Source organism: Nicotiana tabacum, chromosome 1 (assembly GCF_000715075.1).
Source record: "Nicotiana tabacum cultivar K326 chromosome 1, ASM71507v2, whole genome shotgun sequence".
Classification (NCBI taxonomy): domain Eukaryota; kingdom Viridiplantae; phylum Streptophyta; class Magnoliopsida; order Solanales; family Solanaceae; genus Nicotiana; species Nicotiana tabacum.
This window is the reverse complement of record NC_134080.1, coordinates 51,630,829-51,702,917: the sequence shown is the minus strand read 5'-3', so window position 1 is coordinate 51,702,917 and position 72,089 is coordinate 51,630,829. Positions and strand designations below refer to the sequence as shown.

General features: G+C 40.2%; 1 protein-coding gene, 1 long non-coding RNA gene and 1 other non-coding gene across 3 annotated transcripts; 1 reads left to right on the top strand and 2 right to left on the bottom strand.

Annotated features, from left to right (window-relative positions):
* Positions 1–44,318: 44,318 nt before the first annotated feature.
* LOC142165475 (U2 spliceosomal RNA) lies at positions 44,319–44,515 on the bottom strand. The gene has a single exon (XR_012696190.1). It is a non-coding gene; the product is annotated as a U2 spliceosomal RNA (small nuclear RNA).
* Positions 44,516–48,063: 3,548 nt separating this feature from the next.
* LOC142162699 (uncharacterized) lies at positions 48,064–48,993 on the top strand. Its single transcript, XM_075219250.1, has one exon. The coding sequence runs from the start codon at positions 48,064–48,066 to the stop codon at positions 48,991–48,993; it is 930 nt and encodes a 309-aa protein (XP_075075351.1).
* A 3,796-nt stretch (positions 48,994–52,789) lies between these two features.
* On the bottom strand, positions 52,790–53,293 carry LOC142180367 (uncharacterized). Its single transcript, XR_012708946.1, has 3 exons — positions 53,130–53,293; positions 52,933–53,052; positions 52,790–52,849 (listed from the first exon to the last, which is right to left on the bottom strand). It is a non-coding gene; the product is annotated as an uncharacterized LOC142180367 (long non-coding RNA).
* Positions 53,294–72,089: the final 18,796 nt, after the last annotated feature.

Below are 72,089 nucleotides of genomic sequence, written 5' to 3'. Positions count from 1 at the left end.
GATACAAGAAAGATTGTCAAACTGGGGCAGAAAATTTTCTTTCATTTTGAAAATTTTCTGGAAGTCCGGTACCCACTTGGGGAAGAAGCAAGATAACACAAGTTTGGGGGAAAATGGTATCCCCAGCAGTTTTCGGAAGAAGACCAAACAAGTTTTAAAGGAAGAAATTTCGGAAGGAAGATAACGCGAGGCTTAAGGGAAGTAGTTCCAGTGGAAGGAAAGCACCAGCTTTAAGGGAGTAGTCTTCGAAGGAGGAAAATAACGTATTTTTAATGAAACATCGGTGTTATCCCCAGCAGTGGCATGAAACGCCATTTTTGAGGGAAGTAGTTCTGAAAGAAGATAATTTCAAGTTAGAAGGAAAATGGTTCAGGAGGCAGGAAGGAACAACAGCAATAAAACGCATTTTTATGAAGTAGTTGAAGTCAGGAGCCCGCCTGGAGAATGGAGGTATTATATTTTAAGAAATAGTTGAAGTCGGGAGCCCGCCTGGAGAATGGAGGTATTATATTTTTAAGAAGTAGTTGAAGTCAGGAGCCCGCCTGGAGAATGGAGGTATTATATTTTTAAGAAGTAGTTGAAGTCAGGAGCCCGCCTGAAGAATAGAGGTGTTATATTTTTAAGTTGTAGTCGAAGTCAGGAGCCCGCCTGGAGAATAGAGGTGTTATATTTTTAAGAAGTTGTTGAAGTCAGGAGCCTGCCTGGAAAATGGAGGTGTTATGTTTTTAAGAAATAGTCAAAGTCAGGAGCCCGCCTGAAAAATGGAGGTGTTATATTTTTAAGAAGTTGTTGAAGTCAGGAGCCCGCCTGGAGAATGAAGGTGTTATGTTTTAAGAAATAGTCGAAGTCAGGAGCCCGCCTGAAAAATGAAGGTGTTATATTTTAAGTTGTAGTCGAAGACAGGAGCCCGCCTGGAGAATGGAGGTGTTATGTTTTAAGAAATAGTCGAAGTCAGGAGCCCGCCTAAAAAATGGAGGTGTTATATTTTGAGTTGTAGTCGAAGTCAGGAGCCCGCCTGGAGAAGAGAGGTGTTATATTTTTAAGAAGTTGTTGAAGACAGGAGCCCGCCTGGAGAATGGAGATGTTATGTTTTTAAGAAATAGTCGAAGTCAGGAGCCCGCCTGAAAAATGGAGGTGTTATATTTTTAAGAAGTTGTTGAAGTCAGGATCCCGCCTGGAGAATGGAGGTGTTATGTTTTAAGAAATAATCGAAGTCAGGAGCCCGCCTGAAAAATGGAGGTGTTATATTTTGAGTTGTAGTCGAAGTCAGGAGCCCGTCTGGAGAATAGAGGTGTTATATTTTTAAGAAGTTGTTGAAGTCAGGAGCCCACTTAGAGAATGGAGGTTTTATGTTTTTAAGAAATTGTTGAGGTCAGGAGCCCGCCCGGAGAATGAAAGTGTTATATTCTGGAGAAAAAGTTGTTGTTGAAGTCAGGAGCCCGCCTGGAGAATGGTGGCTGCATTATCTTTAAATTGATGTTGAAGTTAGGAGCCCGCCTGGAGAATGGAGGCCGTATTATCTTTTAAAGTCAAGTTGGAGTCAGGAGCCCGCCTGTAGAACAGAGGAGTACATTTCAAAACGAAGTCAGGAGCCCGCCTGTAGAACAGAGGAATAAATTTCAAGTTTGAAGTCAGGATCCCGCCTGTAGAACAGAGGACTACACTCAATTTCAAGTCAGAAGTCAGTAAAGCAGAGGGTTACAACAAAATATCCCCAGCATAAATTCCGCTGCAAAAATCAGAAGGAAGACTACAAGAGCAAGTTTGAAGATAGATAAGATGTTGTAATCCCCAGTTTAGTCTAGCTTCTTGTTTTCTTTTTAGCACGGTGTAATAAGGAGGTCGGAAAGCAGTAGTAACAGCATGCAGCAGAAGTAACAGCAAAATTGCCGAACTACATTAACCTGATTCCCTTTTAGCCAGGGATATGTAGAAAACCTGTGAAGCAAAGGTTCGGTTAAATCTTTTCAAAAATGCTTCACACGGAGTATTCCAACGGGCAAAAATCGCTCGTATCCGCTCACTTTATCTTTGCACGAAAACTCTTTGTGTTTTCAGACAAAGAGGGGCAGCTGTGAGCACGTGATTTTTGCTTCACGAAAACTACTCCAAAAGAAATCGAAAAATAAAACAAATGTCATTTGGGTACAAGTTTAAGAATTTCGCGTGACATTTTCGTAATTATTTTGTCTATGAGTGTTTATTTTGTTTAATTAATTAAAAAATGCAAAAATACATGTTGCATGCACATTTAGGATTTAATTGTGCATTTTGGAATTAATTAAACCATAGTTTGGTTTTAAAAGAAAGAAAATCACAAAAATATGTATTTGTTCTATTTTTGTCAATTAGTGCACAATTGTGTGATTTTTGTTTCTAATTGGTGTTAAATTTTGTGTGTTAATTGTAGTTAAGTGTTAATTAATATTTTGGTAGGTTAATTTTGGTTTTACAATTTATTGTAGAATTTTTTGCTAATTAGAAATTAAAAGAAAAAAAAACAAAAACAAGTGGAAATACCTACAAAATCGAAATTGGGCCATCCAAAACAACCCAAAACCAGGCCCAATTCAACACCCCTCACCCGGTCCAATTTGGTCTGTTTCCAAGACCACCCAAACGACGTCGTTTTGATGCGCAAAATCTGAACCATCCGTCCCTTTTGATCTAACGATCCCAGGCTTCCCCCATAACCCGGTCCATTTCACCCCGAGCCAACCCAGTCTCGTAGCAGGCCAAACAATGTCGTTCCCTATTAGTAAAATGATCCAGGCCGTTGTTCGTGATTGATCCAACGGCCAAGATCAAACGCCCCCTCCCGTATATAACCCTAATCCCTTACCCCACGCCCCAAATCAACCCCCCCTCACCCCATCGTCTCTCTCAAGCTCAGAGATGGACCAGACCCAAACCCTAGCCGCCATTGTTACACCTCCGCCTGAAACCCGACGGCAGCAACGCCTCCGGTCACCAAATTAACACCCCTAAGCCATCTGACTACCCTCGTTACAGATCTGTTAACCGTTTGCCTCGAATCAACCTCCAGCTTCTCGAATCTTTAATCAAAGATTCGAGCAGAACCTAAACCTACCCCAACCAGTCCCAAACTCACACCACGGCACCCCCTGACCTCCCTCGTGCCCAAAATACCTTTGGCCTGGTTCGAATCAGACCAGAACCATTCGAACCCCAAATGGAACCAAGAACCCTAGAAAATCAAAGGTTGAAATCTGTCCAAATTAAAGGATGATTTGGGGTCTAATCGACCTTAGTCGAAGTGTTCTCAGTTGAGAACACTCGATTAAGGTTCATTCGACCTCAAAGAGTTCGAGTCTGAGTTCGAATCAGGGTCGTCCAGTTTCCGAATTCTTGAGGCATTTTTCCTTTCCTGTTTGTTCCATTTTGTGTTTGTTTATATCTGTTTATTTGTTTAGTGTAGTTTTATTGATTTTTCAATTTTTTGTCGATTGATTTTGTCATTCTTCAAAGACCTTTTATTTGGTCGAACTTTTTCTGGTCATGGTCGAGTATATAATAAACTATATAATCGATTCGAATGAGCTTCGTCGACTAGTTAAGTTTCATTATAAATCCATGTTTCTATCAAAATGACTCGAATCACCTCTGTGCCTGTTCGATTCTGATTATTTTCTATTGATTGTATGTGTTCATGTAGTCGATTCGATAAGTGTCGCCGATTAGTTTTACATTCTTGAATGTTAGAATAACCTGATAATAATTTGATTCATACTGCTTAAATTTTGATTGAGTCATTGTTTGAATTTAGTTGTGAATTGGTTGTAGCTGTAGTACTTTAGTGATCAGTTATTAGGTTTATAACTTAGAAATCAGATTAGGAGGTTTAGGAAAGGGCAGTAGTTCTATTCCCAGGGGGGTAATTTGGGCTTGAAACCTGAAAATGACTTAGTGTTCTGTCAGTAACATTAAAGTACCATTAAACTAATGAAATAGTTTAAAACAGTAGTGGGGGGTTGATGACTGTGTAAGGGATCATGGGCACCATTTCACAAGGTTTAAGGGATTTGAATAGAAAAATAGGCTACCCATACCTGCGTGGGATTAATAAATAAGAAGAAGTTTACTGGGGAACAAAACATATTCTAGTGAAATTGAAAAAGAGATCATGGGCAGAATTAGTTTAAAAAAATTCGGCCTGAGTGCTTTTGAGAGGGAGGGGGCAAGGTCAAGTGTTGGATATAAATAGGGGTCTAGAAAGAATTAGAGAGGGGCTTTTTGAATCTGAAAAAAGGCCAGAGAGATAGAGTAAGGTTAGACTGGATTTTTGACACTAAGAATTCAGAATTAAAAAGCAAAGAACAGGCTGGTCTAAAAATCAAAAAAGAGTTCAGTTTTAGAGAGTGAACACAGGTTGTCTTTGTCCTGACACCAGTAGTTTGAGAGTTTTTTTTGAGAGTGTTCTATTTTGAGTGTTAAAAAAAAATCAGAACTGTCCATTGCATCTTTTGCACTTCTAAATACATTCTGGTTCTGTTCTGATTGCTGGTTATTTCTGGGATTTCACTGAGGTTTTAAGTGGTTTCTTGAGTTGTTATTTCTGGTCTGCATTGGTTTGTGTTGGTACTGTTTCATTGAGTGTGCTGGGATCCTGTTGGTTTTCAAATCTGTCACTGGGTGTTCTATTTACTGGTTGTTGTTGTTGCTGGGTTACATACTACTCTGTTGATCTTCTTCTTCTTGTATTCCAATACCAGGTACACTACCCTGAACCACATTGATGTAAGCTCGTTGAAGTTTGAAATGAAATGTTCGAACACATTTATTGTTCAACTGAGGACTGCCTGCATTTTAATTGATAGTAGTTTAGATGTTTTCCTGTTATATAGATGGTAGTTATGTGTATAATCAAAACTGTTTCTTAAGGTGGGTTATCTGTTAAACATTGTATAACATTGAACTGTTAAATTGAACCCTTGGAATGGCATGAAGTGTAGTCAGTTCAATAGATTTGTGAAATGGGATTGTTGAATCAGTTTGGAGGAACTCGATTGTCATCAGTAATAGGTGGATCTAGATTAGTGTCAGGTTAAAAGGGTAATGAACTTATAATAGGATTTCAATTCATGAGTTGATCTAGTAATATTCATCCTACTCGCTAGTAATTTTATCATTAATCATGCTAGTGCATTAGGATGTCTTCGTTTGAATAACAGTTTCTGAATTCGATAGTAAGCAAAACCTGAATTATTGTTGGTAGATTAGTGTTGAAATCAGTTAAAAGTCAGGAAAAGAAAGGCTCATTTACATTAAATCGGTTCATTAAAACCCATAGTTCGTAATAGATAATGGGTATGATAAATTGGTTTAGGAATTTTGGAGTTCATGTCTATCAATTAAAATGAAGGTATGCATTGTCATTGAGGTGCGTCATTGTTAAGTTGTTGGTCCGAACAACAAAAGCTGGGACATTGCACGCTTGTAATTAATTAGGCCTTTTTCTCTATCTTTAGAGACAAAAGTAAATAGAGAACCATAGTCGCTTTAGGATATCCTTAAAATAAAAGAGGCGTGCCTCGCCTAATAAGTTGCAAACTGCGGGGCCCTCAATAGGTGCTTATGATAAACACTTAGGTTTCGGGATATGCCGTCTTAGCAAATTTCGCGACATTCTCAAAATAATAACGCGTTAGCATCTTTAGGCGCATATTTAATAATGTTACCTCCCTAAACTCGAGTGCACATTTATGTGACTCAAATCCAAATCTCAATGAAGTTGGAACATATCAAAATTGTGGGTACATTTATGTGGCGCAGTTCGAGATGCATTCTCACGACGTTGCAATCTCTTTAAAAATAATAAATAATAGAAGTGGCTGATTAGCCCTTTTAAAAAAATAAGTGAGGCGTGCCTCGACGAATAAATTACAAATTGCAGGGTCCTCAACGGATAGTTATTTCAAATGCTTAGATTTCGAGACAGGCCGCATAGCGAACTTTACGGCTTTTCTCAAAATAACAACGCGTTAGTATCTTTAGGCGCGTATTTAATAATGTTATCTTCCTAAACTCGGGTGCACATTTATGTGACCCAAATCCAAATCTCAACGAAGTTGGAACGTATCGAGAATTGCGGGTACATTTTTGTGGCGCAATTCGAGATGCATTCTCACGACGTTGCAATTCTTTAAATAATAAATGATAAATGCGGTTCAAGGTTAAAATTGGTACATAGGTTCAAAATGTATTAAAATCAGATAAATAAGCCAAATATGACAGTTGAGCGACCGTGCTAGAACCACGGAATTCGGGAATGCCTAACACCTTCTCTCGAGTTAACAGAATTCCTTATCCGGATTTCTGGTTCGCGGACTGTAATACAAAGTCAATCTTTTCCTCGATTCGGGATTCAACCGGTGACTTGGGACACCATAAATCTCCTAAGTGGCGACTCTGAATCTTTAAATAAAATCCCATTTCGATTGCCCTTTAATTGGAAAAACTCCCTTTTACGCCCCTTTGCGGGGTGTAGGTAAAAAGGAGGTGTGACAACTATTACAGAACAACTGATAAAGAGATAGAAATGAGGTAAATGGGGAGAAACACGGGTCTGTGGATGCCAAGCAGCTACCTCGTGGACTCTGAAGTTTGCCGGGAGCTCTCAACTCGCGCTGGCAGGATCAACAATGCCTGAATCTGCACACAGGGTGCAGGGAGTAAAGTGAGTACTCCAACTCAGTGACTAATAATCATAAATAAATGACTGAGAGATATGAAAACACGTAAGGCACATTACAGTCTATAATGAAGCAGTAAGACCAGTAGAAACAGTGAATCAGTATAGATATGTAAAATCATTTAAGTTCGGTTTAAACTTCATGAAATACCTTTTCACAATTAAACAGGTAATGATAGACAAATTAGAAATATAAACACATAAAGGTTTGCCCCTCGGGCAGAATATCAACGAATCCGCCCCTCGGGCAATATCTCAGAACAATACCAGCCCCTTGGGCTATATCTCACATCACAATGGGTACCCACGCTCATTGGGGTTGTGCATACTTCTAGAGGGTCCCTTACGGCCCAAGCATAATATCAAGCCATCTCGTGGCATCATCACTAGTCTCTCGGCCTCACATCAACAAGCCATCTCGTGGCGTATAATCTCAGGACCTCGGCCTCATAATCATAATCAGTGTTTCCTCACAACATAAGCCCTCGGCTTACTCAGTCAGAACCTCACAGCCACTCGGGCAACAATAAAATATAGTGCTCAGCCCAAAATATCATTTAAGTGTTAAAGTAGAGTAAACATGGCTGAGTTATGAAAAATAGTAGAATATAGCATGACTGAGTTCAAGTATAAAGTCAAAACTGTAAGGAAATATCAATAAAAATCCCCTAAGGGTTCAAATAGTTCGCACGAGTCCCAAATATGACATTCAGCCCAAAACATAATGATAGCAAATAGTTTTCAGTATAAATACGCGGTAAAATAGTCATTGGGGACGGACTAAGTCACAATCCCCAATAGTGCACGACCCCACACTCGTCATTTAGCGTGTGCGTCACCTCAATATAGCACAACGATATGCAATCCAGGGTTTTATACCCTCAGGACACCATTTACAATCATTACTCACCTTAATCTGGTCAAAGCTCTAGCATGCGATGCCTTTGCCCCTCGAATCGGCCTCCACTCGCGTCGAATCTATCCAAAATCAGAATCACGACGTCAAAATATACTAAGGGAATGAATCCCAAGAGAAAATAATGAATTTACAACTTAAATCCCGAAATTACCAAAACATGACCCCCAGGACCACGTCTCGGAATTCAATAAAATTAACTCCAATAGATTCCTTATCTCCCCACGAGTTCATACATATCAAAAGTACCAAAATCCGACCACAAATGGTCCCTCAAATCCTCAAGTCTAGGTCTCCAATACCAAACCGTAGTTTCCCCAATTTTAACCCTTAAAGTCCATTAATTATAGCTCTAATCCGTGAAATAATACCATAGGAATGAGTTTTAGGTCCAAAATCGAAGTTCCCTTGAAATCCTTCTTCAAAATTGTCCAAAAAGCTCCAAAGCCGACTTAAAATGGTAGAATAGCTCAAAAATCGCGAAGGAAACAATTTATATGTTCTGGCCCAGGGATTTCGCATCTGTGGCCCAATTCTCGCTTCTATGATCAAGACCACCGCATCTGTTGTCCTCACTTAAGTCCCACTTTTTGCATTCTGCGATGCACAAGCCGCACCTGCGCCATCGCAGGTGCTGTCCCACAACTGCCTCTGCGGTTCCTGCCCACTTCACCATCTTCCGCTTCTGCAACCAATCTTCCGCATTTGCGGCATTGCACCTGCGGTCCCCAATCCGTAGGTGCGGAAACAACAGAAGTAGCAAAAATCTGCAGCTCCTCCAAACTCCCAAACTCTCCGTCAACCATCCAAAATCACCCCGAGGCCCCCGGGACCTCAACCAAAAACACAAACATACCTCATAACCTTATTCAAACTTATACCAATATTCAAAACATCTCAAACAACATCAAATCAACCAAAACTCATCGGATTCAAGCCTAAGTTTCCAAAATCTTCTGAATTTCGCTTTTGATAAAAAACCCAACCAAACCACGTCCGAATGACCTGAAATTTTGCACACACATCCCAAATGACCCAACGAAACTACTGCAACTCTCGGAATTCCATTTCGACCCATATATCAAAATCTCACCTATCAACCGAAAATTGCCAAAATACCAACTTCGCCAATTCAAGCCTAATTCTACTCCGGACCTCCAAAACCCATTCTGATCACGCTCCTAAGTCCCAAATCACCTCCCGAAGCTATCTGAACCATCAGAACTCACATCCGAGACCTCTGTGCACGGTGAATTATAGGAGGCCAATTTCTCCTCGACTGAATACCTTAAAGGGTGATCCCCAAAGCTCGGGATCTCGAGCCAGTCACTTCCCTCAAGATCGGCTGGCACCCTGCCAAGGATAATGTCGACTAAAGCCCCGATGAACGTAGGGATCTCCCGAGGAAGGAACCTGGGGTCGATCAGGTCTATTCAAGCGGCTCGACATCAGCCCACGCGTACATTGCAAAGTTAGCACGTTGTCCTATCTTATTTCTTTTATCACGTAACGTATCTTATACGAAGTTGAGACTTCCCCCTTTCTATAAAAGGGGAATCGCTAACACCCTGTAAAGGCAGAGCCTCAACCATTCTACTCAAGTGCAATAATATCTTCTCTCTCTTTCTCCTCTCTAACTCGCTTGCCCTCACTGGCTCGAAGCCGTTTAGCTTTTTTTACTTTCTTGTCTATTCCTTGTTTATCACTTGCTACTAGCTCGAAGTCACTTTAATATCCATTGCTCACTTACCTGTTCTTCATTATATTACTTAGTATTTGCCATGAAGAGCCTTGTTTAATTATATTCTCAACTGTTATCCCATCCCCGATTATCCCCTATAGCTCAAACTCGACCCTGTCATCGACCCCAAGATCCCCCATCGACCAGACCTACACCTGGGCAGCAGGCCCTTCGGTTCAATTACTATCTTGTTTTAGCCTTCATTTCATCATTAAACTCCATATTATTAGCATCTACTGCTCTAACAACTAGCTCGGGAATAGATCACGTATTTTTAGAATCCCATTTACAAATTTAATGGTTGTTACAATTTTCACGGTAAACAGTTTGGTGCCTACTATGGGGCTAAAAATAATAGTGATTATTTTCTTGCTGGTTTCATTGCACAAACGCACATTATCTTTTACACTTTTTCTTGCCTAAGATCCTTTGATTTCAGGTCAGAATGTCTGGCTCGGTAAATAGAGTCGAGAATGACAACCTCGAAAACCACAGGGAAAACGGCGTGGTTGTCCTAGCCGCCGGAGCACCACCACAGAATCCCGATAACGCGCCCGGACTGATTCTAGCGGACGCGGATTCATAGGACGTAAAGCAAGTTGATGAAACTTCTCACACCGACAGGAGCATACGACACAGCGACCGAAAGGAAGCTCAAAAAACCCCGGCCTGGGAAGGACAAGAAGTTAGTCTTCATGTTATTTTTGAAATGTTGCAGGCACAACAGCTGGCCATTGCCCAGTTGCAAAGCCATCCGAAAACTCCCAGCATAGCGGCACCAGAAACAGCTCCTCCATCCGAGCAGGTACCCGAGAGATCAAGCAATAACGGGTCGGTAACCGACCCTACCATAGTAAAGATGCTCGAGGACCTCACCGAAAGGATCGAATCAGGTGAGAAAATGATTGCAGCCAATGATAAAAAGGTCAAGACCTACAACTTTAGGGTGGATCAGATCCTGGGAGCACCCCCGATCCTGAAAGGTTTGGATTCGAAGAAGTTCATACAAAGGTTGTTCCCCGAGGAAGCGGCCCCAAAACCCATTCCTAAAAAGTATAGAATGTCGGAACTCCCTAAGTACAACAGTACCACTGATCCCAACGAACACGTCACTACCTATACCTGCGTAATAAAAGGCAACGATATAAAGAATGACGAGATCGAGTCCGTATTGCTGAAAATATTCGGAGAAACGCTTTCAAAGGGGGCCATGATGTGGTATCACAACTTGGCTCCCAACTCCATAGATTAATTCTCCATGTTAGCAGACTCCTTCGTAAAAGCACATGCTGGAGCCATCAAGGTAGCAACGAGGAAGTCTGACGTTTTCAAAATCAAGCAAAGAGAGAACAAAATGCCGCGGGAATTCGTGTCCCGCTTCCAGATGGAACGGATGGAGCGGCCTCCAGTCTCCGACGACTGGGTGTGAGCACGTGATTTTTGCCCTATATGAATCACTCCCACAAATTCAAAACAAAATAATTTATTCCATTATTTGCAATTTTGTGAATTTTGTGGCATTTTCTGTTAATTGTTCGCATATTGTATGTGCATGTTTATTTTATTAATGAAAAATACAAAAATACGTGGCATTTGCATTTAGGATTTAAGTCTACATTTTAAGATTAATTAGAAAATTAGTTGTTTATAAAATGGAAAAGTTACAAGGAAAAAATAGTTTAATTTGCACTTTTAATTTTAATTTTGAATTGTGAATAGTTTTCTTTTAATTTGTCTTTATTAATTGTGGTAGTTATTAGGTTTAATTAGTGTTTTTGATAAGTTAATTAGGTTTTAGGATTTAATTTAGATTTTAATTTAATTTCGAAAAAAATAAATTATTAAAAAGATTTTTGAAAAAAAATAAAAGGAAAAAGAATGAAAGATTAAATTTGGTCCAAAATTCAAATTTCCCAGCCCAATCCAATCTCTCCCTTTGAAACCCGGTGGATCCAAGCCCAAACCCGCCCTCTACCCGGTCCGACCCCGTTTAGGTTAGATCTAATCTGGGTCGTCGAGGTTGATATGATCAAACGGCCCTGAAGTAGGGGTTTGATAAGTATAAGAGTGTCCGAATCCATACCCCCCCTCTCTTATCGTCTCTCATTCTCATCTCCTCTCAGAGACGATGAACCCTAACCCTAAACTGCCGCCCCTTTTTCCCCACCTCAAGCCCGGCAACGCTGTTACCAAACAACCCCAAATTAACACCCTATGACCCCCTCACTCTCCTTTTTCCAAATCCCTACTCCGTTCCCCTCGAACATGGCCAGAACTCTTTGAATTTCGAATCTAGGGTTCGAGCCTTAGAAGTCAAAACCAAGTTCATTCATGCAAGATCATCTCTCCGGTGTTTATAAGCGTTCAAGGCCAATTTTATCGCGAAACAATGTTATTCGCCTGTTCTCGACAAAGAAAACGTGATTAATATTATTTTGCGGTATAAATTGGAAGTCAATCGCGAGTTCGAGTGTTGGGTGAGTTCCGTTTCTTTCTTTGTCCATTTTCGTTCGTCGTTTCTCTTCCTCCTCTTCTTCTTCTATGATGGTTCAAATGGCATGTCTTCTGTCTGAATTTGTTGAAGCATTTTGAACCATGCCTTTCCCTTTAGATTAATTTAGGGTTCATTTTGTTAGTTTTTCAGTTTCTCTTTTCAAGTTTTTAATTACTGTCCATTGTTTTCTTAATTTTATTTCAGGTTATGGCATGTTCTGTTAACTAGCTTGAGATGGATTTTGTTAATTTGTTAATCTAGTTTAGTTCTGGTTTGGTATTTGGCTTAAAAGAAAATCAATGGTTAGTTTAGATTTTGGGCTTTTGTAGTTGTTCATTTGTTTTCCCTTTCTGCTTCTCGCTCGAATTAGTCTTTGAGTTTGATTTTGGTCGGGCCTTGTTGATCTGAGGCCCAAAGGGAAAACGGAAGAACTAGTTTGGTAAAACCCAGGTTGGCTAGGTATTTGGGTCAGCTTGAACCGGCTGGTTTTAATGGTAAATGTCAAGGGTGTGGAGGTTAGTTTAGGATTTTGGCTTGAGGAATCTTTAGTGTAACTGAAAAGGAAGCTTCCTAGAAGCTGGGGAGGGGGACTATCTTGCAAATCTGATAATTAACTAAGGGTTAGTTCAGCAAAAATGAAAATTGGGGAAGGGTTGAAATGAAAATCTGATTTCTTTATTGTTGCCATATTGCCTTGCCTATAAAGGCTCATTTCCTTACCATTCAAGGGATTTCTTAAGGGATTGAGGAGAGAGAAAAAAGTCCTGAAAACAAAACGGCTGGTTTTTAGAATTCTAAAATAATTTCAAATCTTCTTCAGTTTCTTTGGAAAACTATGGAAATTCTGCTTGATTTTGTTCCTCTAATCCTCAGATTTTAGTTCAAAACCACTAAAATTTCACAGTTTATATTCTGGTTGGAAAATGGATTGAATGATGAATGCTTAAAAGTCTGGGTCTGGATTTTGCTGGGGAAACATTGTTCCATTGCTGGTTTCTTTCAACTGACTCTGCTGTTGCTCCCTTTTGATTGAGCTAGCTGCTGATCTATACTGCTCCCTCCCTTCTTTTTCCTTTCAATTTCCAGGTACCTGCTCTAGAGACTTGTATAATGTGATGCTTGATTTGAAGAGTGAAATGGGAAGTGGAATTTTGAAGTTTATCATTAATTTGTCGTTCATAGCTTAACTCAATTTTCTTCTCCTTTTTTCGGAATCCTTTGATTTTCTGAAAATCTTCTACTATTTCTGCTATCAATCCAATATCTAGTGCCAAAGTTTGTATTACATTTGCTTTGATAACCATGTATTGAGAAAGTCAAAGCTGAATTCCAGAAAGCTGGACATCATGCTAGATTTGGGTGGTAGAGAAAGTCATGCAGCAATTATATGTTTATTTTCAGTTTTCCCTTCCTGTTTTCATTTGTTGAAGGAATGAATCCATGTGGTTGAGAATTTGAATATGGTTTTGAAGTCTTAGTAATGTATATGCCAGCTTTTTTATTCTGGAAGTGTTGAGAATAACTTGATTGAGTTTAAGACTGTAAAGTAGTAGCCAGTGTGAAGTTCGTGTAAAAAAATGAATGGTCAGGATTGTTTCTAAGCGTGAAGGCAGGTTGATGATTTAACATTGGTTATGCATGAATATGACATTTAACTTTCAGAATGGTCAGTTAGTTAATATGTGCTTGAATGATTAAAATTCAGAAGTGAAGATGTTAATTTGATGGCATGTTTCGTTTGGATCTGCATTTGTGCTAAGGATTTGGCCCAGCAAGAACGACTCTCTTCGGACTCTTGTTGTGCGTCTTGAGTCCTTGATTTTGTTCTTTAAGGATTGGTCTCACCTTGGGCCCAAGTTGGAAAAGACTTGTAAGAACTGGTTATGTGTTTTGTACCATGTAGGTTTGTTTTGCTCCGTCGGCCCAGGCTCCTTCATCTGATTAGCTGTTGAGGAAGTAACGTTTCTTTAGATAACTACTCGTTAAATAAAACGCCTAGGGGTAACTAATTAAGTTGAGCTTTAGCATAAAGGCATTTCGAGTTCTTTTAGGTTTTTCTCTAATCAACTAGTTTCCTTAAAATTGGAACCGAGGTGCGCCGCGCCAAATAAAATCTCAAATGCGTGGCCCTCACTTAGTTATTTCTTTTAAATCCTTAGAACTCGAGGCATGCCATTTAGCAAATTCTCCATGGCCCTCGCAAAGTAAAAAACGCGTCGTTGCTTTAGGCGCGTTATTTTAATAATATTACCTTCCTAAACTTGGGTGTGCATTTCATGTGACCAAAATCCAAATCTTAATAACGTTGAATAAAATGTGTTTCGGATTGCATGTGCATTTCTTGTGGCGCGGTCCAAAGACATATTTTAGACGACGTTAAATCTTCTATAAAATAAATAAAAGCGGTTTTTAAATTTAAAATGCGCATAGGTTCAAAATGTTTTAAAATCAGATAATTATATCATTAATAATAGTTGAGCGACCGTACTAGAACCACGGAACTCGGGAATGCCTAACACCTTCTCCCGGGTTAACAGAATTCCTTGCCCGGATTTCTGGTTCGCGGACTGTAATATAGAGTCAATCTTTTCTCAATTCGGGATTTGAACCGGTGACTTGGGACACCATAAACTATCCTAAGTGGTGACTCTGAATCTTTAATAAACAATCCCATTTCGGTTGTCACTTTAATTGGAAAAAACTCCCTTATATACTCCCTTTCGGGGGTGTAGGTAAAAAGGAGGTATGACAGCTCTGGCGACTCTGCTGGGGATCAAACCTAGAATCTCTGGTTTAGGGTTCAGAATTCGAGCTTAGATGAATTGTTATAGTTGGCTTCATTTATTATCTGATTTCGTTACATGTTTGGGCCTAATGTGCTAAATGTTGCTTTACCGCTTTGATTTTCTGTGAATTGTATATAAACTGCTACGAAACCCTTCCTCTCTTTGAGTCTTCTAAATTATTGAGAAGTGTGCACTTCGTGTGACTTCTCTTCTGTTAGAGTCATATCCCAAATTTTAGAATGAGGTTTGGACAAGTTGCAAAGCCGGTGAAGCTTCTGTATTCCCGGTACGCTGCCCCCCCCCCCCAGCTCGAGTTGTCCGCTTGGGTAAGCCAGGTCTAGAACAATAAACCCAGGTTTTAAATCTAGTATAACAAGACCTCATGCTGGATCCCTAGTAGGAACGTTTTCTTGCATCACGTGCATTTGACTTTGGAGACTCAACACAGAGGTTGAGTCTGTCTAGGACAGTTGTACCAAAAATGAAAAGACCATCCTGATGCATCTTACTTGCTACTTGTGCATTTATTTGATTTGGATTTGCATGCTGACCGGCTTTTGAATAATGGGAGAAAGTTGGGAAAAAGAGAATAGGAATGTGAGGGTTAAGTGAGTTAAATCACTTGTTTTGGAAAATCCAATGTCCAAATGGTACTGAAAGAAAAATGAAAAAAAAAGAAGAAAAAAAAACAGTTTTGCTCTGAAAAATAGTTGGTTTTATTTTATTTGCCCGAATTACACCAGTTTGATTCTCACAAGGTGTGAGATACGTAGGCAACCCCCATCGGGTCCAACTTCCTCTTTGCAAAAATAGCCCAAAAAGAACAAAATTTTAATTTAATTGCAAATAAGTAAGGTGATGTCATTCTTTTCTAAAATAGCCGAATGTCTCCAAAAGGGCGCCGGAAGGCCGTTTTTGCAAGAACAACCACCTTTGGTCATTTTTCAAGGTTTTTGCCGGTTAGCGAACACAGCCTTAAAACCTTCATTTTTGGAGTGCTGAAAGGCCGTATTGGTAAAGCCGGATATTTTTGTGAAAATTTTGAAAAAAAATGGTCATTTTTCTTGAGTCATAATTTTCTTTTAATTAAAATCACCTTAATAAATGTGCAGGATGAGCACAATTCAAAATGAACCTTTCTTAGTCCGTGAAGAGATCCCGTTGGAGCTACATATGTGGTGGCATGATTTGGGGGACAATAGCAGAAAAGTTGTGATAAAAGCGTTAGGTGGTCTTGTCGGGCTCTTGAAGGTTAAGCCGAGAAAGGACATAATTGAGGCCTTGATACCATTTTGGGACCCATCACATAATGTATTCCACTTTGCTGATTTCGAGTTAACTCCTACACTGGAAGAGATAGCAGGCTATGCCGGCTTTGAGGGGAATCTTAGAAATCAATACCCGGTAGCACCGAGAATAGTAACCCCTCACAAATTTTTGGACTTGTTAAGCATCAGTCGGGACATCTGAGATGGAAATTTGGCCAAAGGATTCTATACCTTCTACTTTGTGTACCGACGTTACGGGAATCCCCGTGGCTTCGAGACGCCAGATACCGATCTTACTCACGCGGGAAACCAAGACAAGTGGAAAGCTCGGAGAGGTTTAGCTTTTATAATGGCGTTGTTGGGAATTTTGATTTGCCCCAGAAAGATGGGAACATAGAGTTGGGACTCGTGGGATAGCCGACTTTATGATGAAAAAGGCAAATGGGACCATAGTGCTGATGATTTTGGCAGAAATTTACCGAGCTCTGACCCTTTGTCGAGAAGGGGGAAAGTTCTTCGAAGGGTGCAATATGTTGTTATAATTATGGATGGAGGAACACCTTTGCCACTGTCCCGGATACTTGAATTGTGGTATGACTGGCCTCGAGTGCATTGAAAAACATGAAAAACGGGCAGAGGGTTATGAGTTCCCGGATGGTACTGAAGCATGGCATGCTCATTTGAGATCTTTGACTGCAAATAAGATCGAATGCACATTCGGGGGGCTCTCGGTCAATGAAGTAATTTATATGTCGGCTGATGTATGTTTTCTGCTGTTGATGGGTCTTCGGAGTATCCAGCCTTATGCTCCGCACCGAGTTCTATGCCAGTTGGGCCTATACCAGACCATCCCATACGATGAGGATTTGAGTCGGCAGGTTATTGAGTTGGAACCAAAAGCTGCTTTTCCAGAAGAAAAAGTGCGTCGGATTTGGCATCAGTGCAGATTCTTAGAGCCTAGAACTCAAGTACAAGATCTATCCAGAGGCAAGGTGGAGCCTAGTTACACTGCTTGGTATGGTAAAAGATCCCGAGTTCATCATGAGCCCGAAAGGCCCGCAAAGAAACCCCATGTACAACAATTTACCAATGGAGCACATGTGCAATGAGACTGGTTGACCAAAGAAAATGAGTACTGAGCCACCATAAGTAGGCTGGAAAAGCAAGTCATGGACCTTCAGTTTGAGAATGGGTTGCAAGCCGCCGCAGATGAAGGTGAGAAGAAGAAGTTAACTCAGGAAAATTAAGCTCTCAAAGCTCAAATCCAGAAGATGAAAATAGCTGCTAGAAACCCGGAAAGAAGCCGACGGATGAAAGTCTTATAAGCAGTCTGAAAAAAAAAGCCCTTGACTGTCAAGATGACCTAGAAAAGTCTGAGGCCAGTCTATCGAAAGTCCTGGCTCAATTGCCGGAAAATGCAAAAGGTAGGACACAGTTTGTGCAACAAATAAAGTGAAAGTATGAAGGGACAATCACCAGCCTGAAAAGAAAAGTAACTACTTTTGAGAATGAGGCATCCAAGTAGGCTAAAGATTTCAAAGCTGATAGGGAACACTATTATGATTTGATGGCTCAGATGGAGGAAGAAATGCAATAGTTGCAAAATCAACATCTCCATGATACTCAGGTGTTAGAAGCTCGGAATCAACAGGGCGGGCGTCTGCTTCAGGAAAATGTTAGAATCCGAGAGCGGATCAGAGCCATTGCCGACTACATTGTCGTAAAATACCAAGCATGTGAGGATATGACTCGCACCACTTTCTTCGCGGCAGTGTGACGTTTGTCCGACAGATAATGAGTGATTTAGAGAGGCTTCAAAGGGATCTCGCATATAGGCCCGTGGTGAGACCGAATGATGTCCCGCGGACCCCAGGAGCATTTGAGGCATTAATGTATTCATGATTTTCATTAGAGTCTATTAGTCTGCTAGTCTGTATTTTCTTTTATTGGAGTCTGTTAGTTGGTTTTCGAGTCTATTGTTTTCACCTTTCTGTCAGAGTCTGTTGGTCTTGTTTTGAGTCAGAGTCTGTTAATTTCCCTTTTCAAGTCTGTTAATTTTATAATTTGGTAGAATGAGTGGCTGTAATCAAAACTGTTTTATTTTATGGAAAAATATGAAAATCCCAAAATGTTTTGTTATTTATTTTATGCACTTATCTCCAAGAACTACGCTTGGTTTGATTCATGCAGGGTCATGATACGTAGTCAATCTCCATAGGATTCGACCATAACCAAAAGAAAGAAAAAAGAGTGATAAAAAAAGAGAGGAAAAGAAAAGAGAGGAAAAATAAGAGCGAAAAGAAAAGGAAAAGAGAGAAAATAAGAAACAGTGAGAAGGAAACAATGGCAACGCAAGAAAGAGACATGAGAGCATAAAAACAAAGAGAGATCAAGCAAGGAAAGGAAAGAATGAAAAAAAAGAAAAAAAAAGGAAGTTGCACATAGAAATAAGGAAAAGCCGGGATGACGCAAGCAGCCGATCAAATGCATAATAGAAACGGTTAACTGCTTCGGTGCATTCACTCCTCAAATGTGCGGTTGCTTATCTGTTAAATCCCTAATCGCTAACAAGTTTGTTATTGATGAAATTATAGTTCAGGCAGGTGGTTAGTTTGATTGGCATTCTGGAAACTCACTCCTACAACACCCGGTCCAAAAACAAGCTGAACATGGCCAACCAGGAACTTGAGGCAAGTATTGTCGACCCGTCAAAAGAGGTGGAAGAGTCAGAGGTTAATCTGAAAGATGAGTTGTATAAGCTGAAGTAGCAGATGGCTAAAATGTACCAAGCATGGGCAAAAGGGCACCCACCGCCAGTTTACCACGCCAACCCTGCTTTTATTCCACCATTGGCTCAGTCCCAGGAACCTCTCACTGTGAACTCATCTCCGGCCTTTCCCCTCTACCAACAATGCCACGGCACCACTTCCTATACATCACAAGCTCCACCACCCAAACAAATCCCGTACCCTCCTCCACCAGTCACTCCTGTTTTTGTGGCACCCCTACCTGCTGCATTACAACGATCCTTTAGTGAGCATCTGTTCCAGATTCACGACAACCAGTATTACCCCTCGGAGCCCACTTTCAAGGTTCCCGAACCCTATTCTTACACTCCTCATTTTGACCTCCCTACGGAAACCGAAAACCATCTAAAAATCCTGAATATGAGGAGATGTTCAGGAAAGTCAAAAGCCTGGAACAGTCATTCAGGGACATGCGGGGGTTGGGAGGTCAAGTAAGTGTGGCTTACAAAGATCTATGTCTATTTCCTGATGTGCAATTGCCGGCAGGGTTTAAGATGCCTAAGTTTGATTTGTAAGATGGGCACGGTGATCCAGTAGAGCATTTGAGAGGTTTCTGTAGCAAAATGAGGGGAGCTGGCGGGAAAGATGAGTTACTAATGGCATATTTCAGTCAAAGTCTGAGTGGTTCGACGCTGGAGTGGTACACTCGGCAGGATCACGGAAGATGGTACACATGGGATGATCTAGCCCAAGCATTTACTTGCAATTCCAGTACAATCTCGAGATTATTTTGGATAGTCTATCTTTGATGAAACTTGAGAAAAAGAACAATGAGAGTTTCAGGGAGTATGGTTTTAGGTGGAGAGAACAAGCAGCAAGGGTTGACCCTCCAATGAAAGAAAGTGAAATGGTGGATTATTTTCTGCAGGCTTTAGAACCTACGTATTACGGTCATTTGGTATCAGCTATAGGTAAGTCCTTCAATGAAGTGGTAAAGATGGGCGGTATGGTAGAAGAAGGGCTCAAGACAAACAAAATCATGAGTTATTCGGCTATTAAGGCAACCACCCAGGCCATTCAAAGCGGAACTGGGGGAGTAATTGGAAAGAAGAAGAAAGAGGATGTAGCAACGATTGATTCAGGAGCTTGGTTCGGACCCAGGGGCCCATCACATTACTATAATCAGCCTCGTCCCTACCACCAAACCTACCCCCATACCCCGTATAATCCACCCCAACACTACTACCCACCACCAGACCCCCATTTTTCTGTCCACCATGCCCAAACATACAGCCAACCTCCGGCCCACGCACAATGGCGTGTGCCAGTCCCACAAAATACATACCCAGCTCCATAAAATGCCTATCCACCCCCAAGAGCCTACCAAAACCCTCCTGGATCAGGTTTCTGGCCCAACCAAGCATTTAAGAACGAGAGGTTGCAAAAGAAGAAAACTTTCACTCTATTGGGAGAATACTATACCAGTTTATTCCACAGGTTGAGACAATTGGGTATGCTGAATCAGATCAAGCCAAAACTGCCAAATCCTCCCCCGAGGAATCTTGATCACTCTGTGAATTGCGAATATTGTTTTGGTGCTTCGGGGCATGACACAGAGAAGTGCTGGCAATTGAAAACAGCTATTCAAGAGCTCATTGATACTAATCAGATTGAGGTCCAAGCTCCGGAGGCACCCAATATCAACCAGAATCTATTGCCGGCCCATCCTAAGACAAATATGATCGAGATAGTGCATAAGGGAGGGGAGCCTAAGAAGCCTTCGTAGACCGTCATGATGATTCAGTCCAGTGAAGTCAGGCCGGTTGAAAAGCCAACAAGTGAGAAATTGGTGATCAGGTTAAGCAGGGCAAACAGTTAACCATCTGTAGTAGTCGAGAAGGGGACCCCAAGTGATGTGGCAGTAAAACAAGAATGAGCAAAAGTAATTGTGCCAGGAGTGGCGAACAAACCTGTTATAATTGTGGAGGGTGCTCGCATAGATCCTAACATTATCAAGCCGGTAACTCAATTACCGATAGTCAACAGCAAGACCGTCCCATGGAATTATGAACGAGTGACAGTGACATAGAAGCGTAAAGAGGTTAACGAAGAAGTTTGTGAGACCCATGGTTTAACTCGATCGGGGAGATGCTTTTCCCTCGAAAAGTTGAGAAAAGCTAAGATCTCCAAAGATAACCTAGTGCTGGTGAAGAAAGTTGTGACCGAGGAAGAAGCAGAGGAATTTTTGAGAAATATGAAAGTGCAGGATTATGCCATTGTGGAGAAGTTGAGGAAGACACCTGCTCCGATTTCACTATTGTCATTATTGATCCATTCAGACGAGCACCGTCGGGCTTTGATGAAGATCCTGAATGAGGCCCAAGTTCCTAACAAAATCTCAGTAAACCACTTGGAAAAGATAGCTAATAAGATATTTGAGGTAAACAGAGTCACTTTTTCTGATGATGAGTTGCCCGTGGAGGGTACTGAGCACAATAGAGCCCTCTATCTTACGGTAAAATGCGAAGATTCTGTGGTTACTCGGGTACTAGTTGACAATGGTACTAGTGCGAACATTTGCCCTCTCTCCACTCTGAACAAGTTGAAGGTGGATGATGAAAGAACTCACAAGAACAGTATATGCGTTCGGGGATTCGACGGTGGAGGGAAAGATTCAGTCGGGGACATAGTGCTTGAGCTTATAATAGGGCCAGTTGAATTTACCATGGAGTTTCAGGTTCTTGATGTGGCTGTTTCTTACAATCTACTGTTAGGTCGACCCTGGATTCATGCTGCAAAAGCGGTCTCGTCTACTCTGCATCAAATGGTCAAGTTTGAATAGGATAGACAGGAAATTATTGTGCACGATGAGGATAATTTGTGTGCCCACAGTGATGCCATTGTTCCGTTCATAGAGTTTGAAGACGACAAGGGGCAATAGGTTTATCAAGTTTTTGACACGGTATCGGTAGAGAAAATTCCAGAATGGAAGTGCGTTCCAACTCCAAGGGTAGCTGCAACATTAGTAATGGTAGCCATTGAAATATTGAAAAATGGTTTTGTATAGGGCAAGGGATTGGGTGTGTCTCTGCAAGGTATCGTACAGCCGGTGTCTCTCCCCAAGAACTTGGATACATTTGGTTTGGGGTTCAAGCCCACAGTTGCAGACATAAAAAGAGCCAGAAAGTTTAAACAGAGGGTATGGATCCTCCCAAAGCCCATCCCACGTCTCTCCAGATTATTTGTCAGACCTGGCACCAAGAAATGCCCAGTAACAATAGTTCCCAGTTCTGTGGTTGGTCCTGATAAAGAGTTGATTGAAAGGTTCGAGAAGTTATTCGATGATGTGAACATGGTGGAAGTTGGAGAGGGTGCTAGCAAGCCAGATGTGCAATTCTTTGGGCCCAGTGCAAAGATTAACAATTGGGAAGCTACTCCTCTCCCCACCAGGAAGGAGTTTTGGTAGTTTGCTTTGATTTTCTTTCACTTTATCTAGATTATTCCAAGGTTGTAATTCAGATTCTATGTTCCGTCTGTTTGGATGTATAAACCTTGTTATCTTTTAATTTTAATGAAATGTAATTTCCCTTTTTCTTCATTCCTGATAGTTTTATTTTTGTTTTCTTTTCTTCCTTGTATAGTTCTTTTTATGCTGGTTTCAATGACATGACATGCATGAGGAATCTTCGGCTCAGTCTTAAAAGCCAATCTAATTCTGAAATAGTAATTCAATAAATAGAGTGTGATGATGAATCGGAATATGATGAGGATGAGGCCTTTGATGAGATTAGTAAAGAACTATGCCATTTTGAAGAAAAACCCAAGCCTAACCTGAGTGACAGAAGCAATCAATTTGGGGGACCCAGATAATATCAGAGAGACTAAGATAAACGTCCATCTTGAACCTCAACTCAGGGAGGAGATAATTAAAGCATTACTTGAGTACAAAGACGTCTTTGTATAGTCATATGATGACATGCCGGGTTTAAGCACTGACTTGGTGGTTCACAAATTGCCCACTAACCCGACATTCCCTCCTGTCAAGCAGAAGTTGAGGAAGTTTAAAACAGACATGAGTGTAAAAATTAAAGAAGAGGTCACAAAGTAGTTTGAGGCAAAGGTCATTCGGGTCACTCGGTATCCCACTTGGTTAGACAATGTAGTACCTGTGCCAAAAAAGGATGGCAAGACCAGGGTGTGTGTTGATTACCGTGATCTCAACAAAGCGAGCCCCAAGGACAACTTTCCACTGCCAAATATCCACATTCTGATTGACAATTACACCAAACATGAGATTGGGTCCTTTGTGGATTGCTATGCGGGCTATCATCAGATCCTAATGGATGAGGAAGATGCAGAGAAGATAGCATTCATCACGCCATAGGGAACATACTGCTACAGGGTCATGCCTTTCGGTTTGAAAAATGCTGGGGCAACTTACATGAGGGAAATGACAACCATATTCCACGACATGATACACAAGGAGATCGAGGTTTATGTGGATGATGTGATCATAAAGTCTAGAAAGCAGTCTGACCATGTCAAAGATTTGAGAAAGTTCTTCCAAAGGCTTCGCAGGTACAATCTTAAGCTCAATCCTGTAAAATACGCATTCGGTGTGCCATCTAGAAAATTGTTGGGATTCATAGTCAGCCACCGAGGTATTGAATTGGACCCGTCAAAGATTAAAGCTATCCAAAAATTGCCACCTCCGAGGAACAAGACTGAAGTGATGAGTCTATTAGGGAGGTTGAATTACATCAGCAGTTTTATTGCTCAACTTACAACAACTTGTGAGCCTATCTTCAAAGTGTTGAAGAAAGATGTTGCGGTCAAGTGGACAGATGAGTGTCAAGAAGCATTTGATAAGATAAAGGGGTATTTGTCAAACCCACCTGTGTTGGTGCCACCAGAACCGGGGAGACCTTTGATTCTGTATTTGACGGTTTTGGATAATTCGTTTGGTTGCGTGTTGGGTCAGCATGATATCACCGGCAGGAAAGAGCAGGCCATCTATTATCTCAGCAAGAAGTTCACATCTTACGAGGTTAAGTACACTCACCTAGAACGGACATGTTACGCCCTAACTTGGGTGGCACAGAAGCTGAAGCATTATTTGTCATCTTACACTACTTACCTCATCTCTCATTTGGATCCATTAAAGTATATTTTTTAGAAGCCTATGCCCACAGGGAGGCTCCAAAGTGGCTTTGCTCATGCAATTTGATATCGTCTATGTGACCCGGACTGCGATAAAAGCCCAGGCATTGGCCGACCATTTGGCTGAGAACCCAGTGGATGAAGAATATGAGGCTTTGAAGACTTACTTCCCTGATGAAGAAGTAATTCACATTGATGAGTTGGAACAAGTTGGAGACCTAGGTTAGAAACTGTTCTTCGATGGAGCTGCTAACATGAAAGGCGTCGGGATAGGGGTTGTACTTATTTCTGAAACGGGGCATCACTACCTTGTTACAGCTCAGTTTCATTTCTACTGTACTAATAACATGGCTGAGTACGAGGCATGCATTTTAGGTTTGAGGTTAGTTGCAAACATGGGTGTCCAAGAAGTTTTGGTCTTGAGAGACTCGGACCTTCGGGTGCACCAGATCCAAGGGGAATGAGAAACAAGGGATTTAAAACTTATACCATACCGGCAATGTTTACATGATCTTTGTCAACGGTTTCGGGTAGTAGAGTTCAGGCATATTCCAAGGATCCATAATGAGGTTGCTGATGCTTTAGCTACCTTGGCGTCAATGTTACACCATCCAGATAAGGCCTATGTTGACCTGTTGCATATTCAGGTCCACAATCAGCATGCTTACTGCAATGTATAAAAGGACTCCGAATTTTGGATTGTTGAGATGCATAGATGCTAGACTGGCCACAACTATCATGACCGAAGTACATTTTGGAGCCTGTGGACCGCATATGAGTGGGTACGTGTTGGCAAAGAAGATTCTCCGAGCAGGTTATTATTGGCTCACTATGGAGCGAGATTGTATCAGTTTCGTGCGCAAGTGTCATCAATGCCAAGTGCACGGAGATTTGATTCATTCTCCACCATCTGAATTGCACACAATATCTGCACCGTGGCCTTTTGTTGCGTGGGGCATGGATGTCATTGGACCAATCGAGCCAGCAGCGTCCAATGGGCACATGTTTATTCTGGTGGCCATTGATTATTTCACCAAGTGGGTTGAAGCTAAAACTTTCAAGTCTGTGACCAAGAAAGCAGTGGTCAATTTTGTGCACTCAAATATCATTTGTCGGTTCAGGATCCCAAAGGTGATCATCACAGATAACGACGCTAATCTCAACAGTCATTTGATGAAAGAGGTGTGTCAACAGTTCAAGATTACACATCGCAATTCCACCCCATATCGCCCCAAGGTGAATGGAGCAGTCGAGGCAGCCAACAAGAATATAAAGAAGATACTTCGGAAAATGGTGGAGGGTTCTAGACAGTGGCATGAAAAGTTGCCTTTTGCATTGCTGGATTATCACACTACTGTTCGTACTTCAGTAGGGGTGACGCCTTATTTGTTAGTATATGGCACTGAAGCAGTAATACCCACGGAAGTTGAAATCCCATCCCTTCGGATAGTCGCTGAGGCCGGAATTGATGATGATGAATGGGTCAAAACCCGCATGGAGCAACTGAGTTTGATTGATGAGAAAAGATTAGTAGCAGTGTGTCATGGACAATTGTATCAACAGAGAATGGCAAGAGCATATAATAAGAAGGTGCGTTCGCGGAAGTTTGAAGTGGGTCAGTTAGTATTGAAACGCATCCTTCCTCATCATGCTGAAGCAAAAGGCAAGTTCGCCCCAAATTGGCAGGGGTCGTTCATCGTAACTAGAGTGTTGTCTAATGGTGCTTTGTGTTTAACAGATATAGAAGGCAAATGTGTAGAAATGGCCATCAATTCTGATGCGGTCAAAAGATATTATGTATGATCTTTTTGTTTAAATTGTGTTTGTTTGTACTTGGCATGTTTTGAAGAATGAAACATACCCCTCTTTTGGAATCAGTTTGAGCCTTATTTATTTTGAGCCTTATTTATTTCCTTTCATACCCCTCTTTTGGAATCAGTGACAAAATTCAGAAACGCGAGGGCAAAAGATAAGTAAAAGAAAAGAATGAAAAAGGAAAGAAAAGAAAGAAAAGAATGAAAAAGAAAAAGAAAAAAAAGAGAAGAGAAAAGAATGAAAAAAAACAACAGAAAGAAAAAAAGAAAAGGAAGAGAAAAGAAAAATCACAACAACAAAGAAATTTCTATGACATGAACTACGCTCGATCTGATTCCTTTTAAGGATACGTAGGCAGCCTCACGGTTCGGTCCCATCAAAACAAAAATCCAAAAGTCCCCAAGCAAAGAAATAGGGGCAGAAGTTTTGGTTGTTGCAAGAAATCGGATTCCAAAAGTTGTAATTTTGAACCCATTTGAATTGTTTTGAGCCTTTGATACCCATTCTTTCTAACCCTATCCAAAAGCCCACATTACGGTCCAAAGAAAGACCTTCCGATCAATCTTTGAGAAATGCCATGTCAAGCAAGTGGAGGTGATTCATATCAGGGGAAACACTTTGGTCCAAGAAGGAAAAAATAATGAAAATGAGAGAGTCTTATTGGTGAAAACCCTCACGGGCACCATAAGGCGACGGGAGCTGAGAGAAATCAAAAATGAGAGAGTCTTATTGGTGAAAACCCTCACGGCACCGTAAGGCGAAAGTGAGTTGAGAGATAAACAAATGAGAGAGGCTTGTTGGTGAAAACCCTTTAGGGCACCACAGGCCGAGCAAGGTCAAGGTTTTAGCGAAGAAGTCCTGTTATGGAAACTTCAGGGCAACAAAGTATGACAACTGAAAGTTGATTGGTTGGACAGATTAGGCCGATTAATTCGAAATGCATGTCATGATCATTGGTACCAGCTGTTTCACTCAGATAAGTCTCTTTCCTTTTTCCTTTTTAGCAAGTCATCCAGTTTTGGATTTTCTTTATCCTTAACTCTCAAGGTCATTGCATTTTATTTCTTTTGGGTTTCATTTCTCTAAGATGTTTCAATGTCAGTAAGCTCTCTACCAACTTCAAAAATTGTAAAGTGCAGTGTGGCCAGAACATACCAAAGATAGCATGATGTAAAGTGTGATAAAATGCCAGCAAAAGATCCACCAACGGAATGATTTAGTAATTTCATGGGAGATGCAGAGGTTCAATAAAAAGGGTCAAAGGTGTAAAACAGCAGTTCGGGTATAGAACACTCGGGTCATCCGAGGTCATGTGGGTTGAAAGATAGTCAGAAAGTCAAGAGGTTCAGAGCCAGTTCGGGGAAGCCAGTCAAAACAAAGCACGACAGCGGGGAGACTTTCAGCAAGAATGCCACAAACTAACCACCACATTTTAAACTGACAAGACTTTTTTTGATTGAAACAGGGGCAGAAAGTTTCCGATTGTTTAGGAAAACCCTCTATAGGGGAAAAGCAAGCACCAAACAGGTTTGATTTTGATTTTCAGGACGCTCCTGGAAAATGGGACCTAGTTTAAAAATTGAAACAATCATAAGTAGCAAAATCTAGCATAAATGTACCCCAAGGAATATAAGTTGGTTTTAAAGTTTGCATGTTTAAGATAGGATTTCATTAAGAGTTGTCAGGACCCTCCTGAATAATGGGACCTAGCGTTAAGACTCCCATTGGATAACAAAATTTAGCGTAAGTTCTGGTGTAGGGTAATATAATTTAGCCGTAAAATAGTTACTCTTAAGATAAAACTTGACTTTTGACTTTCAGGACCCTCCTGGATAATGGGATGTAGCTTTAATACTTTCTTAGATAACAAGATGCAGCGGAAGTAATACCTTCAGAAGATATAACTTAGATTTAAAATTATCGTTTAATTAAGAGTTGTTAGGACCCTCCTGGATAATGGGGTGTAGTTTTAAGATCGGCTTAGATAACAAGATGTAGTGAAAGTAATACCTTTAGGAGATATGATTTAGATTTAAAACTGGTCGTTTAATTAGGAGCTGTCAGGACCCTCCTGGATAACGGGATCTAGCTTTCAAATTCTTAGTAATATTTGGTAATATAATTCAGTTTAACACTCACATATGTGCCCAACTACCAAATTGAGGCAGAAAATTTTCTTTGTTTCATCTATTTTTGTTGAAATCAGGTACCCACTTGGAGAATAGGGAGAAGCAATTCAAGTTCAGCAATCAGGCGCCCACCTAGAGAGCACGGGAATACAGTTCAAGTTCAGCAATCAGGCGCCCACCTGGAGAGCACGAAAATACAGTTCAAGTTCAGCTATCAGGCGCCCACCTGGAGAGCACGAGAATACAGTTCAAGTTCAGAAATCAGGCGCCCACCTGGAGAGCACGGGAATACATTCCAAGTTCAGCAATCAGGCATCCACCTGGAGAGCACGGGAATACATTTCAAGTTCAGCAATCAGGCGCCCACCTGGAGAGCACGAAAATACAGTTCAAGTTCAGAAATCAGGCGCCCACTTGGAGAGCACGGGAATACATTTCAAGTTCAGCAATTAGACGCCCACCTGGAGAGCACGGGAATACAATTCAAGTTCAGCAGTCAGGCGCCCACCTGCAAAGTACGAGATAATTCAAGTTCAGCAGTCAGACATCCACCTAGAGAAAGGGAAAACATCTCAGATTACAATTCAAGTCGACAACAAAGGGATTTCACCGGGAGAATATAAGTCAACAAGGCAACAAGAACCACAAGAGCAAGTTTGAAGATATAGATAGGATTTTATAATGCATAGATCATAGTCTAGTCTAGCTTCTTTTATTTTGACATGGTGTAATAAGGGGTTCAGTAAGCAGTAGTAGCAGCAACAACAATAGTGAAATCACAGTTTCATGGTAGTCTCAGCTACCAAAACTTCCCAAACTACACTGACCTGATTACTTTATAGCCAGGGATATGTAGGCAACCTCAGAAGCAGGGTGCGGTCAAATCTTTCAAAAATGCTTCCCACGGAGTATTCAAACGGGCAAACATCGCTCGTATCCGCTCACTTTATCTTTGCATGAAAACTCTTCGTGTTTCCGAGCAAAGAGGGGCAGCTGTGAGCACGTGATTTTTGCCCTATATGAATCACTCCCACAAATTCAAAACAAAATAATTTTTTTCATTATTTGCAATTTTGTTGATTTTTGTGGCATTTTCTGTTAATTGTTCGCATATTGTCTGTCCATGTTTATTTTATTAATGAAAAAATACAAAAATACGTGGCATTTGCATTTAGGATTTAAGTCGAAATTTTAAGATTAATTAGCAAATTAGTTGTTTATAAAATGGAAAAGTTACAAGGAAAAAATAGTTTAATTTGCACTTTTAATTTTAATTTTAATTTTGAATTTTGAATAGTTTTCTTTTAATTTGTTTTCTTTATATTAATTGTGGTAGTTATTAGGTTTAATTAGTGTTTTTGATAAGTTAATTAGGTTTTAGGATTTAATTTAGATTTTAATTTAATTTTAAAAAAAAGAAATTATTAAAAAGATTTTTGAAAAAAAAAAGAAAAGGAAAAAGAATGAAAGATCAAATTTGGGCCAAAATTCAAATTTCCCAGCCCAAACCAATCTCTCCCTTTGAAACCCGGTGGACCCAAGCCTAGACCCTCCCTCTACCCGGTCCTACCCCGTTTAGGTTAGATCTAATTTGGGCCGTCGAGGTTGATATGATCAAACGGCCCTGAAGTAGGGGTTTGATAAGTATAAGAGTGTCCAAATCCATACCCCCCTCTTATCATCTCTCATTCTCACCTCCTCTCAGAGACGATGAACCCTAACCCCAAACTGCCGCCCTTTTTCCCCAACTGAAGCCCGGCGGCGCTGTTACCAAACAACCCCAAATTAATACCCCATGACCCCCTCACTCCTCTTTTCCAAATCCCCACTCTGTTCCCCTCGAACATGGCCAGAACTCTTCGAATTTTGAATCTAGGGTTCGAGCCTTAGAAGCCAAAACCAAGTTCATTCATGCAAGATCATGTCTCTGGTGTTTATGAGCGTTCAAGGCCGATTTTATCGCGAAACAATGTTATTCTCCTGTTCTCGACAAAGAACAAGTGATTAATATTATTTTGCGGTATAAATCGGAAGTCAGTCGCGAGTTCGAGTGTTGGGTGAGTTCTGTTTCTTTCTTTGTCCATTTTCGTTCATCATTTCTCTTCATCCTCTTCTTCTTCTATGATGGTTCAAATGGCATGTCCTCTGTCTGAATTTGTTGAAGAATTTGAACCATGCCTTTCCCTTTAGATTAATTTAGGATTCATTTTGTTAGTTTTTCAGTTTCTCTTTCAAGTTTTTAATTACTGTCCACCGTTTTCTTAATTTTATTTCAGGTTATGGCATGTTCTGTTAACTAGCTTGAGATGGATTTTGTTAATTTGTTAATCTAGTTTAGTTCTGGTTTGGTATTTGGCTTAAAAGAAAATCAATGGTTAGTTTAGATTTTGGGCTTTTGTAGTTGTTCATTTGTTTTCCCTTTCTGCTTCTCGCTCGAATTAGTCTTTGAGTTTGATTTTGGTTTGGGCCTTGTTGATCCGAGGCCCAAAGGGAAAAGGGAAGAACTGGTTTGGTAAAACCCAGGTTGGCTAGGTATTTGGGTCAGCCTGACCCAGTTGGTTTTAATGGTAAATGTCAAGGGTATAGAGGTTAGTTTAGGATTTTGGCTTGAGGAATCTTTAGTGTAACTGAAAAGGAAGCTTCCTAGAAGCTGGGGAGGGGGACTGTCTTGCAAATCTGATAATTAACTAAGGGTTAGTTCAACTAAAATGAAAATTGGGGAAGGGCTGAAATGAAAATCTGATTTCTCTATTGTTGCCCTATTACCTTGCCTATAAAGGCTCATTTCCTTGACATTCAAGGGATTATTTAAGGGATTGAGGAGAGAGAGAAAGGTCCCGAAAACAAAACGGTTGGTTTTTAGAATTCTGAAATAATCTCAAATCTTCTTCAGTTTCTTTGGAAAACTATGGAAATTCTGTTTGATTTTGTTCCTCTAATCATCGGATTTTAGTCCAAAACCACTGAAATTTCACAGTTTATATTCTGGTTGGAAAATGGATTGAATGGTGAATGCTTAAAAGTCTGGGTCTGGATTTTGCTGGAGAAACATTGTTCCATTGCTGGTTTCTTTCAACTGACTCTGTTGTTGCTCCCTTTTGCTTGAGCTAGCTGCTGATCTATACTGCTCCCTCACTTTTTTTTCCTTTCAATTTCCAGGTACATGCTCTAGAAACTTGTATAATGTGATGCTTGATTTGAAGAGTGAAATGGGAAGTGGAATTTTGAAGTTTATCATTAATTTGTCGTTCATAGTTTAGTAATGTGTATGCCAACTTTTTTATTCTGGAAGTGTTGAGAATAACTTGATTGAGTTTAAGACTATAAAGTAGTAGCCAGTGTGAAGTTCATGTAAAAAAAATGAATGGTCAGGATTGTTTCTAAGCGTGAAGGCAGGTTGATGATTTAACATTGGTTATGCATGAATATGACATTTAACTTTCAGAATGGTCAGTTAGTTAATATGTGCTTGAATGATTAAAATTCAGAAGTGAAGATGTTAATTTGATGACATGTTTCGTTTGGATCTACATTTGTGCTGAGGATTTGGCCCAGCAAGAACGACTCTCTTCGGACTCTTGTTGTGCGTCTTGAGTCCTTGATTTTGTTCTTTGAGGATTGGGCTCACCTTGGGCCCAAGTTGGAAAAGACTTGTAAGAACTGGTTATGTGTTTTGTACCATGTGGGTTTGTTTTGCTCCGTCGGCCCAGGCTCCTTCATCTGATTAGCTGTTGAAGAAGTAATGTTTCTTTAGATAGCTGCTCGTTAAATAAAACACCTAGGGGTAACTAATTAAGTTGAGCTTTAGCATAAAGGCATTTCGAGTTCTTTTAGGTTTTTCTCTAATCAACTAGTTTCCTTAAAATTGGAATCGAGGTGCACCGCGCCAAATAAAATCTCTAATGCGTGGCCCTCATTTAATTATTTCTTTTAAATCCTTAGAACTCGAGACGTGCCATTTAGCAAATTCTCCATGGCCCTCGCAAAGTTAAAAACGCGTAGTTGCTTTAGGCGCGTTATTTTATTAATATTACCTTCCTAAACTTGGGTGTGCATTTCATGTAACCCAAATCCAAATCTTAATAACGTTGAATAAAATGTGTTTCGGATTACGGGTGCATTTCATGTGGCACGGTCCAAAGACATGTTTTAGACGACGTTAAATCTTCTTTAAAATAAATAAAAGCGATTTATAAAGTTAAAATGCGCATGGGTTCACAATATTTTAAAATCAGATAATTATGCCATTAATAACAGTTGAGCGACCGTGCTAGAACCACAGAACTCGGGAATGCCTAACACCTTTTCCCAGGTTAACAGAATTCCTTGCCCGGATTTCTGGTTCTCGGACTGTAATACAGAGTCAATCTTTCCTCGATTCGGGATTTGAACCGGTGACTTGGGACACCATAAACTATCCCAAGTGGTGACTCTGAATCTTTAATAAACAATCCCGTTTCGGTTGTCACTTTAATTGGAAAAAACTCCCTTATAACTCCCTTTCGAGGGTGTAGGTAAAAAGGAGGTGTGACACTGGGCAGTGCAGGCCTTCACCCAAGGCCTGAACGAACGAAGCTCGGTGGCTTCAAAATTGCTAAAGCAGAACCTAATCGAATATCCAATCGTGACCTAGTTGGATGTCCACAACTGGTACCAGTCAAAAATTAGGGCCGAGGATGACCAACTGGGAGCCCCTTCGGGCTCAGTGTACCCAAACAGACTCCTGGTAAAAGAATCGAAACCAAGCAAAGAAATGTACCAGCCGTACCTCAAAAACAGAAGGAACGCCCCAAGGCGCAACCTACCTCGCAATGATCGGAGGATAGATCGAGGACATGACCCTCAAGGGCTTGCCAACAGAACCAGGTTCGATCGAAACATAGCGCCAACAAATGCGCCCCACTTATCGGAATACAACTTCAGTATCGATGTATCGAACATCGTGTTCGCTATCAGCAAGATCAGAGACGCCAAGTGGCCCAAACCAATACAATCAGACCCTTCACAGAGAAATTACAACTTAGTGTGCGAGTTTCACAACACGCACGGTCACAGGACCGAGGATTGCCATCAACTACGAGAAGAAGTGGCTCGAATGCTCAACAAAGGACACATTCGGGAATTCCTCAGCGATCGGGCCAAAAATCAATTTTGAGAGAGGGAGGAAACCAAGAAAAACGACGCAAACGAGCCGCAACACGTCATCCACATGATCATGGGGGGCGCCAATGCCCCACAAGAACCCGTAATAAAAGAACAAAAATATCCATCACCGGAGAAAAATAGACTCGGGGATATATCCCCGAAGACGCCTTCACGTTCAGCGAAGAGGACACTAAGGCCCTATCTCAACCCTACAATGACGCCCTGGTAATCTCCTTTCTTGTAAATTCTTTTCAGATAAAATGTGTACTCGTGGATCCAGGTAGCTCGACCAATATCATCAAGTCGAGGGTGATAGAACAGCTCGGGCTTCTCGAACAAATCGTTCCCGCCATCGGGTCCTCAATAAATTCAACATGGCGAGCGAAACAACGAAAGGAGAAATCATCATTCCGGTTACCGTGGTCGGCACAACCCAAAACACTAAATGCCATGTCATCGAGGGAGATATGAGGTATAGCGCCTTATTTGGGAGGCCATAGATACACTACATGAGAGCGATACCATCCACCCTCCACCAGGTGGTGAAATTCCCTACAAAGGACGAGATCAAAACCGTCTACGGGGAACGACACTCGGCAAGGGAAATGTTCGCTATACATGACGTGGTACCAACGCTCATGCCTCCGCCCCCGAATGAACCAATGGGCAAACCAGGTCTTACCCCCGGTCAAACTTGACAAAGCAAAGCAGAGACCCATACCGCATCTCCCCCCCCCCCCCCGGGCAGTTATAATATACCAACCCCAAGGCATCGCCATCATATCTCGTTTCAAGGTACGGCCTCTCCCTTTTTTTATTATTATTTTATTTCGAATTCGGAATTAACCTTCGTGCATGCACTCAATCGGAGCTGTTGGGACGTTAGTGTTGTCTCAAGACCTCAAGGCCCCAAAGGCGCGCCCGTTGCACTCTTTTCCTTCGACCGAGTTTTTATCCCATAAGAAGGGTTTTTACCAGCATGGTTTTTAACAAGGAAATGTCTGCGAGCCACTTAAAGGGGAACTCCGCAAAAAATATTCAAGGCCTTCCCTGCGACTGACTTTTGAATAAGCAAGGGGCATTCCCCCCGGAAAGCTGCCCACTCGTAGGAGTTTTGAAAAAACGCCAAATGAGGTCTCCTGAAGGAAAACAATGTATCGGACCAAATGGCCGATATAGTCAGGCCCCGTCAGCAAAAGCATGTACTATTGTATCGAGCAATCAAAAAATACCTTTTATCAAAAAAAGGGGGGAACTCCTTCTCAAAGTAGGGTAACAAATTCTTTTACCAGAAACGTCCCGAAAATTCGGTAACGGACGCTAGCGGTTCAAACGCTCTGACAGCCTCCGGATCAAAGCTCTGAAATCACAAAAAATTTCAGGCAAGACAAACCTCCGAGCGATCGACTTCAACCCGATATAGGTCGACTCAACGCAACAATATATATTACGACAATGGATTGAAGAATGTCTTTCAGCACCCCGTTCTCCAAGCGAGGAAATCACAACATATTCCCGGCAGGAACCTCTCCACCAAACGTGTCCCGAGATACTCGGGTACTTAGCGTCAGCAATTCAACACCCGCACGACTCCAGCATAGGAACTCCAGGCTCATAAAAACCCCTACAAGGCAACTTCGAGCTCACAAAAAGTGGTATTCATACTTAAAAAAATTCGATGACTCGGAGACTGTCAATCATCGCCATGCGCTGGAAAACCCGAAACTGTAAGATCCCTAGCGGACGGACTCGGCGTAACCAGATATATTCTACATTACAACAAAAACTATAAGACCTCAACAGGCATGACAAACTGTAAGACCTCAACATGCATGAAATCTAGAAGTTTAGGCTATACGTCACATTTGTAAGAATCTCGAAAGGGCATACCCTCGGTGTAGACGCCTAAACTATCACTCAGGATCAAAAATGGCTCCGACCAAACACATATGACTACTATCAAAACGGTTGATACAACCAAATTAACGCGACTCGGGGACGCTCGACTATCGCTAAACAAAAATTGCAGGCCACTACTTCAAATATACTTCGGAAAGAACCGGTTAAAACAAGCTTCCCTCAATAGGAAAAAACGAGCTTCGACCATGTCAGCTCCAAATCACAAGGCGTCGATCTACTCGGCCTTCGATCTATGAACCTTCCGAGGTGCTCAAAACATCGCCGATAACGACTTGAAATTGAGGTTCTTCCAGAACCAACGACGAGTCAGGCAAAACTATTTCAAAAGACCTTAACGAGCTGAAAACAAAGCCTACAAAAAGCCCACGGGTAAAACAGCATAAGAGCCATTGTCGCCAGCAAAACAAGCCTACGGGCCGCACACTAAAAGGTTTCTACGACCAAACAGCGTAAGAGCCATTGTCATCAGCTTGAAAATTGACAACTTGAGGATTAAAATGAGCGCGAATCATAACCCGATTTGGAGACCGGATCCAAAATAGTTAACTATACAAGCCTCCGGGCCACATATTAAAAGGTCTCAATGGCCAAAAACAGCGTAAGAGGCACTATCACTGGTCTAAAAATCAAAAGCACTTAAGGGTCAAATGAAGCCCGAGTCGCAGAGCGACTCGGAGACTGGACCCGAAATAGGTAAACTGCAATATGCCTAAAGGCACGGCATAAATGTCACTGTCGCCGGCCGAGTGAGCTTCCGAACCACGCGCCTGTAAGGTCACTTCGACCCAAAACACAAAAGGCTACCATTGTCCGCCCATGCAGGCAGGAAAGAACTTAAGGGTCTATTAAAGCTCGAATCGCAATGCGACTCGGAGACTGGACCCGAAATAGTTAAAACAACAAAACTCCCGAGGTAGAGAAATGAAGGCCACCATTGTCCACCCATGCAGGCAGGAAAGAACTTAAGGGTCATTTAAACCTCGAATCACAACACGACTCGGAGAATGGACCCAAAATAGCTGAAACAGCAAAATACCCAAGGGCAAGAAATGAGAGCAATCACCATCCACCCACTCGGGCACAAAAGATCAAAGGACAGGCAAGCTCAAATAAAGGCCTGAGTCAGAAACTGAGCCTAAAACAGCTGGGCAGAACATAGAGGCCGCAACGCCTGCTTGCATCAAGGATCGCGCTTGAAAGCTCCCGGGCCTGCATGATCAGTTCCGAACCCACAAGGATCCCGCCAAAACACGGGAACCGGCCCACCGAATCAAAGGCGATACGGGAGGAGATACAAAGGAGGTAAAACTTCAAGATTTCTCTCAAAACAACAAATACAAAGTGGCAAAATCTACGCTCCACCCCTAAAGGGTTAAGGCCTGCCAGCCCCAGCCTCGCCCTTCGTGGCATCGGCAATAAGCAAACCGGGCATTATGCCCGGCCACCTTCGCTCAAGCAAATCCTCCTAGAAGGACGGAACCCCGACATAGGTCTCTTCAAGCGCCTGTCCCGAAAATCTACGACGAACACATCCCTCGAAGGCCCGCTCTGACCCGGCTCAATCATCAGCAACAAGTCACCGTTCCTTCATCATGCTCAGTCTAGTTTAGTACTATACCAGTCCAAACACTGGTTGTTCTCAATCCGGACTTTTTAGGAATCAAGCTATAGTTTCACAATCATATCCACTCAAATCGAAGCCCGAAGCCTGAATTTAATATTTTAGGTATTCCAAGCTCGATCGGCTCTGCCCCTAAGGTCGAAAAGGTAAAACACTTACCACAAGAAAACTCCTGCCTCACTAAAAGGCTTCTGTAATGCAAGCTCCGATATGTCCCGAATCACCAATGCACCGACTCGACCCTCCTTTCCCCTCGCCAAGAAGCCTAAGGAGCCTACCCTTATCCAGGGCCCCTGAATTATAGCCCCTTGACGGAACAGCTCAAAACCTGAGTTTGTTGGAGTCTTACGGAGAGAAGACCCGATAAGAAAGGGAAGATTCGAGATACAGAGAAATCATCCTGAAAATTACCACGAAGTGAAGCCGGCAAACCTACTCGATGGTCGAGCACCCTCCTGGTGGCGCAACCCTTGTTGGCCCAAAGGAACCACCTCTCCGGAACCAAGGACTCCAGGAACGCTAGGCTCGGCTGATACATTCTTCTCAGAAGCAAGGGTCTGTCTCGTCCCGATAAAATCTCCTTCATGATTATGAAGCGCATGTCTCATCTATCGTCGTGCCTGGCCTCTGCCGTGCCCTGGATAAGCAGTCGCTAAGGGAGTGACCCACCAACACCATGAAATCAGCAAACCCCGAGGACCTCCAGGAAGCGGAAGCAACTTCACGACTACATACGAAAAGGGCAGGAACAATTCAACACCAACCAAAGTCACCAACCATCGGCACCGTCTCCAAGTTCAAGGTAATGGTCAACCCCGAAGACCTCCGCCATAGCAAAACAGTGCCCCAGCAGGCTAACAATGCCTTCACCAAATTGGCGTACAGCTTCAAAAGGCCTCCGCCAAAGAAAGATAGCTCATGAAGAGATGGGCGTCCCTAATAAACACCCGATAATGACTGGGGCGGCCCTAAGCACGGTCAGGCCTCTATTCAGAGATTTCCTCTAGGAAGTCACCGGCGTCCCTGGATCGCGAGTCCTCAGGCAAGTCTCTTCTCGAATGCCATTATGAGGCTTGAAGATGTTATCCACGCTTTCACGCAGGGAAAGTGTCCGGCGGCCCAAGGTTATTGGCCTAATTCGGGCCCGGTTCGAGAAGTCACAAAAGACCTCACGCGAAGCCGTGTCATCAACCAAAGGCCGGGAAGAATACTCAAGGCCAATATCACAGGCGACGAAATAGGATCATGCATTCGAAGCTGCCAAAAATATAAAGAGATACAGTAAGTGTCGAAGGAAGAAATCAAGAAAATATCTTTGTATTTATACAAGTGTTTGCTTAAAACGACCCTCGAGGGGTCCTTACATATGATTACAAAAGCCCACAGGGGATCCTTACATAAAAGTAAAGAAGTACAAGTGATATGCATATAGCAGGAGCCTAAGGACCGAGCTTATTCATGCTGCACCTCCGTTATCATCCTCTCAGACATATGACCTCAAAGACAATATCTTCCGAGTCCGATCCCCTCGGAGGCCACATACTAATCCTCTCGGAATGGCATCTTCAAAAGGGAGGGTATGGAAAGGAAGGCATGGGAGAAGAGAAAAATGATGAAGGAGAAGCCGGAAGAATACAAGAAGTGGCTGGGTGAAAAATTTGGCTAGTACGAACTCCGCCAGTACTGCCGTTTTGAAGTCACTTCTTGAGATGTTGCCTTAGCCCGGAAGGCAACAGCCGGCAAAGACCGCCGACACCCCCCCTTGGAATCCAAAATGGGTGTAACATGCCAAGCCGAGGGAGGAGGGTGAGTAGCGGTGTATAAGTTGAGCCCCCTCTTGAGAAGCAGTGCATAATCTAAAGTATCCCTGGGGTCGGAGGAAATCGGTCCTCTACCTCATCACCCCGGGCCAACGATAACAACAACAACAATAACAACATCACAGCGGTACAACTTCGCCAAATCAAAAGAGGATCGAGGGTTGGGCCACGATGCACATGGCACAATATCTTGAGGATACGAGCTTCAAACATGACGAGATGGCAGAAATTCAAGATAGTAGGAAAGGAAGAAAAAATGGGTGTCAAAGGAAATTTGGATAAAAAGCCAACCATGAAAAGTCCCATTTATAGGGAGGGAAAAGTAACCGACGGTGCCATTACCGCCCTCAAAAAGCGTAACAGCAGGCGCAATCAATGCATTCATAGAAGCTGAACCGATAGCAACGAAGATCAAAGAATCGTGACATTTTGGGTAATCCTGGAGAAGCGGAAAGGCGAGGCGCCTCAACACCTGTAAAAAGAGGGGTGCGCCTTCAGCACGACGTCGTTATGAGAGATCAAGAAGTGGGTGTCAAAATCATTTCTTATCACTTCCCTCTAAGAAACGGGGAGACTATCTGGGCATGGTGAAATCTGGGAGGCCGATTTCTCCTCGACTGAATACCTCGAAGAGTGATCACGGAAGCCCAGGATCTCAAGCCAGTCACTTCCCTCAAGATCGGCCGGTACCCTGCCAAGGATAATGTCGACTAAAGCCCCGATGAACGCAGGGATCTCTCGAGGAAGGCACCCGGGGTCGATCAGGTCTATTCAAGCGGCTCGATATCAGCCCACGCGTACGTCGCAAAGTTAGCCGGTTTCCCCATCTTATTTCTTTTATCACGCAACGTATCTTGTACGAAGTTGGGACTTCCCCCTTTCTATAAAAGGGGAGTCTCTAACACCCTATAAAGGCAGAGCTCCAACCATTCTACTCAAGTGCAATAATATCTTCTCTCTCTTTCTCCTCTCTAACTCGCTTGCCCTCACTGGCTCGAAGCCGTTTAGCTTTTATTACTTTCTTGTCTTTTCTTTGTTTATCACTTAGTACTGGCCCGAAGTCACTTTAATATCCATTGCTCTCTTACCTGTTCTTCATTATATTGCTTAGTATTGGCCGTGAAGAGCCTTGTTTAATTATATCCTTAACTGTTATCCCATCCCCGATTATCCCCAATAGCTCAAACTCGACCCTGTCATCAACCCCGAGGTCCCCCATCGACCAGACCTACACCCGGGCAGTAGGCCCTTCGGTTCGATTACTACCTCGTTTTAGCCTATATTTCATGATTAAACTCCATATTATTAGCATCTACTGCTCTAACAACTAGTTTGGGAATAGATCACGTATTTTTAAAATCCCATTTACAAATTTAATTGTTGTTACCATTTTCACGGTAAACACCCTCTAACTTTCCCAACTTAAGCTTCCTCAAAAGAAACTAAGTGTCTCAAACCTTACCAAATCCTTTCCAAACCCGAGCCAACCAACCTGATCACATATAAAACAGATAGACAAAGCAATAAGAAGCAGAAAGGGGGGAAATGGAGCGGCAACTCATGAGACGACCGATCTGGTCGTCACACTTATATTATTAACCAAGCTACTGAATATTACTACCTTAATCACGAAAGAAAAGTGAGTTGTAATACGAACTGGAAAAAACGTCAAGTTGGTTGGTTCAAACTAAACTTTGACAGGGCATACAAACTAACGGCCAGTGGAATAAGTGGCGTTTTACGCGATCATAACGGCCATTGGATTATGGGTTTCAACATGAAGGTGCAAGTTGCTTCGTGTATTCATGCAGAACTCCTAGCACTTCATCAAAGTTTAGAATTTTCCATGTGAATTTTTTTTTTGCAATTGAAATTGAAACTGACTCAACCCAGGTATTAAATTTACTTGAAAATGCCCATTCAACTTACGACTCTCTATTGTTGTTACCATTTTCACGGTAAACACCCTCTAACTTTCCCAACTTAAGCTTCCTCAAAAGAAACTAAGTGTCTCAAACCTTACCAAATCCTTTCCAAACCCGAGCCAACCAACCTGATCACATATAGAACAGATAGACAAAGCAATAAGAAGCAGAAAGGGGGGAAATGGAGCGGCAACTCATGAGACGACCGGTCTGGTCGTCACACTTATATTATTAACCAAGCTACTGAATATTACTACCTTAATCACGAAAGAAAAGTGAGTTGTAATACGAACTGGAAAAGACGTCAAGCTGGTTGGTTCAAACTAAACTTTGACAGGGCATACAAACTTACGGCCAGTGGAATAAGTGGAGTTTTACGCGATCATAACGGCCATTGGATTATGGGTTTCAACATGAAGGTGCAAGTTGCTTCGTGTATTCATGCAGAACTCCTAGCACTTCATCAAAGTTTAGAATTTTCCATGTAAATTTTTTTTTTGCAATTGAAATTGAAACTGTCTCAACCCAGGTATTAAATTTACTTGAAAATGCCCATTCAACTTACGACTCTCTATTACATAATTGCAGGTGATTGATATCCGTGAAGGAGAAGGAACTAGTGATCCAACATAATTTTAGGGAAGTAAATGAAATAGCAGACCTGCTGGCAAAGGAAGCTGCCAAGCAGACCTTCATAAATAAGATCACATGTTTTGCTAACCCCGCAGCCTTTTTCGTGGCCAGGATGCTGGCTGACAAGGATGGAGGTTCTAGTAGAAAATTAGTGTTTAAAAGCACGTGTAAAACCCTTGCAAATCTTGGTAATTTGAATATCGTAGACGGCGTCTCCGCTATGTGTAACGATCCCTTGGATCCATGTAACAATGTTTCGTAGTATTGAATAAAAATATTTACTCTTCCAAAAAAAAGGCACAATTGAGAAAGATTACATTGTACCTAAAACTTTGGAAACAACGGATACTGTATTAAGAGCATTATAATATACCGCTAGTACATTTTCATTCTATAAAATATTTTTTTTTTGTTAATAGCCTGTATTACTATAATATAATATTACGAAACAGTAAATTTCTGTAACGTAAAACATAAAAACAAAAACAGAAATAAGGCAAAACTGGAGATTGCTAGAAACCAGAATCAGAAAATAATTTTCGGAATGAAATCAAGCCCACTGAATACACAGTGTGTCCTTAAGAAAATTATTTTCCTCAAGTACCCGAGGTGTTGGAATATTATCCTCCTAGGATAGAACGATTTAACTCATCGAAGTATCGGTACCAAAAATGCCGATGAACAACGAACCACTTAATGGTTGTAAATCATACTGGAATTTATTTGTGCAGAAGAAGGAGACGAAGTTCAGAAAATTTCATAATGAAATTTTTTGGGATAAAGGTATATTTACAGCCATTTTCTGGCACTCTTTCTGAAAAGTTTGCAACCTTTCAGAACCAGTCATGGTTGTTGGAACATGTGGGAACGTTCAAAACAAGTGGGAACATTCAAAATAATCCGGAAAAAGCATTTAAAATAATCCGGGAAAGAAACAGATTGCGTCACGTCGGGCGCGGGTCCTGGGTTATTCCGTGTTGATTTTTCGATAATTAATTAAATTATTGAAAGAAATTTTATCCAAAAAGATTAATCAATTAATGGTTGACCAAAGTCGAAGTCAAGCGAGCAACGACAACGACGGCACGAGGCTTACCTTCTTTCCAACCCATTTACTACTAAGGGAAGTGCTTTCTCAAATATAAGCACATTCCCTTTTCTTTCCACCACCAATAAAGACAATTGCTCTTTCCAAAGTATAAGGGATCTCACTTTCCCTTCACATTTCTTTCCTCCATTTCCCATTCACCAACTTTCAATCCCAACATTTTTAAGCAAAAGGGAATATAATTTTCTAGTCAAACCTAAAAAAGATGAACAGTAAATAGATTTGTTACAATTTTAATGACAAGAGTTAGTTGGACTTGAATGAAGTGTCTAATGTCTTCCCTTTCTATATGTTGAGACTTGAGATGTTTTTTTTTTCTCTTGGCAGTAAATTCTAGGGTGTGTTCGGTTCGAAAGGAAAATATTTTTTAATTTTTTATGTTTTGTTGGCTCAAATATTTTAAAAAATATTTTTATCGTGAACTTATTTTCTTCCAATTGGAGGAAAATATTTTCCCTATCAAAAGAAGAGAAAATATTTTGTAAACTCTTTTTTAATCTTTCCCTTCCCCATCCCCACCAATCCACCCTACATCCCCAACCCACCCCCAAAACCAAGAGAAGAGAATTTTTTTTTTTTTTTGAAAGAATAGACATATCAGATTTATACTCCCTTCTGTTCACACAATTTCTTTTTTAAGGTTTCCCTATACCTCTTACAAATGATAAGATTAATCATAAGAGAATTATCTAAATTATATTTTATCTCTTTAAGGGTGTGTTTGGTATGAAGGAAAATATTTTCCGAAAAATATTTTCTAATGTTTCAATGTTTGACTGGCTTAAGTGTTTGGGAAAATATTTTCCTCATAGACTCATTTTTGTCCAATTGGAGGAAAATGTTTTCCCTATCAAAAAAAGAAAAAATATTTTCCAAAACTCTTCTTCAACCTTCCCCACCATATTCCTCATCCCCACCAACCCACCCCTTACCCAGCCCCAACATACCCACCCACCCTCCCCCAACCCATCCCTTATCCCATCCTAAATAAAAATATTATTAAGAGTAATTTCTTTTCATGTTGTAGATAGAGTACTTTTTTTAATTTCAATAAAATGAGTATTTTTTTTATAATGTAAAAAGATATTTCATTTCAACAACAAAAAAGTACTTTCTTTTCATGATGTGGAAAAAATATTTTCTTTCATTTCAACAAAATGAGTACTTTTTCATGTTGTAGAAAGATTACTTTTTTTTCAACCAAAAAAATAGTATTTTCTTTTTCAGTTATGTAGCACAAATTTCAACTTTATTTTTGCGTGAAAAGTAAAGCAGCACATTAGTATCTTTGGGTTTGTGTGAATTTTTAAAAGAATAATTGTTGAAGAAAATAGAGTCCTCAAAACGTTGGATATTTGGGGTTTGGGAGGGGGGGGGGGGGCATAGGAAACATAGAGATTTGGGGAAAAGGAAGGGGTAAGCAAAGTAGCATAAAAATTATTTCCATAAAAAATATTTTCTACTCTCTAAACAAACACTAGAAAATATTTTTCGGAAAAACTTTTTCACTCACCAACCAAACAAGGGAAAATAAGTGATAAAATCACTCGTTTCTAGGAAAATATTTTCCTTCATACCAAAGACAGCCTAAATGTCTGAATTAATTAACACTCCACTAATTGGAATATTAAGAATAGATTTAGAGAAAAAAAATCATATTTTTCTAAAACCTCAAATGTTTAAACAAATTCATAAAGTTGCCAAAACACTGATATTCGGACTAGAGTTACTAATGTTTAAGTGAGTCTTATAACTTCTGAATGATACTAGTACAGAAGAAAAAGACGAGTGATAATCAATATGTCAAATTAGAAACCCCAAGTATTACTTCAGACAATCATCTAATCCTACTTGCCCTATTTTCTAATTGTAATTATAGTTGTGATGCTTATTTTGTATGGAAGAAATTGTACTCAATTTTCATGCTTTTGTTCTTGCAAAAAGAAAGGGAAGCCTATGAAATAACTATGGAGGATGGCAAGGTTGGTGTACAAGCAAAGTGTGATGCTTCTATATGCAATACAAAATAGAAGGATAGCAGTAGTTTTTGTTCTTGGCATTTTAAGGAGCTCTCTCTATGTGGGAATAAACAAAAAAATGAAGTGGTGTTTTTCAACACTAGTTTTCTATCTGGTGGTGCTACCACATCAGCCAAGAAACGTGATTTCTAAGAATGGAATTCTTGAGGTGTACCTCTAAAATCTCATCGATTTTATTTCCATTTTTGCCCAGAAGGCAATCTGACTATACAATGATCAGTAGTTTCCTACAACATAATTTAAAAGAAATCATCAATTTTCTTGCAATCATCAGATGTTGAGATACAGCTTGTTGTCTCTCTAACCCTATTTTTAAACACAACATTGGAACTAGAATTGGTGGGGTGTGCCAGGTCAAGGTAATAGTGCAACACCAAGGCAATACATTGAGAGCTCCGATAGCAAGCTACCGTAATGGTCTCTCCCCTAAAAAAAATTGAGTTAACATCGTATGAGTCGATAATTCACATATCAAATATTAAACTGATAAGGACAAATACTACACTTGATCTTAGCTAAAAGGCCATATCAGATATTAAACTGATAAGAACCAAAAGGCCGAGAAAGGTATGCTTTTCTTCTACTCGACTCGCTGGAATTATACCTGGTGTTCTTTTCTTGTTTTCAGTTTCACTCTCGATGTGGGATTAAATGAAGTTCCTACATCAACAGACCACCAGAAGCTAAAGTCAAATGTGTGCTTTTACTCGAAGCTTAATTAGACAACAATAAGCAGTTGTAAAGGTAATGCAGTCTTTACAATATAAAATAAAGTCCAATATATAATCATGCCTTGGCACGAGATACACTATCTTTTAGCCAATAATCGCTGGGGAGCATTTTAAACCTTTTATTTATCACATTAGTGCTCTTCTTTGAGATTCACTTTTAGTTCCGGAGAGTCTCTGCAAAGCAATCTTTGTCAGATTATTGTAACAACAATAATAATCAAGACAAGAAATATAGCGATAAATATTATATTTAATTTCAAGTGATGGAGTTACAATCTCTAAAATATCTCGAATCTAAAGAGATGTAGTCATCTATTCTTCTCCTCAAGAACGATGATTCAAGAGCTTGAGAGCTTGATCTTGAACTTGACGGATTTCAGATTTGTGATACGTCACGAATAATTTGAAGGTCGTCACGAACCAGGATTTGTTGTTGGGTTATCACGAACGGAAGATTTGAAGCCGCTCGCTTATGATTTTCGTTCATCTTTGATATTTGACCACAGACGAAGATTGCAGATGTGGGTGAAGACCTTAATGCTATTCTTTAGAGCTTCTTTAGCCTTTCCTTCTGCTTACCTGATTCTTCCTTAGCCTTTTCATTTGACCCTGTTATACCTCAAAAATATTTTAGGTTTCTAGACTTATGGACTGAACATGAAGGTTTAATGGATGGGCTCCAAAAAATAGAATCTGGGCAAGGCTAGATAGAGCTCTTGGTAACAATGAGTGGCTTCAGAAGTTTAGTGATACCACAGTACTCACTTAGTGAGAACTGGCTTAGATCATGCTCCTCTTTTGATATCCTTTCTCAATACACTACAAGGACCTCAAAAATATTTTAAATTTCTAGACTTATGGACTGAACATGAAGGTTTCATGGATATTGTGGAACAAGCCTGGAATATACAGGTAGTGGGTGGCCCAATGTGGAAGCTACATCTTAAACTAAAGAATGTATGTAATATGCTTTCCAATTGGTCCAAAAATAGTTTGGGAAATATCTGTGACAAGACTAAGGAGCTTCAGTCCAAGCTAGACTATATTGAGCAAAATAGTCTTATTGATAATTCTGAGGAGAATTGGATGGAGGTTAATCACATTAATGCTCAGTTGATTAGACATATTAAGACTGAAGAAGCTTTCTGGAGGCAAAAGTCTGGTCTAAAATGGTTTACTGATGGAGACAACAATACCAGATTCTTCCACTCTGTTATTAACTCTAGAAGAAGGAGGCTCTTCTTAAAAGGAATAAAAAAACAAGATGGCACCTGGATTGAAGGCAATGAGGATATAGCTACTGAAGCTATTCATTTTTTTCAAAATCAATTTACTACTGAGAACCAAGACAGGGATTTCTCTATGCTTCGTTGCATTCCAACAGTGGTTACTGAGGAAGACAATCTCAAGCTTCAGGTTACTCCCACCATTGAAGAACTGAAGGAAGTAGTATTCTCTTTAAGCAGCAACAACTCTCTAGGCCTGCTGGTCTTTCGGGGAAGTTTTTTCAACATTGCTGGGACATTATCTATCTTGATCTTTATAATATGGTTCTAGATTATTTTTTTCTGGACATCAACTTCCTAAATCTTTTACGCATACATGTCTTACCCTCATTCCTAAAACTAATAGTCCTCAACACTTTACTGATTTCAGACCTATTAGTTTAAGTAATTTTACTTATAAAATTATTTCCAAATTTCTTAGCAATAGGCTTTCTCTATTAATGGATAAGATCATTTCACCAAATCAAACTAGCTTCATAAAAGGTAGGACAATTTCTGATAATGTTATGCTTACTCAAGAACTGGTTCATAACATTAGGAAGCCAAACTCTGGTGGTAATATCATTCTAAAGTTGGACATGGCCAAGGCATTTGACAGAGTTGATTGGGACTATTTATCTCATGTCATGAGGCAAATGGGATTTGATGAAGGGTGGATAGGCATGATAATGAGAACTCTATCCAATAATTGGTACTCTATTAATATTAATGGAGCTAGGCATGGATGGTTTAAATCTTCCAGGGGTTTAAAACAGGGAGATCCTATTTCCCCTTCTCTATTTGCTATTTCCGCTGAATTCTTATCAAGACTAATGGATCAATTAGTACTTGATAATTTTATTCCTTACTCTATATATGAAGGTAGCCCTTTACTCACCCATTTATCTTATGCAGATGATACCATTTTATTTTCTTCCTGCGATCTTCTTTCAATATCCATGATGATGAAGAAGTTGGAGACATATGAACTCATATCTGGCCAAATGGTGAATAAAAGGAAATCTTCCTTTCTGGTTTCTCCAAAAACAACTCAGTCAACTATTGAGGATATCAAGGCCATCACAGGTTACTCTCATTCACAGTTTCCTTTCACTTATCTTGGATGCCCTATCTACATAGGCAGAAAAAAAATTCATACTTTAGTACTATGGTTACTAAGACAGTCAATAAGGTTCAAGGGTGGCAGGGAAAATTATTGCCTGTCGGGAGTAGAGCTGTACTTATTAAGTCTGTTTTGCATTCTTTACCCATTCACATCATGGCTGTTTTGCACCCTCCTAAAACTACTCTTGATCAAATTAATAAGGTTCTTGCTAACTTTTTCTGGGGTCAGTCTGAAGGTAAGAATCAGTATCATTGGACTTCCTGAAAAACATTGTGTCTTCCTACTCAGGAGGGTGGGGTATGATATAGATCTTTACATGATATTTGCATTTCTTTTGCTGCTAAAGGTTGGTGGACCTTCAGAACCCAAAATTCTCTTCTTAACCTTGTTTTACAAGCAAAATACTATAAGAGATCACATCCTGTCTCTAAAAGTTGGGCCTATGGCCAATCACATATCTAGAAGAGACTCATGGATGTGAAAAAAGATTGTGAAAAACTTTTACACTGGAAGATTGGTAAAGGAAACCTGTCATTTTGGTGGGATAATTGGACGGGAAAAGGAGCTTTAGCTACTCTAATGAATCTGAGATACAAGTCAAAAAAACTAGTGTTAGTGATTTCTTTATTGATAATCGGTGGGATCTGATTAAGCTCCATAATGTTCTCTCTGGTGATTTAGTTTCTTATATTCAAACTATCTGAATTATCCCTGGGCAAGATGATGAAGCAATTTGGATTGCCAACCAAAATGGTAAATTTTTCACCAAATCTGCTTGGAAGAATCTCAGGAATCCAAATAACATTACTCTTACTGGAAAGAAAATTTGGCTTAATAAGCTTACTTTCAGGGTCTCTTTCTTTATGATGAGACTTCTAAAAGGAAAGCTCCCTACTGATGATTCTCTCATCAAATTTGGGGTTCATGGTCCCTCTATGTGTTATTGTTGTTCTTGAAAAAATATGGAAACTATAAATCATCTTTTTGCTAATGGAGAATTGGCAAGTAACATTTGGGGATATTTCTCTAATGCTTGTGGTATACCTTTGCTCCACGGAGATATCAGAACCATGGTAATGAGATGGTGGTTATTAAAGCCTAAAAACAAAGTTCATGATCTAATTTTGCAGTGCTTGCCTTCTAATTTTTTGTGGGAAATTTGGAAATCCAGATGCTCTCACAAATATGAAGGTATCAGATTTTATTCTAGAAGGGTGACTGATCAAGTCACTCACCTAATGAGACTCATTTTGATTGCTCAATTCCCTTCTATCAATTTTCCCCCAACAATGCCATACATCTGTGAGCTAGTTGACAAACTCAAACCAAAGCTTGATATTAAGCTAGTCAGATGGATCAAACCTCCCCACAACCAGTTAAAGCTTAATGTTGATGGTTGTAGTAAAGGTAATCCTAGAAGTGCAGGAGCAGGAAGCATTCTTAGAGATCACACTGGCCATATGATCATGGCATTTGCAGTATACTTGGGGAATTGCAGTAATAACATGGCTGGAATACTTTCTTTAAAAATTGGGTTAAGATGGTGTCTTCAACATGGATTCATTAGCTTTTCTATTGAATCTGACTCACTTTTAGTTATCCAAATGGTCAAGGGCAACATCACTCCATTTTGGCAAATCAGAGAAGAGATCACTCAAGTGCAGAATATGACCTCACAAGGTTTCTTTCAACTCGAGCGCATTTTCAGAGAAGGCAATTTAGTAGCAGATCAACTTGCTAACTTAGGGAAAAGGAATAAACAGAAAACTTTCTTCATTGAGGATACCACCTTACCTAAACAGATAAAATCCACAATGAAGAATGAGGTTAATGGATCTCCTACGTTCAGGGTTAGAGTGAAGAAAGGTGTCTTCATTTTTTATCCAGGATAAGTCTCTCTTGTTGTAATTTTCTTAATACTTAGTCAATCTCTTTTGGAAGCAAAACAGTTACATGAGGAGTCCTCCCCATATCTTCTGCAGATTAGTTCTTTGCATATTTTGTATAAGAGGTTAAGTTTTTGTCCCCCTCTATGTAATCTTTTGACTTATCAATGGAATTAATACACCTTCCAAAAAAAAGTCTAGTCCACTTGGATTATCGTAGTGACGCAGATGATGTTTTAATAACAAGTATCTTTCAGGGTTTTCCTTCAAATGGTCATACATATTGGACATTATTGTAAGCTGCAGGAAAAAAACCAAAATTTATATGAATAATAATATTAAAAAAAAGTGTGGGGTGGAGTAATCACAACAAACCCTAGTGGGTCATTGCGCTTGAGGCTTATAGGTCAACCTATTTGATAGAAGACCAATTGACGGGCTAGCCCAATAATACATTAGACTTTTATTTAAATTAACCAATTATACTAGCCCATAGTATCATTTGGACTAATATATATTTAATATATGATAAAATCCAAATTACTTATGGATTCAAATTTAATAAAATTTTAATTGTCTACAAATGCCCCTTGCTTCAAAGCTTGTCGAGGTGTGGCTTATAGTAACTTAAAGACATGATCTGAAATAACCGTTATGAAGCCAATGGATATTTTTGAGTGTGATCTGACATAATGAAGAATGTCTTAATCCGGATAGAATGGACGATGCAGCTATGCCTTGCTGTTTTTTTAAAGATAAGTTAATGACTTTCTCACGGCATGCAAGAACCCAGTAGAAGACTTACTCCTCGAATGGAGTATCTAACTCACCCATCAATGTACCAAAATGTTCCTTATTTGGAATCTTCTTTTTTTTTTTGGAAAACTGATTGTCTCCGAGCAACAAACCAATTTGATGGGTAAGTATAAGCTCATTAAATGTAGATAATAGTTTTAATTACAAATGAGCTCAGGAAACGTAAATTGCCTCTTTTGGACTAATGCTAAAAACCTTCCATAATTTGCCCAACTTGTTCTTACAATGAAGCTCATTCCTATGTTGAAGAGGAGTTGGAGATTTCCCTAAGTATCCTTCCCTTTTGGAAAATAGGAATGAGAGCTTTCCCTAAGCCTTTTGATCGTTATAAATTTTACACGAGACCCTATTTTCCTCCTTTTATGGAATTAATTCATTCCATCTAGAATAGTTTTCCAACCCTCCATCTGATTCATACAAGTTTCCAAACGAGAAGCCTTACAAGAATTCGTATTTTTTTTCTTACCATAAAAACTTTCAAGTCAACTAGGAATTGGCTTTTCTTTTAAAGGAATTTTTTTTTATTCACTAGCCAAAGAGTCGACTCAATATTCTATATAAGGAGCATACAATGCAGCCATGCTCACTACCTATTCTTGAAATTTCTTAACTCTTCACTAGCTTCCTTTGAAGGTCTCACTAGTAAGCTATCTTTCCATCATTCTTTACTTGTCGCTAATTTTGGGCAATGCCTCGAACACATATTTGAATATCTCGCATGTTACTGGACTCAGAACTCAAATACCTTCTGTGACAAAATATGTGATAATCGCACCATTTTGGACTTGACTACGATTGACTCTTTTTTTCTTTTTGTCGCAGAATCTGCCACGAATCGTGAGCTTTACGCATTCTGCAGAAAAGCCTTCATATCTCCTCGCATGGGTATCGAGAATACAAGACCCTTGATTCTTTTGAAACTAGACTCAGAGTGTTGCATGTCATGCCCCAAACTCGGGGAGCACGACCGACGCTCAACCGAGTGAATCCGGTCAAGCAAGCATGTTAGATACTTCCTACCCAAAATCACTCATGAAATAAAGGGAATACATATCTTCGTTAACTATCCAATAAGGAGATGATACCAATTTGTTACCATTAGTTACTTCATTTTAAAGTCTCAAAATACACACATTCTCATGGTTTGAAGTGGAATAAGTGATCAAAACACAACATAACTTGTTTGACTTTTCCAACATCCATATACAACCCACACTATATCTACAGAGCCTCTAATAAATATAAAGAGTACAATGATAGTGTCGGCAACAACGCCCCGGCTATACCTCAAACGCAATTGTAGACATGTGATTTTTGACCCTCCCCGAGATTTCACCCATTTTAGCGTAAAATATTTAGTTTAGGCCTAATATTGATATTTCAATTAGTTTTGACTCTTTTACTTTATTTTATAAAAAACGAAAATTACAAAAATATTTCTTCTTTTTAGTTGCTGTTAGTTTATATACCTTTCGTAAAACTAAAAAAATACAAAAAATAGTACCTTATTTTTAACTTAATATGATATTTGAAAATACCAACAAAAAAGGGTTTGTTTTAACGATTAGTCTTATCTTAATAGTTATTTTACGTAAGTAGGATTAATCCACTACTAGAAATCCGGGAAAAAGCGACCGCAAAAAGCGACCAGAGTTGGTCGCTATTGGGCTAAAAAGTGACCAAAAAGCGACCAAAAGGGCCTGGTAGCTATATTGATGGTCCCTAAGCTAAATAGATCAATTTTTCCGGATATTGACTATAGAGACCAACTTTGATCGCTTTATTAATTTAATAATATAAATTTGGCAACCAAAGTTGGTCTCTAAATATAAAATACGTTATTTATTTATTTATTATTAATCATTAAAAAGCGACCAACTTTGGTCTCTAATCCAAATATTATATTTTAAAATCTGAAAACTAGAGACCAATGTTGGTCGCTTTTTTATTCAATTATTTATTTATTTTATTAAACTAGCGACCAACTTTGGTCCCTAAATACATGAATTTAATTTATTTTTTAAATATTAGCAGCCAACTTTGGTCGCTATATCACCAGAAATTTTATTTTTTTAATGAAATAGCGACCAAGTTTGGTCGCTTTTTGTAGAAATCTGGGTAAATAGCGACCAACGTTGGTCGCTATTCTCCAGAAAATTATTTTTTTTAACATGAAAAGCGACCAAATAGAGACCAACTTTGGTCGCTTTTCTGTGTATTATTTTGGCAGAAACTGCCTGTTTTGGCAGTTACACCACCTGCCAGTCATACCAAAACCCTAACAAGCAACAACAATTCAAACAACAATTCCAATAACAATACCAAACAACAACACAAAAACAACATTAAAAGCTACATTAAAACCAAGAAAGTGTAAATTTCAATAGAACTACCAATCAAAGTTAACTCTTATTACAACCCAATGGAAAACAAATTGTATTTGTCTAGTTCAAATTGTCTAAAATTCATTCATTGTTTAGTACATCATTATCATCACCGTCTGATGAAGTTTCATCATCATCACGGTATTGAGAAGGGTCTACTTGTCGATGACGGGAAGAATGATCACAGGGAGGACGAGAGGAACGGCCACTTGGAGGACGGGACGAACGAGCACGGGGACGGCAGCCTCTGGCGATGATGGCCGAGACCGGGGAATCGAAAAAGATCCAGCTAGGAGATTTTTGATCTGCTCTTGCATGCTCTGGCACTGAGCGACCACGCCAATATACTGAGCATATCTAAGCTTTTCTCTTTCCTTGGACACTTCTAGCTCGGATGTGAGCTTTGTCACAGTCTCTCGCATAGCGGAGAGGCTCTCCCCATCAAGTTGCTCGGCTTGCGAGGAAGTCCCTATTCCTTGCATTCCACACCTATAGCGATGGAATGTCTTAGTAAGAAGGTCGTATACCTTCCCCCATTTTGGACCGCCTGCAGCCCGCGTCCATAGTCTTTCAACATCCTCGGCCGAAAGTTGGAATGGCGCGTCCGACTCATTAGGTGACTGGTTGCGTATGAATTCCTCAGCTTCAACTCTGAAGCGATCCTATAAGAAAAAGTAAATTGAATTAGTATTTCAAAATTTATATAAAAGTAAATGAAAATACTTAATGAAAAGTGAAAACTTACATGTACAGTCGAGGCACGTCCCTCGACCCACCTTTCTTGATCCGTCTCTTTCTTCTTCTTCACAATATGAGTCTCCCTGAATAGCTCATCTTGGTTCATCGGACGGCCCAACTTCTTTTCCTGAAAACTCATAAATTTTAATTAATAAATAGAATAGATATACTTTGAAAATTAAAATAAATTAAGCAATTACGTACCATTCTTCTTTTTGTTGTCCCCTGGCTGACCGCACCTCCAGTGTGCAATGATCCTCCCTTCTCAGATGCGCGAGCTTTCTTTCCCTTTTCGCTCTTCTGTAAGAACTCTGCAGTAAGCCATTGCCTTTGCAAATCATCCCAAAACTCCTGAAGTAACCAGCCAGGCTTCTGGTTCAACTGTCTAGCTATGGAGAAAGAATGCGACAATCGCTTGCGAGCTTTGAGATTAAAATTTGCAGCCACGTCCGCACTATACTGGTGTTCTCATACACACTTGCTCTGTATTTCAAAAGTTAAATATTATATGGAAATATCATAAATATAAATAATTATACTGCTTAAAAGAACATTTATACCTTAAATTCATTGAAAATTGCCTCCTTCAGTGAGAATGAGAATTCACGCCAAGACGCATAAGGGGCATCATAAAGCTTTCTGGTTGCTTTGGTGATTATCTTCGTAGTAATATTACTCGGGATGAACCTGCAATTTAATAAATAAAACAAATTAATATCTTAGTAAAAGCTATACAAAAAATAAACATAAAAATAACAAATAACTCTTACCCATCACCCTCAGGGACTATGATGATCATGCCATACTGATCATAATGCACCTCCACGTCAGAAGCAGTAGCAGCATCAACATCATCGTCCGAAACATGTGTATCAGAGGCATGTGTGGAAGGAGTAGGGGGGTCAGAGCTACTATCCCGCAAGCGAAGGCCTCCAATAGGTGGAGTCGCTGATGACGATAGATGTGATCCCTGTGACTGCGACATAGCTGCACGGATCGCAAGTGGCTGTGATACTGACTGCTGTGACCCGAGTGGCTGTGACCTGACTGGCTGTGATCCATGTGGCTGTGACATGGATCGATGCGATCCATGTGATGCCCCCTAGAGCTAGTTCCCGAATATATACACCAAGAACCCCTAGGAAAAGGCTCAATCCGATCTCTTCTATTTTTTATCCCTTTCTATTTATTCAATTTCCTAAATAATAATAAAGCTAGAATGCTAAGATTAAATTATAAAACCTTAAATTATCTGGAAATACTAATTAACTCTTAATAACAATTAACATACAATTAAACAGCGGCTAATGAAAAAATCACACAATTTGGACATTAAGTACTAAAAATGCAACGTACATTATTGTTATGATTTAATCATTTTGTAAACAAACTTAATTTAAATATTAAACGCAAATGCGACATATGTTAATATTTTTTATTAATCTAACAAATAAACATGCGCAGACAAAAATACAAATAGTTATCCGAAAAATGCTAAGAAATTCAAAAATTGCACATAAAAGAAAATCGTTTTATTTTGAATTTTTGGGAGTAATTCTCATATAGGGCAAAAATCACGTGCTCACAGAGGTTTTACCCCTAGGAGACGCACTCCCTATGTCTAAGTCTTTCGAATTATATTTTGCTCTAGGAGACGCACTTCCTAAATACCCCTAGGAGACGCACTTCCTAGTCTTTGGTCATTTAAATTCATTCCTAGGAAACGCACTTCCTAGTTTGGGTTATTGAAGTTTCACCCCTAGAAGACGCACTTCCTAGTCTGGGTCTTTTAGGTTATATCTTGTTTCAGGAGACGCACTTCCTAAATTGAGTTTCACCCCTAGGAGACGCACTTCCTAGTCTGGGTCTTTCAGGATGCACTTTCAAGAGACGCACTTTCTAAATTGAGTTTCACCCCTAGAGACACACTTCCTAGTCCGGGTCTTTCAGGAGACGTACTTCCTAAATTGAGATTTCACCCTTAGGAGACACACTTCCTAATCTGGGTTCTTTATGATATACTTTTAGGAGATGCACTTCCTAAATGACGTACTTCCTAGTTTGGTTCATTCAAGTTCATTCCTAGGAGACACACTTCTTAGTTGAAGTCATTTAAGTTTTACCCGTTAGGAGATGTACTTCCTAGTTAGGGTCTTTCAAGTTATAATTTTGTTTTAGGAGATGCACTTCCTAAATTGATATTTTACCACTAAGAGATGCACTTCCTGTTTGGTTCATTTAAGTTCATTCCTAAGAGACGCACTTCCTAGTTTGAGTCATTGATGTTTCACCCCTAGGAGACGTACTTCCTAGTCTGGGTCTTTTAAGTTATATTTTGTTTTAGGAGACGCACTTCCTAAATTGATATTTCACCCTAGGAGATGCACTTCCTAGTTTGAGTCATTTAAGTTCGGCCCTAGGAGATGTATTTCCTAGTCTGGTTCATTGAAGTTTTACCTGTAAGAGATGCACTTCCTAGTCTGGGCATTTCAAGTTATATTTTGTTTTAGGGGACACACTTCCTAAATTGAGAGTTCATTCATAGGAGCCGCACTTCCTAGTTGGTTCATTCAAGTTTCACCCTTAGGAGACGCACTTCCTAGTCTGGGTTTTCAAGTTATATTTTGTTATAGGAGATGCACTTCCTACATTGAGATTCCACCCCTAGGAGACACGCTTCCTAGTTCTGGTCTTTTAAATTCATCCTTAGGAGACGCACGTCCTAGTTGGAGTCGTTGAAGTTTTACCCGTTAGGAAACGCACTTCCTGGTAGGGGTCTTTGAGATTTTACACGTAGGAGACGCACTTCCTAGTTTTGGGTCATTTAAGTTCAGCCCTAGGAGACGCACTTCCTAGTCTAGTTCATTGAAGTTTTACCTGTAAGAGACGCAGTTCCTAGTTTTGGGTCATTTAAGTTTAGCCCTAGGAGACACACTTCCTAGTCCTGTTCATTAAAGTTTTACCCATAGGAGACGCACTTCCTAGTCCGGGTCTTTCAAGTTATATTTTGTTTTAGGAGACACACTTCCTAAACTGAGATTCCTCCCCTAGGAGACGCACTTCCTAGTTTGGTTTATTCAAGTTTCACACGTAGGAGACGCACTTCCTGATCTGAGTCATTCAGGTTTTATTTTTAGCAGACGCATTTCCTGGTCAAAGTTTCTTGGTCTTACTCACAAGAGATGCACATCCTAGTCGAGTCTCTAGTTTACTTTCATCATTGCATCAATAGCATAAGTGGTTTACAGTCTTGCTAACAACTCACAAATCTTCCTAGTGCAAACTGGGGTAGAAAATTTTGTTTGTTTTGTTATTTTGATTGCAGGCACCTACCTGGAGAACAAGGGAATTCGCTTCGGAATTATTTCAAGTTTCAAGTCAGTATCAGGCACCCACCTGGAGAACAAGGGAAGTTATTTCAGAATTCAATTCAAGTTAGAAGTAGCAGAAGCTCGCAACAAGAATGCGAGTCAATAGTCCGAGATGATCAACAGAAGTAATCTCAATCCAGAATAAAAAAAAAAGAAAAAGAAAAAGAAAAGGGAAGTGAATCCAAAATGTAGAAGTTGATACAAGAGGTGGATTGCTCAAGACATGACTGAAGTCACAAGCACGGTATGTCCGGTTATGATCCGAAGAAGTCGTGGAAGAATGAATCAGCACCTGCAGCTAGCGAGCATCAAGGTTCAGATCAGAGTCCGCATGAAGAACCATTCAAGACTCAAGATCAAGCTTCAGAAGACTTATAGATAGGAATCTTGTAACTCATAGGTGACAGGCTTAGTTAGTCTTTTTTATTTTTTGATTTTGATGTAATAATAGGACCGCAGACCGGAACCTCGACGGAACGGCACCTCAATCGGCTCTCCATCTCGGTATAATTCATCATTGTTCCTACTTCTAAACTACACGTGGCCTGATTCCTTCATAGCTAAGGATATGTAGGCAGCTCAGATACCAGGGCTCGGTCACGTTCTCTACCTTTCTCTTAGTTTTTGGTCTCCCTAAATAAGGGTCGGGTCAAAAAACCTGTCTAGTCGTTCTTTGTCTGAAAATACTTCGTGTTTCCAGTCAAAGAGGGGAAGCTATAGACATGTGATTTTTGACCCTCCCCGAGATTTCACCCATTTTAGCGTAAAATATTTAGTTTAGGCCTAATATCGATATTTCAATTAGTTTTGACTCTTTTACTTTATTTTATCAAAAAAAATAAAAATTACAAAAATATTTCTTCTATTTAGTTGTTGTTAGTTTATATACCTTTCGTAAAACTAAAAAAATACAAAAAATAATACCTTATTTTTATCTTAATATGATATTTGAAAATACTAAAAAAGGGTTTATTTTAACGATTAGTCTTATCTTAATAGTTATTTTACTTAAGTAGGATTAATTGGTAAATAAGGTGGTATTTTTAGTCTTGTTTACGGAGAAAGAATAAAATTTGGGCTCAAACAACCCATTTTTAAGCCTAATTTTCGGACATAACCCATAATTCCTAGGCTCATACCCTTAACCTAAAAAAAAACTAAAAAAACTAACCTAGACCCTTAGAGTTGGATCAACCGAAAATACACAAAAAAATAGACCCTAAAACTGATCCGCCGTATATACACCAAGAACCCCTCCCCCCCCCCCCCCCCCCCAAGCGCCAACAGCAGCACACCCCTCAACACACACCATCAGGAACCAAAAAATCACAACCGTTTTTGATCTTGAAGACACCATAGGCATCATCTTCTTCGGAAAAAAAGACCAGAGCAGCGGACCTCATTTTTTGGTGACAAAATCCCCAATTCCCTTCGCTAATCTCCAAGAACACATCCATCCATGTCTTTGCCGTCTCACCTCCTACACAGAACCAGCCCTTCCTCTCTTAGAAAAATCGGCAGAACCCCTTCCCCCCACAAAAATCAGACCTCTTATCTCTTTGCATAGAGAGAACGACAAACCTAGGCAGCCATAACTTGCACAAAACAAAGACCAAGAAAACATGACAGTCAAAAAGAAACAAAAGAAGAATAGAGAAGAACGGTAACTGAGAGACAAAAAGGTCTCGGGACAGTCCGTTTTTGGTGCCTGAGTTTTTCTAGTTCCGTCTTCCAATTTATCGTTGTAATTGCTTGAAGGATTCGCTTGATTCAAGGTTGTAACTATTGAAATATTGTTAATCAGAGAGCTATAATTCAGGCTCATCTCTTTCTCTTTAATTCCCTTTACTCTAAAAATAATGGTTGATTGAAGTATGATAGAGCCGCGGGAATTCGTTCGTAGCGTGACGGGTATTTTGATCAATTTTTTCCCCGTAGAATCTGAATTGGAGTTATCTTTGTTTTATGATTTGTGTTTAAGATGGGTATTTGTTATTCTACTCTAATCCTTTGACATTCTGCCTCATTTTTTTGTAGTGTTTGAGCGTGAGTTTTGGCTTAGAGGCGATTGATTGAGAGCTAAGATGACTTGAAATAATTAGGGAGGGGGTTATATTTAGTTTGTGGAAGATTTCTGGCATGTCAAATTATCTTGGACCTGTTTGGCTTTAATGTGAATGATTGATATTCAATTGATCGTGAAATTGCCAATTCTTTGGCCATTTGTAGTTAGTTTAAAGTAGGTCGTACACTTATGTGCCAATCTTCTGAACACTTGTTTGATTTCATAAGAGGATTACTAGTGTTTAACTTGTTGTCAATTCTTCTTAAATATGGTTTGCATCTGCTCATCTACTTGCTGGAAAATATATCATGCCAATTCCTAGTGAAGTATTTCCACCCATCTTTGTATCAAATGGTTACAAGTTGTCACTATGGTAAAATATTCTTTTGGTCATGGCAATCAAGAAAGAAGAAACAGTTGGTAAATTTACAAACGAGTCAATGGTTCTACCTTCCCAAGTAACCACTGGCACGACAATTGCTAGAACATTAATAAGTATTTTGCATTCTGCATAAAAATGCGACGCGACATTGGCCAAGATTTTTCTTAAATAATTAAGTGTTATTAATTGTGTACACGTTCACATGACACGAGTACAATTTAAAAACGAATATTCATAAAAAATGCTTTAGGCGCGACTTAGTCTATCATTGTGAGGTGTACACGTTCGCGTGACATAATTATGATTCATTTAAAAAAATTAAATTAAATCGAGGTATGCGTTCAAGCAACTTCGGCCAAACTTTCTTAATGTTAACAAAGCGTTATTAATTATGTACACGTTCGTGTGACATGATTTTTGACGCGCCAAACAAATGAGTACACGTACGCGTGACATATTTTAAGATAATTTCTTAATTAAAAGAGGCAAATGCACATAGGTTCTAAAATAAGTAATTAGATAATTTAATAAGCCAAGTATGATCAAAGTGACCGTGCTAAAACCACGGAACCCGGAAATGCCTAACACCTTCTCCTGGGTTAACAGAATTCCTTACCCGAATTTCTGTGTTCGCAGACCATAAATAGAGTCAACTTCCTCGATTCGGGATTTTAAACTGGTGCTTGGGACACCATAAATTATCCCAAGTGATGACTCTGATTTTAATTTAAATAATTCCGTTTCGATTGTCACTTAAATTAGAAAAAACTCCCTTATACACCCTTTCAGGGGTAGTAAAAAGGAGGTGTGACAGCAATAAGTGAGAAACAAAAGATACATGACCCCGAGTGAAGCATGACTGACCAACTCAGCTAGGAAGAGAGTGTACCGCTACCACTGATAGATGTCGCCTGCTGTGGAACCACCTGCATCCATTAAAGATTTAGCGCCCCCAACAAAAGGGATGTTAACTGTCGAATAGTACTAGTATGTATGAATAAACACCCTCTCAAAAAAACGAGTAGTATTGCAAGTAAGGACAGTCATAATGTCAGTTAAAGCCTCAAACAATTACCAAATATCAAATTAGGAATAAGATGAGTTTTCAAGTAAATTTCCATATTTTAAGTTGGAAAATCTTTAGTACCAATATACCATTGTTCACCATTTTGATTACAATTTCCAATATAGTCACCACCATGTGTGCGGCATGGCATTCAATCACGACCCGATCGGTTAGGCCATCTCATGTGAGACATCAACCACAATCACAATTTTAATTACAATTTTCAATACAATCACCACCATGCGTGCGACATGACATCTGATCACGACCCGATCGGCTAGACCATCTCATGTGAGACATCAACCAAATCACAATTTAAATTACAAATTCTAACATAGTCATCACTATGTGTACGTCACAGTGTCCGATCATGACCAGATCGGCTAGGCCGTCTCATGTGAGACATCAACCACAATCACAATCACAATCACAATTCCGATTTAAATTACAATTTTTAGTACAATCACCACCATGTGTACAGCATGGCGTCCGATCACGACCCGATCGGCTAGGCCGTCTCATCCGAGAACATCATCCTTTTCTATCAATCATCTCATTTCATACTTCTTGCACATCTCTTAATTTTATTGGCACTAGTGGTCACAATTATATTATTTCTCTTAGCACGTTGGCCGTGTTTCATATTTCATATGTCACATTTCATATTTCGTATTTCATGTTTCGTATTTCATGCACACCTTTTTTTACTTTCAACCTCATCTTACACAATTGTCATTAGCTTTCATTTAAAACACAACTTGAAGTAAAGGCATTTAGGTATGCAACTCATACTTTGAACACATTCTCAAATAGTAGTACAACATAACAAGAGCAATCGAATTACATATTGATCACGGATGTCTTTTGATACAAGCTTATCCGGGGTAATGGATTCACAATCAGCAACTCCGGACTTACATGGATATTGTGGGGTTCAATTCTAAGAGAAGAGTTTAGCCAACATACCTCACTTGAGCTTCCTTAAACTCTAAAATGTTCCGGAACTCTTAGCAACTTCGATCTACTTTATAAATATAGCAAATTGAACCAAAATTAGGAAGATGATCATGGTTCTAACTCATTCGAGCATTTTATCAAACATTAGGTGTGCATTAAGGTTTCAAGGTCCTTTTATGGAGGATTCCATCATCCCACAACCCATTCCTTATCATTTTTAGCTCAACAATCTTCCTACACCCCTTGATAACACATGCATGCAAAATAAACAACTCCTATACCCAAGAATTATCTTACTAATTACCCATTTCTAGTTAAATTTTAAAATTAAAGGTTATGGTGTAGAATCTTACCTCTAGGATAAAGACCTAGTGAGTTTTTCTTGTTAATCTTTCGGGATTTGAGCAAGAATTGTAAGATTTTTTTTTTTAAGAACTCTCTCCCACTATATGGCACTCTCTCACCCCCAAAATATTAGGTTTTTGCAAGAAAAATGGTCCACGACGTTTATATAACGAAATAGGGTCAGGTTATAAAAACCAAAAAATGAAGCTTCAAAACGGGATCTGCGGTCACATATGTGACTGCGTAATACTTTTGCGGTCCGCAAAATAGGCCGCAAAATGGCCCACCGGAACTGGGCACCTCTATCTGGGTGTGCGGCTGTTATGCGGTCTGCATATCGATTCTGGGGTCGCAAAATGGGCCACAAAATTCCTCACATCGATTATGCGATGCAATCTGCGACCCGTAAATAATTCTGTGGCCGCATAATGGTCCACAATTTTTTCTCAAGTTACTACCTCACTCTGTGGGCAGAGTGATTCTGCGGCCGCATAGTGGGCCGTAGAAATGTCTTTTTCTGCCAATATTTTCCACTAACTCACCAAACACATTAGCCTACCTCAGTGCCACGGAACCTCGGGTTTTAGGTGAAGTTTTATGGGGCCTTACACTGCAACATATCAAATATTTGAATTTAAATTCGCATTGTATCATCCTTGGTGAGAATCCTAAACCTGGTTCAAGTTCTGTCGCGCTCGACATTCAGCTTTGGCAGCTTAACCAAAAAAATCATATCTTGGTGTAGAAATATCGAAATCACGAGTGGTTTGTGGCTACAGAAACTAGACTTGGGGTGGTGAAATATATCAAAAATTTGAATTGAAATTCGCATTGTATCATCCCAAGTGAGCTTTATAAACATGGTTCAAGTTCTGTCGCGCTCGACACTTCAGCTTTGCGCGTCTTAACAAAAAATTCATATCTTGGTGTAGGAATGGTGAAATTATGAGCAGTTTGTGGCTACGAAACTAGACTTCTGGAACTACGACATAGATAAAAATCATAATCAGAATGTGTCGATATCTTCCCAAATATTTTCTCGAATTAAGGAAATACATTGTGGCATGCTGCCTCTTTCAGTTTTGTTGGTTTTCTTAGATTATTCCTTTATCTTTTTGCAGACTCTTGGAGCAGCACATCGGACAGCGAATTCCATCGGCAAGGATGTATTTTATCAACCATAATACACCATATCCACACTTTGAGATTCTTAGCGACAAGCAGAATTCGCGCGCTCAAGTTCTCGCTTTAAAAGTTCATCCTCCGGTGATAGGTGCTTTAGCGCTCTCCAGGAAGCCGCTTGACGCATCCCTTGATCTTGCAGGATGGTCTACTAGAGAGGTGAAGTATGCATTGGACAGATTTTTGGGCAAAGAAACAAATATGAAGGTCCTACTTTTGAAGTCCTCCACCAATTAGAAGGTCGCGTATGCTAGTCCTCCTCGTCATGATCACGATGGACGTCTCGCCACTTGGAGTGTTCCTCCTTCCAGCATTGGTGAAGATTGCTATACGTCCAAATATTGGGAGTGGGTAGAAGATGTTCTTGCCCACAACAAGTTGACTCTAGATGGCATCAAGGTCTATGATGCCATCTTTGCTTCGTTGTTCACATATGACTACAATGAGAATGTCCTCCGTGCCTTTTGCGAGCTTTGGCGTCCATCTACCAACACAATTTATACCTATATTGGTGAACTCTCCATCTCTTTGTGTGACTTGCGAGCAATCGAAGGCCTTCCGGTGCATGGTCCTTCTACGACGAAGTTATCCCCTCGGCTAAGGAGTTGACACAAGCGGACGATCAAGGAAAACCTTTGCTCCCAAGAAGTTGTCTGCACTTGTTCTTGGTGTTCTACAAACTCATGAAGGATGATCTCCATGAGGTCTCCATTCTTGATTGGGTGGATTTTTGGTTTCGAGGTCCGAGTAGGTATGCCAAGCCTCCGTAAAAGTCATCAAGGAATTGGATTACAAGGCCAAAGTTGAATCATAATCCTTCTGGAAAATATTGACGCGAGCTTCATACCACGAACCGACGAGGAGAATGCCCCATTTGTTGAGCTTGTCGTGGAGGACTCACTTAGAGCTGAGACTTACTTGGTGACTTTTCTTGCATGTTGGCTTTGCAAATTTGTGCTCCCCAATAAGAAGATCAGCTACATTCGTGCTAGTGTCTTCAAAATCGCGAATTTGATGGCTCATGGAGAGAAGTTTTCCTTGGCGGTTCCAGTTCTTGCAAGTATCTACCATGGCTTGAAGGAGATCTCCACTTCTCAAGATTTGGGCGCCTGCAAAGCACTCTTTCCTATTCATTACGTATATGGATGGATAGGAGCATATTTTGACATCTACTACCGTGTTAAGTGTCCACAACGAGGTCCGCAAATGTGCAAGTTTTCTAGCGAGAAGATGGCCAAGCATTTTGACCTTAGTAATGCCCGCGAGTTGTTTCAACAAGTTAGTACGCGACAACTTCACCATTTGTCCATACTACATGGGAGGGAATTGCATCTTACCGAACGTGACGAACAATCGAATTCTTGGAGTGACTTTTTTATAAGCCCTCGCTCCAGCTTCACCACCCTTATGCATGATGACAGTCATATTGTGGAATCTTATAGCCCCCAAAGGTTTAGTCGTCAATTTGTCTTTTGTCAAGATGTTCCTAGCAATCTCATAAAGCGACCTTATGAAGGCTCACTGAAAATGCTAGTGCAATTTTAGGACTCCTGTGTTCGTATTGGAGGTTCTTCAGAGGTTATCGTCCCTACACATCCATCAGAAGAGGGGCCTCTAATGACTCGTGGATATGCAGATTGTTGATCAGCTCATCGAGTGCACTCTTCCCGACAAAGTACTCACATCATTTCGAAAGTTCCAAGGAAAGATGATATTCTTTCATCGTCCAAAGATTATCAACATCAAAAGAACAGCCACGAAGGGTCTTCCAAGTCCAATTTAAGATCGAAAGATCCTTTGCAAAGCACCAAATTTTTATCCAAGTTTCCCCTTCGATGGGCGGGGATGCCCGTGTGGACAAAGGAGCAAAATATGTTTTGTTGACTTCCAAGACAACTGCTGCCACTGTCGAGGTGACGAACAATCCTTGCTAAAGGAAAGCGCCTCCTATTTCACCAAAACAAAGATGTTACTAAGACAACAAATGTCGTGCCAACAAACGAGGAAAGAACTCAACCTTCTACTTTGCCCAATGAGATTGTGAATGTTAGTGCGACTTCCAGTTCGAACGAGAGTGACGTTAGTCACGACATACATTGGAATCGTTCAAAGAAGAAGGTTAAGGACACGAGCCATAGTGAGTTTGCTGACTTGGACGCTCTTAGTATCGATATTGGATTTTTCGTAGAGGGTGACCCTATCTCAACGATGCCGTTGTCTGAACTGGAGAAATGAGTAAATATTATTTCCTTTAAATTTACTCCCTTTTCTCCTTTTTTTGAACATTAAAGTTATTATTTATTTTTAAAAAAAATTACATTTGGGTGTCAAGGAGTTGTATGATGATGTTCTTGGTGACAACATGGTGGAAGACTATGTTACAAGCCCAAACTCCTTCGGTGTGGCCGCAAAATGTCCTCACACATCATTTGATGGTATTGAACTCATGCTACAAATAACGCTCCGTTGATAGATTTGAGTCTACCCAAACAATCACACATCGTTCTTCCAGATGATGCTATGCTTTCCAAGCCATCCATGACGAGTAAGATTGAGGCTGCCGCAAGTTAAGCAAAATGTCAAAAATTCTTCGAACCTACTCCATGGTGGTTGCATCTTGATGTCCAAACTTCAAACCACAAGAGACTATCTCCTGTAATAAACTTTATTTTGTTAACATGATGTGGCATACCTTGTGTGAATGGATCAAAGAGTTCTCTCTTTATTCTCTGGATAGCTTCACAAATTTGGAGGAAAGTATCGTTTTGACTCTTGAGTAAATTAAGAAAGAAAATATTGTTGATACTTCTACTTTAGAGGCTCTTGTTGAGGCTTTTTTCAAGACGTACGCGGATTATGATGCTTTAAGATCGTCTAAGAGGAATACAGAATTTCACCAAGAGTCGCTTTCTAATACACGACGACGCCTCGATGATGCAGAACAAGAATATGAAAAAGTGAATGAGTTTGTAGAGAAACTTCAAGTCAATCTTGCGAGTGTTGAAAAACAGCTAGCTGTCTTGGCCTCCAGAAAGAATAAGATCGTCGCGCTCTTAGATAAACAACAAGTGAAATTGGCTAAAAGTCAAGAGAACATTGACATTACAGAAAGGGAGATTTATACCATTGAAGCCAATCATCAATTATCTGATGATGAAGCAGAGAAATTATCCCTTCTGAAAGGGTCAGTTGAGACAAGCTGCCAACAAGTCCTTAGCTTCAAACCTTTTCCTTGATTTTAGAGTTTTTTTTTTGCTTAGGATTCTCGGTTGATGATTTTTTATATAACTAATATTCCCTCCGTTACTTTCAATTATTTCTTTCATAAATTTCAGCACGTGTCTTGTGTGTTGGCTTTGTTGCTTCGCGCACTCTTGTTAAAGAAAGTCATATATTGAGCTAGGAGTGTCGGAATTACAATCTGTTTGTACCATTAGAAAGAAAACTCAGAGACCTGAAGTACCTATGAATTTTATGGCAAAACTCCTTTCGCCCTATTAACAGAAAATTCGTGAAATCGACTTAACTGTAGTGAACGTTCAGATTTGCGTACCTTCAGCGAAAATTTTGTATCTTGAGCTAGGAGTGTTGGAATTACAATCCATTTATGCTGTCAAAAAATTGATTTGGAGATCTAAAATTCATATAAATTTCATAAAAGAACTCCTTTCGGACTGTCAACAGAAAATTCGCGAAGTCGACTTAACTGTAGTGAACTTTAAGATTTGCGTACTTTTGACGAAAATAATTGTATCTTGATCTAGGATATTTAGAATTACAATCCATTTACGGTGTTAAAGAGTAGACTCGGAGATCTAAAATCATATAAATTTCATGGCATAACTCTTTTCAGACTGTCAACAGAAAATTTCCAAACTCGACCTAACTGCAGTAAACTTTTAGATTCGTGTAATCGTATCTTGAGCTTGGAGTGTCAGAATTGCAATTTGTTCGCGTCGTTAGAAAGTAAACTTAGAGACCTAAAGTACCTACGAATTTCATAGCAGAACTCATTTTAGTCTATCAACAGAAAATTCTCGAAGTCGACATAACTGTAGTGAACTTTCATATTCGCATGCATATAGAAATATTTGCGGCATAAGACCTTCTGGATTAGTCAAAGTTCCAGATCATGTATTGCTTGACCCTTTAGAACCCAAATTAGAAATTTCATAGTTAGGCCACATGATGGGGGAGCAATGCACATCATATTCAACTACGTAAAGCTTTTGTGGTAGCATCAAGTTTTGAAGAAATGAAGCGAACTTGGAAAGGCATTCAAGACAGGTTAGCGACAATTCTTCGTGTCAATTGCTTTTGTGACTTAGATTCTTCATATAGGAAGTATAAATATTTTCATACTTGGATCTTTTGGAAGTATCCCATAACATAAATAGTCGATCATGCTTTGTTGCCAATCAACTTTCTTAGCTTCAGCGACGGCTACTGATCAGAGCCAACCCTGCACCACTACAAGTAGCGAGAGTGGTCGAAACAGCTTTTACCCGAGATGGTCGGGATCGATTTTTACAGGGAGCTAGAAATGGGAATTGGGTTCCTATCTAAATTAGGGATGCGTAATTGCTCTTAACTGCACTTCTAATCATAGTTGGTCTTTTGATTACTTCTAATATTATGCTAATAAGATGCTAAATTAAGCTAAGAATAAGATACTTGAAAGGTTTTCTAAATAGTTAAGAAGGCACTAGGAAAGTGACTCTCCTAGGTGGATACTTGACGGGTTCTCGAGTCTAAGGCAAGATTGTCATGTTGGGGATTACGATATAACAAATTCACTAAACTTCTCACTCTATACCTCTCGGTAGTTTGAGTGATTTTGCCATAATTGACTTTCTCAAGACCAATTGGGTATGATAATTTGTGCAAGCAATTTAGGTTCAAGTCGGGTATTATTATCTCTAGGTTTAACCCTTTAATTGGGGCAATCAATCTCTTGAATATGCCCCAATTCCTTCTTGGACTAATTTTCCTAGACTCAAGTTCTCTTTCTCTAGAAGAACCCAAGTCAAATAGGCACAAATTAGTGTTTGCAACCACTAATTCAACATGGAAAACATAAATTAGTCCAAATATTAAACACTCATAGACATTCAAGCCTTAAAACTCAAGACCCATCAAATACCCACACTAGGGTTGAGCCACAACCCTAGCTAATGGGTCTAGCTACTCATTATAATAGAAGAAAACAAAGAAATAGATGAAGAAAAACCCATAAGATTTAATTACAAGCTAATACTTGAAGATTCAATGATAAAACTACTCTAAAATTACTCAAAATGGGTAAGAAATACTGTTCACGAGTGCAATTCAACGTTAAATTACAATTGATGACCTAAAAATGAGAAAAGAAACTATTTATACTAGGCCAATTTTCTAGACAAAAATACCCGTACGGGGGTAGTGCGGTCTGCACAAAATCGAGTGCGGCTGCAGTGAGGCTTCTTGGCTTTAAACTTTGCTCTCTGAACTTGGCCACCGCGAGCCGCACAAAAAGCATCGCGGCTGCGGTGGGTTCTGTTGCGTTCCGCACAAAAAGGACCGCGGACCGCACTGGTATTGATTCTCCAAAGTCCCAACTCTCTAAAATCCTTCTTTGCGGACCACATAATATCGAGTGCGACCGCGGTGAGGCCATTACGGTCCGCACAAAATGCTTTGCGGCCGCAATGCTTGATTTTCCAAATTTTGCACTCTCTGAATCTCTTCACTACGGACCGCACCAAATGGAATGCGGCCGCAGTGGACCTGTTGCACTGTGCTTGGACTTGTTCTTGGTACTTGTGCATGTTTCACTCCTTTTTGAGCTGGTTTTGACTAGTTGTCACCTTTTTTACCAAACCCTGCAAACAAGTACAACATGTAACCTTTGGGACTATTTTGTATACATTTTTAATCAAAACTCAAGTAAGAAGGAGTGTAAAATGAACCATAATCCCTAGTTATCAACTCCTCCAAACTTAAGCTTTTGCTTGTCCTCAAGAAAATAAAATAAGACCTGCCCCTTAAGAGTAAAACCAAGAAAATTCAGCGGACCTAAAGTGACCTCATCTAGCATCAATTGGGACTAACAATTGCCCTCAATTCAAATGAATCATTAACATTCACTCTTTTAAGCACCATGGTTTTAGTGCGACACAAGAGCATCAATAGTTGACTCAACCCATCAAAGAAACTCTTTCTACTACTTTGGTCATTGTGGAACCCAAACTCATACATCCTCATTTCTCCCTAAGCAAACCTCACCTTTAAGATTGTAGCACTCAGAACGAGAATAGTGGAAACACGCTCATCTCTCTCAAAAAAAGGTCACAAGTCCGGCTCTAAGTACCATAAGCTTGCCCCTTATGTGAGTTACCACTAATGTAAGCTTCATTCAACTCAAGATCATATAGGGCTTTTGTGAATATATAGTGAAGGCTTTTGGTTCAGGGTAGGAAATGTTTGGTCTAAGTAGGTTCCATCTTCCCTTTAGCACTTTTTTTGCTTCATTTTGGCATATATTCTCTTGACTTTTTAAGTCATTTAACTTTTTTCTAAGGGGTTAGAGAAACACACTGTCACTCTTTCTTGTTCATTTCAAACCTTTTTTCCTTTCTCAACTTTCCACACCTTTCATCTCTTTACTATTATTGAATCCCTTTATTCTTTTCTCCATTGATCATTCTTTTTGTCTTTTTGATTTTCTTTCTTTTTCATTGCATTTCCTTTTTTTCATTTTGTACCTTTTACCACTTTGTTACATTCCTCGTCTCTCCCCCCAAACTTATGCTTTTGCCTTGTGCTAAGGAAAGATCGGGTGCCAAGAGAGGGTATTTTTAGAACGGGTAAAGGCTTGTATCGTGGTTTTTGAAAGAAAAGGGTCTATGGCTCAAAAGGGTTGACTAGGGATATTATCATTGGTAGGCTATGGAAGTGTTCAAGATATCATTCGGATCAAGGAGAGCCTATAATCACATCCCAAGTCAAATTACACTTAGGATTTCGCCTAGACAAATATTCAGGGCAAGTTCTAGAATAATGGCTCGGGACTTAGACTTGCAGTTCAAATTCTCACCACACAAGCTTTGGGATTGCTAAAGAGACAGATTCGGGGGCCCATAATAACCTTAGCTAAGATTTGAGCAACACAATGGTCCCGAAAAACCACTTGATGATTATCGGCCAACACAAGAGTCTCAAGGTCACCATATTCACCATCCTATGCACAAAAATTTATTTTTGACCATAGGATCAAAGACAAATGTGTTAGGCCCAAGTGAAGCTTTGCTTGAGGCACCCTTACTACTAGCTACTATTTACACTAAAATCAAAAAGCAAACAGACTCAAACCCTTAAGAAAGTTGTCATGTCATCCATCATCGGGAAGAGCCACCCGGTTCATACAAATTCCACCTTTGGATTGTGGCATTAATAAAACCGAAGGCTTATTGCACGCAAAAACTCAAAACAAGAAGCTATGAAAATAAAATAAGAAGCTATGAAAGGAAAAATGCGAAAAGTAAAATGAATATATACAAGAAGGGATTTAGTTGAATATACATAAGGAAGAATGAATATATACATTAGAACGTAACTTTATATATAGACCAAAAGTAAAAAGTACGAAAAATGCAACAAAATGATAAAATTATGTACATACCAAAGGTAAAAAGAAAGTATAAAGAAAAGATAATATCATATATACAGTCGTCCAAATAGGGCTACCCCTCAAATGAAAGCTAGCATTGTCCTCAATGCTAACTAACCAAAATAAACACAAGAAAAGAAAGAGAGGAAAAACAAACTCCATATTTGCCCTCCGTCTGCATATGATCTTGAGTCTGGGTCCCTGGGTCCTCGGTCTGCTCGGGAACCTGTGACTGGCTCCCTGTAATCTGTGTCTCAACTGGGACCTGGGCCTGGACTGAGTCCTAGGCCTGTACTTGAATCTGGGGCTGGCTAGAGGAACCTCCCTGTGGGTCATCCAACTCTATAACAACATCGTCAGTACAGGGAAGCACCCTCTTCCTCTTGGGTGGCCTCTCTGTCTCCTGCTCTGGTTGGGGCTGGGCTGCTGGAGCCAGGTCATGTAATAATAGATCCAGAGGCAAGTGATCAGCCTTCAACCTCTCTACCTCCACCCTTAACTCCTTCACCAACTCCTTTGAAGCACGCGTCTTTCTCATTTTTTTTGCCTCCTTAACAAGCTCCTTCAATGCCTTTCCATGAGAATCAACAACATCCATGATCAATTTTTGGTTCTCTAGGAACTTCTTCTGGTTGTGCAGAAGCTCCTTGAGAGTGTCCTCCACTGACTATGGGACCTGTGGTAGAGGAGGTGCAGACTGGGCTGCCACCGAATTAGATAGTACAGACAACTTAGAAGTGGCTGTGTCCATCTAATTGTTGATACTGGCAAGGGTCTGGTTCAGGTGGTGGGCAGTCAAAGGATATGCTGTGGATGATGGGATCTCCGGAACTATAGAAGTGGAGGGTCATGGGGCCATGTCTGGAGTGGTAGAGGGAGGCTGAGTAGGAGCCACTACTACTACTGGCTCTTCAGACTGGCCAGTTGAAGTTGTGGATTTGCCCTTAGGGTCCTTGGGGTTGTCAGGACCCTTGGTGCTGTACCAGGAGAACGGTGCCTTTGCTTTCACTTTCACATCAAATCTCCACTTCTCCACATCTAGGTCCTCAAAGTACATGGTCAAGAAATTGGGGAAGGGGTAGGATCTATCACCTTCGTTCACGACCCATGTAATCACCCTCAAAATCACATTCCCGATGTTGATTGGGTACCCCGCCATGATCGATGCCACCAATATAGCCCGGGATATAGGAAGGGAGTTGTCGTGAGTGGTGGGGTCTAGCCGGCTACAAACAAATGTCTCCCACCCTTTTGCTTCAAAGTCCAATGTTCTCTTCAGAAGTTTTACCCCCGCTATCAGCCACGCTAGGGTGGTACCTAGGATTGCCAAGTACTCAGCTAGCCACGGAAGCATCCTCCCCCAAAGCTACTTTATCTAAGTACAAGGTCTCATCCTCCTCCGGGAAGCCCAGGTAGTCATTTATAGTTTTGCCATCAAATTTCACTTTCATTTTCCGCACCTTAGTCACTGTGGTACCCTTTTTGATGTGGGCAACATTGGTGAAATTCCTCGACTAAGTGCTCATTGGTATCCTCCAAGTGGCCTATGAAGTAGTCCCAGCCTACTCTCTCTCTGAACTGTCTCAACACATTAGGGTTGTGAGGCAAAAGGTCTCGTGTGATGAATTTTTGCTCAAGTATTAACTTCTTATCGGGCCACCATTCTATGAACTTGTGGTAGGCCACTTCACTCACGAATCTATCCTGCCATACCTCCGGGTTCCTGGTTCTCTCCACCCCTCCTACTTGGGGCTCACCCCCTCCTACTTCTTCTCCTTATTCTTTTACAGGACCCTCCCCGGATAGTGAAGTTGTAGGTGAGGTGGAATATTCATTGTCACTACCTACAACTGAGCCCTCAAACGGCTCAGAAGATATGTGCACTGATGCTTGGGTAGTAGGGGTGCTCGGAGGTGTATCTCTCAATCTGTTCCTCTCTGACCAGTCAGGAACATACTCTGGCACGGAGTTTGAGTCAGATGCCTGCTGGGAGGGCTCATACTCACTTCCCGATTGGTCAATAGCTCTATTAGCATCCTTTATTATTCTTCTGGTGTTTTTGATGTTTTGTCAGGCTTGCGGGGTCAATCTAATTATGCCTTGTCCCCTACCCCGGGAGGACTCTCCTTTCCCTTTCTATTTATCGCC

Excerpts from the sequence above, each read along its gene's own strand:
- LOC142162699 (XM_075219250.1), top strand. The coding sequence starts at position 48,064 with ATGGAAACTATAAATCATCTTTTTGCTAATGGAGAATTGGCAAGTAAC.